Raw genomic sequence first — 72089 nt, 5'->3', positions numbered from 1 at the left:
ATACCACGGTCATGACATTGAAGTCCCAGTGAGATAGGTTTGCGTAACTATCTGAGACACAGATAGTTATGCCAGCAAGGAGGCTGCAAGGCAGAGGCATCTTCTAGGGTAATCGGTTACTGAAGGACAGGGAAGCCTGGCGTGCTGCAGTCCATGGGGTCGCATAGAATCAGACATGACTGAGCGACTGAACCACCACCATCACCACCACACCATATGTGGAGACCACCCTATAGAAGAACTTAACAGCCCATATGGTCTTGACTTGACCATTTGTAGGAACAGCAGTCAGGTGATCATGGAGGTAATTCTATAAGATCAGGTCTGGTTTCTGTCAGACAGGACCAGCCAGTGCAAAGCCAGGAAGCAGCAGCTCTGGGTAGAATAAGCCCTAATGGGGAAGGTCTCCTTAGTGATCTCTGCAGTGGTCAGGTTTTTGTTTCGGTTATATCAAGGAGGAAGATGGATATGCATGTCTCATCCTACAGAAGAATCTAGAGAAGCGGAGAATCCCAGTTGGGGGAAAATTCAGGGGTGGCTCAGTAAACCCATAGCTGGTCAAACTCTCCATTCCAGTGTCCATTCAGAATTCATTCCTTTCTGAAACCATTGCCAGTTTCTGCTCTTCAGGTTCAATTTCTGTCTGTTACCAGTAGTTACAAAACCAAGCCTCCTGTCTTCAGCTACATGTTTCAAATTCTTTATCTGCATGTTTAATACTTTACAGCAAAGCCATGGTCACAACAGTTACTTTATGTGTGTGTGTGTTTTGAGAGCCTAATTTTTCATATCTTTTTAATTTTTTAAATTTATTTTTAAAATTTTAAATTGTAGTATACTTGATTTATAATGTTATGCTAGTTTCAGGCATACAGGAAGTGATTCAGTTTTATATATACTATAGCCCACCAGGTTCCTCTGTCCATGGGATTCTCCAGGCAAGAATACTGGAGTGGGTAGCTATTCCCTTCTCCAAGGAATCTTCCCGACCACGGATCAAACCCAGGTTTCCTGCATTGAGGGCAGATTCTTTACCATCTGAGTCATCAGGGAAGCCCATAATATATTGTTTTTTTAGTTTTTTTCCCATACAGGTTATTGCAATATATTGAGTATAGTTCTCTGTGCTATACAGTTCCTTAATAAAAAAAAATTTTTTTTCTATGACAGAAATAATGGAGATAGTAAGCTTGGACAATGTAGAGCTATAGAAAACCCCCAAATGTCCATAATTCTTATAATTCAAAAGCAACCACTATTAACATTTTAGTGTGTTTATTTCTGTTTTCCTCTTGAAGTGAAAGTGAAAGTCGCTCAGTTGTGTCCAGCTCTTTGTGACCCCATGGACTATACAGTCCATGGAATTCTCCAAGCAAGAGTACTGCAGTGGGTAGCTTTTCCCTTCTCCAGGGGATCTTCCCAACCCAGGGATTGAACCCAGGTCTCCCGCATTGCAGGAGGATTCTTTACCAGCTAAGCCACAGGGAAGCCCAATTTTCCTCTTACTAAACATTTAACAATTTATTAAAGCAATATCAAAACTTAGAAAATCTTCTAAGTTATACAGATTTCTCTAAGACTCCTTGCCCCTCCCCCCATCACCTGTGCCAAGTCTTACTCCCCAGGGGTAATCATTTTCATCTAGTCCTCTGAATGTAAAGGATTTTATTTTTTTGTGGTGGTTATCCTCTAACTTCTCACTTCTATTTATTGACATTAATTTTAGGTGGTCTTCATCAACTAGTTATGAAAGGTGAGGAAATTAGGACTTGACAGATACTCCACTTTTTCCTTCCTGAGTTTTGTTAAATTGTCTTTAAATTGTTGACATTTACAACGCTGATAGGGCTTCCCAGGTGGCGCTAGTGGTAAAGAACTTGCCTGCCAGTGCAGAAGTTGTAAGAGACATGGGTTCGATCCCTGGGTCTGGACGATCCCCTGGAGGAGGGCATGGCAACCCACTCCAGTATTCTTGCCTGGAGAATCCCATGGACAGAGGAGCCTGGCGGACTACAGTCCACGGGGTTGCAAAGAAGCGGATACAACTGAAGTGACTTAGTGACACACACACACATAATGTGGCTAGTGTGTTGTGGCTTTAAGGAGCTCTTCCATGCATGCTGTTTGTAGACTGAGTTTGGGATATAAACCCAGGGGAAAGACAGAGAAAGAGAGAGAAAGGGGAGTAGGGAGGACCCAACTATCTCAGTAGTTCTTTAATTAATTATACTGATGATAACCCCATCTTAAACTGACTTTTGCCAACATTGTCTCTGAACTTGGAATTTCTCTGGGCCTCATTTAGAAAGGAATTCTCTTACCTATGAAGTTTTAGACTGTAGCTTTTCACTTCTCTATTTGCACCTTCAGTCTGATCCTAATTCTGTCTTCTATGATTTCTGCAAACTTCTGGTCAATTGTTATCTCTGTCCCATGGAGGTATGTTACGTTTTTAATCTTTAAAATGTTTTTTTAAGATCTATGTGATGGTTCTTCTGTTATTTCCCTGGGACTTCATGGGGCAGAGGGTTAGATATGTGTGTTCAGTCCACACTTGGCAATACTAGGAATAACCTCCCCTGTATGACCATTGCATGGTTTCAGCCATGTTATTATGAATCTGCTATCTCACTAATTGAATTGATTAACTTAAATCTCAATAGAAACAAAGCTGTAGCATCTTGTCAATATTTATTCAGATACCAGAACCGTAAGCTCCTTCCCCCACTTTGTTCTGTCTTCTACTAGCGGCCCTGCCTCCTGTCATTTTCTTCTGCTAGATCCATTCTTATCCTAACCACCTCCTATGTGGTTCCCATAAATGCACTCTGCAAAATCCAAAAGGAAATTGAAGAGTAATTATGTCCAATTCCTACTTAAAACTACATTAGTTTTTTTTTGTTTTAAACTACTATTTTGGTGGCTAGTCTGTGTTGACCCCTGTTCTAGGTACCAGGCATATGGCAGAGAATGAAACAGAGACAAAGTCTCACCCTGAGATGCTTATATTCTAGAAGGCAGGGACATGTTATATCCTTTAGGACTACGTCCATCAGCTCCATACAAATTGGCAAGCACTGGAATCATAAAGTGTAATGCTGCCAGCTTAGGAAATGCATCATCAGAAACTCCTGGCTAGCTTACCAATACCACAGACTGTGTTTTAATGGATTACTTGGTGGTCAGAATCTCTTTGTCCATGGATCAGTGGATATTTAACAATGAAAATAATAGTCACATTTAAAGGAACAAATAAATGTTAGAATTCAATACTTAAAATTTGAAAACAACATCAGTATCCTACAATATTAATGGTTAACAAGTTGTGACATATCTGTAAAATGGAAATAGACTATTATAAACAATATTTATATAGACTTTTTGAGACTGTGAAGATTTTTTAAGATGAGAAAATTGTCATCAAGTGAAAAAAAACTCATAAAAAATCATGTACATAGCTGGATTATGTATGTTAATGAAGCTGTCTCAATATTCAAAAATACAGCAGTATCACTGCTTTTCACTGTGCTGTCTTGAATTCCAGATTAACATCTTGGGCAGATTCTATAACACGGCTGCTACTTTCAGGGTTGGAAGTGTATTTCAGTTTTAAAGCTTCAGGCTCATTTCTGACTCAATCTCTTTTCCTCCCCTCACACAGTCGAAGCTGGAGCTCTGAACACAACAAAAGGAGGGGAGCTGGTCCAGCTGGCTCTGGAGTATGGAGAGGGTCAGCCTCCACCTTCTCCTGTGATGGCCCATGGGTCTCAGTGGGGAGGCATCTCTAGTCTCTCTCTGGTTCATCATGTTCTTGTCTGATGCCAATGCCTCCGAGGATGAGGTGGTCCCCAGGAAGGTGAAGTGTGGGTGTGTTGAGGCAATGCTCAGCTTTCCCCTGGTCCCCTCTGTTGTGAGGAAGAGAAGGTCCAACCAGACTTCCTTCAGGTTGCCCTGCTGGTCATCCTTCCAGTCTGTCTGGGTTGTGCATCGACCACTCATGAATCTCCTGGGCTGCCCCTGCTCTTCTGCTTCTCCTCTAAGTCCCCGCTCCTGCACATGGACTCTTGAGACTCCAGATGTCCCTGCTGTGTCCTTTAACACCATGGCCAACGGACTGGGGCCAGGAGCCCTTCCTTCTTCTAGGCACACTGTATCTTCAAGCCTTATTGGGAGTGGCTTTTCTATTCTCACCATCAGAAATTTTAGCCCAGAAATGAACATTTAGTCTCTATGCATGCCTCATAAACAATGGGAGACACCCCCAAACCAGCTCAAATGCTTTAGTCCAATGGCAGCACAAAGTTCCCAAGAGGTTGCAACTTAGCAGGCATCATTCAGGGACCAAGATACTAGTCTGCTCTTCTTCAAGGCATCTGATGAATCTCTATGAATTATTCTCCTGGATTTCTTCCCCTCACGCCCACCCACTAGGCCTTTCCTTTGGTAAGATGAAGGCAAAGAAAGGAGTTTCTGAGGGTGGTGGTTGGTAGTGGTAAGGTTGATTCTATACTTTTTAATAAACTCTGGTGGGACGTCTTGAGTCCTAATTATTTATGGCTCTTTAGAGAATGATGGGGCTTCCCTGATGGCTCAGACAGTCAATAATCTGCCTGCAATGCAGGAGACGTGGGTTCGATCCCTGGGTCGGGAAGATCCCCTGGAGAAGGGAATAGCTACCCACTCCAGTACTCTTGCCTGGAGAATTCCATGGACAGAGAAGCCTGGCAGACTACAGTCCATGGGGTTGCAAAGAGTCGGACATGACTGAGCAACTAACACTTTCACTTCACTTCAGAGAATGATCTCAGCTTTGGGCAGTAGCTACAACTCTGGACCAACAGGAAATCTCATGCAATATTAGGAAGTGGGTAAGGGGGAGACTAGAGATACTTTTCAAGTTCAATAACTTTTATCCCACTCTCTGTCTTTATATTATTTAATTTGTATTATCTGGTGAAAAGTCTTCTCAATTCATCCAACTCTTACAGTTTTCTTAAATGTCTTAGGTAATGTCTTACCTAGTGACCTGCTGCCTGGTCTCTATACCATGACCATGACCCTACTCTTGTCTTGTCACCAGGAGCAAGCAGCTGGCCACTGTGCCTTTGACAAGAAGAAACAGGGTTCAGGAATGCCAAACAGGACAAGTGGGATCTGGCTTCCTGCTGTCTCATTTCTTGCCTGAGTCTTCAGATTCAGGTCACTCATTCTTTTTTTTTTTTTAGAGCAGCCATAGGCAACTGGGTATATTTGTGTTTCTTATTTATTTATTTACTTGGCTGCATCTGGCCTTAGATGTGGTACTCCAACTTCTCTAGTTGTGGCAAGGGGGCTCAAGGGCGCTCAGGGTTAGTAGTTGTGGACTTGGGCTTCTTTGCCCTGCGGCATGTGGGATCTTAGTTCCCCAACCTGAGATCCAACATGCATCCTCTGCATTGGAAAGCATATTCTTAACCACTGGTCCACCGGAAAAGTCCCAGGTCCCTCACTCTCATCTCAGGATCCAATCTAATGTATTGCACAGTTACTGCTGCTCAGTCTGGACTTGCTCTGAGTCCTGCTCTGCTTCTGAATTTTCAGGAAGGGCATCCCATCCATGCCAGCTTCACTCAGCTTTAAAGCCAGATCTGACCACCTGTGCCAGTTCACGAAAGCTTCTGTCATCAAGGCTAAGAACAGCCATGACTTGCAAAATTTTTTAAAGTTGTGGTAAAATATCCCTGGTAGCTCAGTGGTAAAGAATCTGCCTGCAATGTAGGAGATGCAGGTTTGATCCTTGGGTTGAGAAGATCCCCTGGAGAAGGGAATGGCAACCCACTCCAGGATTCTTGCCTGGAGAATCCCATGGACAGAGGAGCCTGGCGGGCTATAGCCCATGGGGTTGCAAAGAGTCAGACACGTCCGAGCAACTAAACCACCACCAAAATAAACATCACTGTGTAAAATTTACCACTTTAAGCATACAATTCAGTGGCACTAAATAAATGTAAAAGTTGCATTACCATCACCATTGTCTATTTCCAGAAGGTTTTCATCATCTCAAACAAAAATTGTGTATCTTTTATACAGTAGCGCCCATCCCCTGCTGGCTTTTTTTGTTTCTGGTTACCTCTGTTCTACTTTCTGTCTCTACGAGCTCGCCTATTCTGGATTGTTCATATGATATTAATGTTTTTCCCCAAGGCTTACTCACCTCTGTCTACATTGATCATTGAGTGTCAGACTTTTGTGGGGTTTTTTGTTGTTGTTGTTATCATTCTTTTTTTCTATTTTTAAAATTGAAGTATAATTGATGCACAATATTATATAAGTTATAGGTATACAATTTTAATGGTTATATCCCATTTATAGTTCTTATAAAATATTGGCTATATTCCCTGTGTTGTACAATATATCCTTCGAGCTTATTTTATACCCAGTAGTTTTATACCTCTTAAAATCCTACCCCTGCCTGCCCCCTTCCATCTTCCCTGTCTCCACTGGTAACCACTAGTTTGTCCTCTGTATCTGTGAATTTTTCTTTTTTGTTTTATTTACTAGTTTGTTTCATTTTTTAGATTCCACATATAAGTGATGTCATACAGTATTTGTCTTTCTCTGTCTGACTTATTTCACTTAGCATAATACCCTCCAAGTCTATTCATGCTGCAAATGGCACAATTTCATTCTTTTTTTCCTTAATGGCTGAGTCATATTCATTGTATATATACACCCCATCTTTTTTATCTGTTTATCTGTGGATGGATACTTAGGTTGTTTCCGTATTTTGGCAATTGCAAATAATGCTGCTATGAACATTGGAGTGCAAAGACCCAGCAATTCCACTCTTAGGTATATATCCAGAAAACAAGAACACTAATTCAAAGACTGCCCAAACTTTGAAGCAGGAAAATAAGAGAGGTAACAGTTAAGAAGAGTGTATAAATGCATATCACCCCCTCACCCCCTTCCTCACCAGAAAAACAGACAGGACCTTGGCTCTTGACTGTAGCACAAATGTGGAGAATTAAGTGTCCCATAACTTCTGCCTTCATGACTTCTGCTATTCATTTGTATCACTTGTAGCATTTATTACATTTTTTTAATGTAAAGAAACTTTAGATCACTGAAAAGTCAGTGTCATTCATAAATGAGAAGGAAACTATAAACATTGATAGAATGGAAAGAGTTAATACATTTTAGCTAGAAACCATTGCTTGCAAAACTTGTTTTTAAAAAAATGCCTGTTTTTTTAAAAAGCTTGTTTTGATAAAACAAAGCCGTTTTAAAAAAATGATCAGCAGGTATTAGCATTAGTGCTGAAAACTGCCACCAGGCTGACATTTTCTCTTTCCTGAATTCAGAAAGATTTGCAGCCAGTTATGATGACTGGATGGCATCACTGACTTGATGGACTTGGGTCTGGGTGAACTCCGGGAGTTGGTGATGGACAGGGAGGCCTGGCGTGCTGCGATTCATGGGGTCGCAAAGAGTTGGACACGACTGAGTGACTGAACTGAACTGAACTGAATGTAATACTATACCTAGAGACCACTGAAGTCATTTCACATACTGGTTTTAAGAGGCCAACATTTTGGGAAGTGACACTTTGTAAATGTTTTACAGTTTGCTTATGTTTTCCCAAGTGTTATATAGGCTTTCCAAGCTTTACTTAGCCTAATGCAAGTCCCTTATATACATGTAGTGAGGAGGAACTTTAAATATCTTTTGTAATTCCTTTTCCTTTGGAATCATATTTATGAAATTATTTTCATGTTGATTTAATTATCAAGAAAAGAGTTGCAGATCCTGAGATGAAAAAGATTATTTGAACTTAGCAAGGCAAAAAAGATTTTTAAAAAGGAAGAAAAGGAAAAGAGAGGAAGAAAAGAAAAGGCATGTTAATTCTTTAATAATTCAAGATTTCAGTGATCTGAAAGTACTGGGGGGAAAAAAGTCACCTGCATAGTAATAAAGCATGCATCATTTGAATGGATTAAAGTTTAAATCACTCCAAAGCAGCTTATTTTTCATCCATCACCATGGATACAAAAAGGACAGCTCAAGTGCAGGCAACTGACATCACAAGCATGTCCAGACAGGCCAGGGAGGAGAGCCACAAAGGGAGGGGAGGCAGAGGGAAAGGGTTATTGTTAAAATGATGAATCAGATGTTCAGTTGGGAGGATTAGATAGAAGGAGGCACGAAGCCAACTGAGAAGCTTGGAGACGGGCAGTCATTCACAGTGACCTTTAAATACCTTCTTAGCCAGAAATAGAAGCAGAGGAAGACTGAGAGGTAGATCAGATCAGTCCCCTCTCAGATGGCAGTTTTGATAGGTTTTTTTTTTTTTTAATGTTCTCCTTATTTTATGTGTAGGCTTTAATTTTAACTAATGTTCTAAGGGCCATGCAAAAGGCAGTTACCTGTATGGGTTAAGGGAACCAAAGAAGAGAGGTGGGGGTCACTAAAACTTAGGAACTCAGAGAAAAGATCCAACAGGGCTGGTGTCTATACCTACAGGAGGGAAATCCAGGTGTCTGGTCCGAGGAGCAGCAAAAAACATGTCAGACTAGAACCAACTGCTGCTGCTGCTGCTGGAGTAACATTATAAGAATAAGCACATGAAGATGAACATCCCTCTCCTCACTGCCTGCCTTCCAGCCCTTTCCTTAATGCCTCCTGCTGCCAGAACCCAGCAGTGAGCCAAGTCACAAGGGAGCCTGGGAGATGCAGTTAGCTGCGTTCTAGTCTCAGCATCACATAATAGAAAATAGAAAGGCAGGCTAGGAACTGAGAAACAATCGCATATAACCGGCAGCATTCCAGTTCAACTTTGGCATGGACATAAGTCGTGGTACTCAGTCAATCAGTGACAGCTACCAGTGAAAACTGCTGGGTTCTGGAGAGAAACGAGGTAGATTGTCACATGCCAGGGCAGTAGTCCTATTTTCTTTCCTAAGGATTACCAGTGAGGTTAGTTGTAAGTATGAGATACTCTCTGGAAAGTCCTGGAAATTATGGATGGGGAAGTCTTGACAGTGGAGGTACTATAAATCAGAAGGGGTCAGCAGACAACCGGTTTGGCTGATCTTATATATATTAAAGACTAGGGAACTTAGACTTACATGTGCTTTTCTTAAAAGAATTAAAAAATTACCAGACACTATGAACCCATTTGAATAAAAGTTTATCATCACTTTTGGGGACATCTATTGGTTTTACCCCATATTCCTTCTTGTAGCAAGATTCCAGTTTTCCTTTGGATAACCACCTCTCTCAACTCTTCTGGATGAACCTGAAAATTCTTTTCTGCTTTCCCCACCCAAAGGATCCACGTGGCCACAGTAATTAGTTCATGCTCAGGTATGAACAGAGATTTTAATACCAGGATTTCTTCTGGATCAATCAGAAAAGAGGTATTCTTTTCCAATGGGGTTGTTAGACGAATAGAATGTAAGCCCGGAGCTTTGGTGGTCAAACCTGACCGGGAAAGCCTGCCAGATATAAAACCTGCACATTAGAAAATACATGCAAGAGATAAAGAGAAACAAAAATTTAATTGGGCTTCCCTGGTGGCTCAGTTGGTAAAGGTTCTGCCTGCAATGCAGGAGACTGGGGTTCAATCCCTGGGTTGGGACGATCCCCTGGAGAAGGAGATGGCAACCCACTACAGTATTCTTGCCTGGAAAATCCCATGGACAGAGGAGACTTGGTGGGGCTACACTCCATGGGGTCGTAAGGGTCAGACACAACTTGGGGACTAAACCACCACCATATTTGGAGCTGGGTCTACTTCTAGATTTTTCTATTATATAATTTACTCTTTTTTTTTTTTACTAAGCCATTTTTTAAATTGAGGTTAAGTTCACATACAGAGAAAAACATCTATCTTAAGTATAAATTCTGATGAGTTTAGATAAAGGAAACACTCTTAACTACTACCTCAGTCAAGATATAGTAAATTCACATCACTCTAAAATTCTCTTTCACTCCCTTTCAGTCAGTCACTACCCTGACTGTTCCAATTTTTACCGATACAGATAAACTTTGTCTGTTTTGAACTGATTCATGGAAATATACATCATATATATTTTTTTGTGTCTGACTTCTTTTGCTCAACATCATGTCTTTGAAATTCATCCATGTTGATCAGTCGTTAATTCTTATTGATGACCAGCATTACATTATAATTTTTATTCTCATGTTGATGGATATTTGAATTGTTTCCTATTTTGCCTAATATGAATAAAGCTGCTATAGACACTATTGATTAAGTACTTTTTGGATATATGTTTTTATAGCTCCTGTGTAAATACCTTGGAGTGAAATTATTAAGTCATGTTAGAAATGTATGTCCCAAAGATATCTCAAACATGGTCACCAAACCACTTATTACTGTCCTTGACAAGTAATAGATAAATACTGTTCATACTTGCCCTTCTGTCCTCACCATCTTTGGTGAAGTGTGTGTGCATGCAAAATCACTTTAGTCGTGTCCAACTCTTTGCAACCCCATAGACTGTAGCCCGCCAGGCTCCTCTGTCCATGGAATTCTCCAGGCAAGAATACTGGAGTGGGTAGCCATCCCCTTCTCCACAGATCTTTCCAGCTCAGGGATCGAACTCTGGTCTCTTGTATTGCAGGCAGATTCTTTACTGTCTGAGCTCCCAGGGAAGCCTGTCAATTCTTTCTAAAGCGGAGATCGAATCATATTTGATCCCCAAATTTATTAGTCACTACCTCATGGCTTTTGGGATTAAACAGAAGCTTAAAAAGGCATTTAGGGACTTCCCTTGTGGTCCAGCAGTTAAAAATCCACCTTGCAATGCAGGGGACACAGATTCGATCGCTAGTCTGATTGGGGAACTAGGATTCCCACACCTTGGAGCAGCTAAGGTCATGCACAGCAGCTAAAGAGTCCATGCGTTGCAATTAGGGAGCCCTCATGATGCAATGACGGAGAAGGCAATGGCACCCCACTTCAGTGTTCTTTCCAGGAGAATCCCAGGGACGGGGGAGCCTGGTGGGCTGCCGTCTATGGGGTCACACAGAGTTGGACACGACTGAAGCGACTTAGCAGCAGCAGCATGATGCAACGAAGATCCCATGTGCTGCAACTAAAACCAGCACAGCCAAATGAATACATTAAAAAAAAAATTTATTTAAAATCTAGCCTTTGCTTCCTCTTCAGGTGTACACTGGAGAGAGAGGGGGCCATTCCCTCGCCCAGTGTATGCTCTACGTTTCCCCACGCCCTCCCTGTGATGTTTACAGCCCTGCCTCTCTGGGCATGTGCTATCCTGCTTGGGTATATGCTGATTTATTTCTGCCTTATATATCTTTCCACTTCTGGTTAGCTTTATGTGACATAAACTCTAATTCAAGAGTCATTTCCTCTGGGAAGCATATCTGGGCCACCAGGCTGAGTCGAGAGTTTCTTCTTCAACTCCCCTTAGCACCTTAGGCATATCTTTATAATTGCCCTTATTACATAGGACTTGCTATCAGAAGATTTACCTTTCTTGTTCATTAGATAGCAGGCAGCTGGAAGACAACGATTTCATTTTTCATCTCTGTATTCCCCCAAGTACTCAATATGTATTTAATGAATGAATGAAGTTTTCTAGCTCAGATTTTCCATTTTCCAAATGGCAGTTCTTCTGTATGCCATTTACCTGTTTTCACTGAAAAAAATAGCTGGCTATTCTCCTAGAACTCTGAAGTAGTAAAAATACTTTTTCTTTACATAGGATATTTATTGTCAATTAAAAATAGTCACTTATTTTAACAGAATCTCCTGTGGGTTATTTTCAGTCGAGAACAGGCAAGTTATCTACTAAGGAAACTACATTATTCTCCCTTTCACATTGAACAATGTGAATACAAATAGAATTACATTTTCCTTCAATGCTAGTACAAAACTGTGTTGAAGACAGCATTTTGATCTATAAGTTGACTTACTTAAAGATGTAATGTGGCAGAACAAAATATGAAAACATGTATTACAAACTAGCTTAAAACAACTTTGGGTTTAGTTCTTTTTATGCGAGACAAAACTCAGATGGTAAAGAATCTGCTTGCAATGCAGGAGACCAAGATTCAATCCCTGGGTCAGGAAGATCCCCTGGAGAAGGAAATAGCAACCCACCCCAGTATTCTTGCCTGAAGAATCCCATGGACAGAGGAGCCTGGTGGGCTACACTCCATGGGGTCACAAAGAGTGACAGGACTGAGCGACTTTCACTTACTCCCACACTCAGGCAAAACAAAAGCAACGCCCCCTCCCCCATACAAATAGACTCCATGAAATTGAGAAACTATTAGTGATTTACTCACCAATTATGAAATAAAAATACTAGTAAATATCTCAATACTTTTCTTTCTCCACTAACAAAATAATTAACTTGTAAATTTCAAAGTGATCAAATAAAATTTATCCTTTAAAGAAAAGTATATTAGTCACTCAGCCGTGTCCAACTCTTTGGAACTCCATGGACTGTAGCCTGCTACGTTTCTCTGTCCATGGATTTCTCCAGGCATGAATACAGGAGTGGGTAGGCATTCCCTACTCCAGGAGATCTTCCCAACCCAGGGATCAAACCCACATCTCCTGCATTGCAGGCAGATTCTTTACCATCTGAGCCACCAGGGAAGCCCTTATTTAAATAAAGCAATAATCAAACGGTATCAGCCTTTCTGTACTTCAAAGGCAAATAATAACAACAATCGGAGTAAATTTGTTCTTATATGAGGAGACCACTTTCTGTGTCTCCAATTTTACTGTTCTTTAATCAAATTGCCAACATCCGCTGGATCATCGAAAAAGCAAGAGAGTTCCAGAAAAACATCTATTTCTGCTTTATTGACTATGCCAAAGCCTTTGACTGTGTGGATCACAATAAACTGGAAAATTCTGAAAGAGATGGGAATACCAGACCACAGTGACCTGCCTCTTGAGAAACCTGTATGCAGGTCAGGAAGCAACAGTTAGAACTGGACATGGAACAACAGACTGGTTCCAAATAGGAAAAGGAGTACGTCAAGGCTGTATATTGTCACCCTGCTCACTTAACTTATATGCAGAGTACATCATGAGAAATGCTGGGCTGGAGGAAGCACAAGCTGGAATCAAGATTGCTGGGGGAAGTATCAGTCACCTCAGATATGCAGATGACACACCCTTATGGCAGAAAGTGAAGAACTAAAGAGCCTCTTGATACAAGTGAAAGAAAAGAGTGAAAAAGTTGGCTTAAAGCTTAACATTCAGAAAACTAAGATCATGGCATCCGGTCCCATCACTTCATGACAAACAGATGGGGAAACAGTGGAAACAGTGTCAGACTTTATTTTTCTGAGCTCCAAAATCACTGCAGATGGTGATTGCAGCCATGAAATTAAGACACGCTTGCTCCTCGGAAGGAAAGTTATGACCAACCTAGACAGCATATTAAAAAGCAGAGACATTATTTTGCCAACAAAGGTCCACCTAGTCAAGGCTATGGTTTTTCCAGTGGTCATGTATAGATGTGAGAGTTGTACTATAAAGAAAGCTGAGCGCCAAAGAATTGATGCTTTTGAACTGTGGTGTCAGAGAAGACTCTTGAGAGTCCCTTGGACTGCAAGGAGATCCAACCAGTCCATCCTAAAGGAGATCAGTCCTGGGTGTTCATTGGAGGGACTGATGTTGAAGCTGAAACTTCAATACTTTGGCCACCTAATACGAAGAGCTGACTCATTTGAAAAGACCCTGATGCTGGGAAAGATTGAGGGCAGGAGGAGAAGGGGACGACAGAGGATGAGGTGGTTGGATGGCATCACCAACACAATGGACTTAGGTTTGGGTGGACTCTGGGAGTTGGTGATGGACAGGGAGGCCTGGCGTGCTGCAACTCATGGGGTCACAAAGAATCGGACATGACTGAGTGAATGAACTGAACTGATATCTCAGTTTTCTGAAGCCATTCAATTTCTTTCTTTTTTTTTTTTTCCTTTTCTTTTTTTGGTTGTGCTGGGTTTTCATTGCAACTTTTCTAGTTGTGGTTTGGGGGCTTAGTTGCCCCACAGCATCTCAATTGGGGATCTCAATTCCCCAACCAGGGATGGAACCTGTGTCCCCTTCATTGGAAGGCAGATCCTCAGCCACTGAACCACCAGGGAAGTCTCTGAATTTCTTTTAAGCACCTGGTGTATTAGATTATATTTTAAAGTTAATACTATGTGCTGACAATCTACTATTTACCTGGAATTTATTAATGAATTTAAAATTTTCTAGCAATATATCATGAAAAGTTAAATTTAGAATTTTTGAATTTTGCATTATGTATCATATATCTAGGTAAAATACACACAACTGTGACAGTATTTTTTTTTTTAATTATATAATGGACACCTGAATTTTAGCTAAGAATAATTATATGCTGGTGAACTTTCTAATTTGTGATTATTTCTAGTATGGCCATTTTAAATTATAGTTGTAATTTCTGGATTGTCTACAGTTGCAAAGTCTACTTACTACTCTTCCTATTAATTTCATGAAGCTTCTAACAAATTGTTCAAACACTTTATAGTTTCCCCCTATGGAAAATGGGAATAAGTCTTTTCATAAGCATTTCTAGGAAATTTTTCATTAATTTCATCTGTATCATTGGCCATATAGCATTAAACAAGGCAATCAGAGTACTGCAAAAAATTAACATTCAGTTAAACTGGAGATATTGCAATACCAATGTAAGCCCAAGAGTATTAAAAATAAAACTCTAAAGTGCTTAATGATTATTAGAAAAATTTTTCATAAATATAATCTTTAAAAACAAGAAGCCTGGTTACTGTTGATTATAATTTCAAGTGGCAGAAATATAAAGGTGTAGTTTTATTGATTTTGGTTCCTTTTATTTTTGAAAAGCAGAATTCTATGTAGTGTAGTGAAATGAGATGGCAAATGGTATAATCTTAGGAAATTCCAGTCTTATCAGAATATCAAAATCATGTAAAATCACATAAAAACATCTGAAATTATCTCCTATTTTGGGATAACCTAGTTCAATAAACTGATCTCTAACTTCTGTATGCTTATAAATTCTTTTGATCTTTTTCCTAGGTCCAATAAATTGATAGTCACTGTTATTTCAAATATGATAAGAATGAATGAAACTCTACATTGTAAAGATCTTGAAAATGTGTCACATCCAATTAGACAATTTTATGGAGACTCCTAAACTTTTCAGTTCTTTCTTGCTTTCCAGAAACTCTTACCAACTTGTTGGTGAAACATATTAAAGGCCTTAAATTTGAAACCTGGAATTTAGCTACCTTGACTTAAATCTTGGTTCAACCACTTACTACTTTAGTATCTAGTGGTAGGTCCTTTAACCTCACAGAATCTTTTTCTTCATGTAGAACAATGAATAACAATACCCATCTAGTATCTGAATGAAGATAGAATGAGATTACACTATCAAATTGTGATGGCTGAATAAATATCGTTCATTCTCAACTGTCTTTGAGTGCTAGCAAACCCGTTGATTCTGGAGACTTTTTTTGTCTTTCGGGTTTTTTAAAACCTAACTACAGCATGTTTTTTGACTATACAACTTCCTTTAAAAGTAATCCACTGATGCGTTTAGTAAACTATGTAGTATTAACTTTAACGGAGTACTAACTAGTGAGATATTTTAATGAAGAGTATTAGCATTTAAACAAATTAATGAAAAGTTATTTCAGTGCATTTTCTGATATTATCATTTTCACTAACAGATAATTATTTTTCTTCAAACGATTATTAGCACATAGAGAAAATTACATTTAATTATGATATTGTTTGGGCTTCCCAGGCGGCACTAGTGGTAAAGAATCCACCTGCCAACATGGGAAACATGAGAGACAAGGGTTCAATCCCTGGGTGGGGAATATTCTCTGGAGGAGGGCATGGCAACCTACTCCAGTATTCTTGCCTGGAGAATCCCCATGGACAGAGGAACCTTGCGGGTTATGGTTCATAGTGTTAGGGGAAGCACACTGATTGAAACTGCCCATCCTGGCCAGGCACCATAGTAATCATTTGCATGAGTTGTTTTATGACAGGAGATCCTGATAAGGAATAGGGTACTAATAAGCCACCACCAACCAGAAGAGTTCGGGAAAGGTCTAAAGGAGACACCACGTGTCCGTCCACTTCCCAGAATCCCTCTCGCTAGCATCCATCTTGGCTGAGCGATGCATGTACCCCCAGGAAAGACTCTGAATTAGAATGATTGGCCAAAGACCACCCTGAAACTAATCCCATCACCATAAAACTGGCGACTGTGAGCCACGCGGCAGAGCAGTTCTCCTGGGTTCCCTTACCCTACTGCTCTCCACCCAGGTGCCCTTTCCCAATAAAATCTCTAGCTTTGTCAGCACATGTGTCTCCTCGGACAATTCACTTCCGAGTGTTAGACAAGAGCCCAGTTTCGGGCCCTGGAAGGGGTCCGCATTCCTGCAACAGTAGGGTGGCAGAGTCCGACAGGACTGAAGCGACCACGCAGGCACATATGGCACATTGTTTAAATGGGTTAATCTTTAACGTGAAATGAAATATATTGATAGGATAAAATGAAAGGTGTGAAACAGTGTAAGCCTAAAACAAGGCCAAGCAAGAAACGGAATTATCATAATCCACAGTCAGAAGATTGATTAGAAACACCTTTGCCTTCAAGAACTAGATTGTCTGCAGAATGGAAGTTTTAGACCTTTTAACAATGGTGAGACGGCGGAGTGGGGTGGTAAAACCATCTTGATAATCAGAAGGCTTAGAAAGGCTTAAAAGAACCTTCATCACAAAGAAATTTTTTTTTAACCTTCCTCGCCTCACGCAATTAATGCCGTTTAATACACTGTCCATTATTTTTAAAGGGAAAATATGCCTACAGCAGCTCTTAATAGTTACTGGCATGCGCCACAGACGTTTCCTTTAAAAAAAAAAAAAAAAAAGCGCAAATGTTTCATATGTCATTCCATCTCAAACCCTTTCTAAAACACGGGGCGCTTTCGTCTTTCACGAAAGCCAGGACTTCGAGGCAGAAGAATCATTATGGTTACTCTACATCCTCTTGAAAATCAGCAATTTCAGTGCTAAAAACGGAGAAGCGACTGGCTTTTTCTAATTTCAAACCAAGTGATTTCCAAAAGCGATCTGAGACAATTTTCAATGTTTTCAATTAGGCAGTGGCTCACTTTTACAATTCACTTCACCAGAGGCCTTCACCTCCCAGCCACCCACGAAGCCCCTAGACTCTCCTACGGCCAGGACTGGCTCCGCGCAGCCTAAAAAGGGCCGGGCGCGCTTCTCTGGGCTGCGGCTTGCACAGCTTCGCCCCTCTTCTCTGCCCCACAGCTAGAGCGGTCAGCCAATGGCCGCCTTCCCTTGTACGCATCATTCCGCCTTCCAGTTCCACCGAAGCCAATGGAAAGAGCCAATGGGCCAATGGAATCCTGTAGCAACAGAAGCCAATGGGAGGTCGGGGGCGGGCATATCATTGGCTGCGCGCGCCCCGCGGTGCAGTCTGGGCCTCCGCCTCCGTTACCCTGGAGCCGAAGTCGCCGCGCAGCGGCCGCCCACGGCTGACTGTCTCCGCCCCTGCTCTGGCGCCGTGTTCAAACCTCCCGCACCCCGGTCCCCTCCGCCCCTGCCCCGCTTCTTCCCCTGCCCCTGCCCCTCCCCCCCCCCCCCCCGCAGCGAGTCAGGCACCCCCACCCCCTCTTTAGCCGACAGACGCTGAGGCCCCGCGGAGAGAAGGCAAGGCTGCGGGCGCCGAGTCCGTGCTGAGGAGGGGCCGGAGGGGGTTGGAGGTGGGCTTTGGGGTGGGCGTGGAGACGGGGGGAGTTGGGGGTGCGGGGCGAGGCCGGGCTTTAGGGGCGCTGGTGAGGTGGCTTTCGTGGACAGGCGCGTGCGAGTGGACTTGTTAAAGGATTAGGGATGGGGGAGGATTTGGGGACGCGGGGAAGAGAAAGCCCCTAGGAAAGTAAATCTCCAGCCCGGCACTAGGAGGGTCCCGGGAAGAGGGGAATTTGAGGGGAACGAGTTGGGGGGAAAGGTTGATTTGGTGATTGGGAAGAGAAGGAAGGGAACGCATTGCAGGAATGCTTAGGGGTTCAGAGTTATTAGAAAACCCCAGAGGCCTGTAGACTGAAGATGGGAAAGGAGGACCAGAGTCAAGAAGGGGAAAGAGGCTGTGAGGCTTTGGGTAGCTCTGGGATGATAAATGATGGGAAATGAAGACTGGTTAGCGTGGAGAGGATCTTTGGTGCAGGCTGTGAAATTTTTATGAATCCTTCAGAGATCGATGAGAGGAGGAACGAGTTGGCCCCCCAAAATGCCTTTTGGCGTAGATGAGTTGGAGTGGGTGCTCAGACACTTGGTGTTTTAAGTTGGCAGGACCACGGGATAGTGTTTTAATAGTGGTGAAGAACACGGGTCCGATTCACCTGAGCCTCATCTGCTCTCTTGGACTCACCTGGGCTTAATCCCCTCTCATTATCTCACCTGAACGTAAATCCCTCTCATGCACTTTGCGGACTTGGATAATCTACAAACATCAATTAGTAACAGATTCCTGGCTGGGAACAAATTAGTAGCATCATATTTTCCCATTTCAGAATGGGAATGGTATAGATATCCTGAAGATTAAGTTTATTGAGACTGTTCACATCTATACCTACATAAGTGAAAAAAGAATTGGATATTAAATAGTCTGCTCTGAGTGGTGATTTTCAGTCGTGGAGCACCCCCCTGAAAGTCTGAAGAAAGTTTTGGCTCCTGTCTCTACAAAAGTACACTTGGGCACCTACATGTTTATGATGGTCCTTTACTTCAGGTTAAGAGTTTGGATTAGGTATCTCTTTGGGATCAAAGTCATCATTTAAATGATTTTTGTTGTTGTTGAAGGGGCTTCATGCAATTTGGAAAACAGTAAAACAGAAGGATACAGTTCTGGAGATTTCTTTACTTTTTTTCTCACTTTAGTGTGGTTATTATTTTAATCTTTTTCAGTTGTAGTTTTACATTTAAATTTTATATTACTGTTCTAAGTATTTCACTTTAGGATTTTGCTGAATGTTGACTTGCATGTTTATTCAAAACATGAGAGGAAATAATGTTTTGATTCTCTTAGGTTGACAGAGTGTCATTTTAGATGTCAGAAACTAACTGTGACTTCAGAAAAGTGATTTTTCTTTTGTCAAGAGTCGCATCTCTTCTGTTAAACAATCATGGAATCATAATTCTGTATGACACAGTAGAGGACTGTTAGGATAAACATGCTAATCTCTCTCCTGGTTCTTCTCCTGCCTGTCATTCCTCATCTCCTGTATGGAATCCTCCTTTATCCACCACTTAATTATTGTGTTTCCTCATAATTCAGTCTTCTGCCTTCTGTTCACTCTGTGTTCTTTTCTTGGCTGAGTTCATTCTCAGGCTTTTGATAGTCTTTTCTTCCACCTTCCATATTTTTGTCAATATACAATGCATTTTTTATTTTAAATCTCTTTCCTGGAACACTTGAGGTAGCTACAAATTTATATAATTGATTTTTTGGTATTTTCACATAGAGTTCCCATAGGCATCCTCAACTCACTGTGTCTGATATCAAACTCATCAGGTTTCCCCACCAAATCTGTACTGTTGAATGGTACCATATTCACCCAATTTTTCAAGGGTTTATTTAGGTTAGTTCTCCTCCATATATAATTGGCCTCAATGTCCAGTTTATTTTACTTGATAAACATGTCTAAATCAATTCTGCATTCTGTATTTCTAAGTTACCGAACCTTAGTTCAAACTTCTATCATTTGTCACCTGATCTCAAGGCCAGTTGTTATTATTCCTTAAGCTTTATGGCTCTCCAGTTCTTGGGTTGAGGATGAATCATTGTATTTTTGAATAGTTGTCAGATCTTTGTCAGTGTGGTTATTTTAATCTTATTGAAGATCCTTTGCTTTCAATGAACTTCAGTCGCTCAGTCGTGTCCGACTCTTTGCGACCCCATGAATCGCAGCATGCCAGGCCTCCCTGTCCATCACCAACTCCCGGAGTTCACCCAGACTCAAGTCCATCGAGTCAGTGATGCCATCCAGCCATCTCATCCTCTGTCGTCCCTTTCTCCTCCTGCCCCCAATCCCTCCCAGCATCAGAGTCTTTTCTAGTGAGTCAGCTCTTCGCATGAGGTGGCCAAAGTACTGGAGTTTCAGCTTTAGCATCATTCCTTCCAAAGAAATCCCAGGGCTGATCCCCTTCAGAATGGACTGGTTGGATCTCCTTGCAGTCCCAGGGACGCTCAAGAGTCTTCTCCAACACCACAGTGCAAAAGCATCAATTCTTCGGTGCTCAGCTTTCTTCACAGTCCAACTCTCACATCTGTACATGACCACTGGAAAAACCATAGCCTTGACTAGACGAACCTTTGTTGGCAAAGTAATGTCTCTGCTTTTGAATATGGTATCTAGATTGGTCATAACTTTCCTTCGCATAAAAATCCTTCTTGTAATGGTCTCTTACACTTAACTCTGTCTTACTTATTATTATCAATACTTTATCACTACTTCCAGTCAATACAGTCATTTTAAACCAGCATTGTCCAATAGAAATATAATGTGAACTGTATATATAATTTTCAGGATCAGCACAAGAAATACATACAGGTGAAATTAATTTTAATAATATGTTTTATTTAACCCAAGATATCCAAAATGCTGTTTCAATACATATTGAATATTAAGATTATTAGAGGTATTTTATGTTCTTTTCATGTACTGTTTTCAAAATCCCATGTATATTTTTTACTTAACAGCTTATTTCTGTTCTAACTGTATTTCAGGTTCTCAGTCATCACTGTTTTGGACAGCACAGTTATGAACTATTTGCAGTTTATCTCATGCCTTTTACTTCTGCACATGTTGTTTCCTCTTACCGAAATAGGGTCTTCCTTCATCAACTGTCTTCTTTTGCTAACCTTAGCTGTCATCTTGCCCCCACAGAACACAAATACACAACCCAAATCATACTTGTACTTGACCTCTGCTAATACCAAATAACTCAATTTTAGGCATTTTATCCTCTGGCAGTCTTCCCAAACTCCCTTCTGTCCTCTAATCATAGTTTTGAGTTTCCTCAGCTTCCGTTACTTCCCTTTATCATTAGTATTTAATACTACTTATCTTTCTTTTCAGGCTGGAAGTTTCTTAATAGGCATCAGCTGTCTCATTTTTGTGTCTCCAGCTTTATCCATAGTTCAGTGCCTGCTGGTAGGTATTCAGTAAATGCCGAATGAATGAATATTCTGTGTTTTTATTTGACTGACTGAAGTTTGGGAATCATACTGTAGTTAAGATGCTTTAGTTTGACCCATGTTTCAGTGTGCTATTTAAAAGAAGTTGATTATACTTTAAATCTTAAGTCTAACCTTTACTGTGATCTGACCTAGAGTCTAGAAAACTATACTTAAAACTTAAACACAGTTTGATTTTTAACCAAAAGTCGGTGTTGTGTAAATATATGTAGAATAAGGAACCACTTAGCAACATCCTAGAATGTCGAGAAGTAGAGGAATGGAAACACTTTACTTGTTTCTAATCATTTCTTCCTTATAGGAGAGAAAGATTTATAGCTTTAATGCAGCAATATTGTTTTTACCTTAATCTCATCTTCAGCTATTTGTGGTTTTGGTGGGAGAGAGGGTAGATATTGCTCATATCTTTCTCTCCTGGTTCATTTTTATTTCACTCATCTAGTTGGCTATTATGTGAACTCATTTTGGCAGCAGAGGTAGCCAGGTAGCAAAGTTTTATGCAAAGAAGCTCAACACAGGGAAATGACAGGAAATTAACAGTTCTTTGATTTTACATAGGTTGGTTTTTTTTTTTTCTTAAAGTCACGTGGATCAGACACTTATTATGATATTCAGTATACAGTGGACTCTACAGCTTTGGTTTACTTTCTGATTCATTTGAAACTGGATTTGTATATCCTTTATAGGAGGCAATTCTGTTACTGCAGAAGCTTGTGGTAATCTTCTTCTGACTTGTGACATGTACTACTTGGGACTTTTAAAAGATGAGTTGGAAAATGATACGTGCTAGATTTGATGGCTTTCTAGCATTGCCACAGTAGCACTCCTGGCCACTTTTGGAAGGTATACAATTCTTTGAAATTGAAATTGGACAAGATTTATAGTTTTTGTTTTCATCTGGTTACCCTTGTACAATTAAGAGAAACAGATGAACAACTGTTAACTGACTCATTCTATGTTACAAAAAATTAGTTTAAATTAGCTGGAGAGCTGTACCTGAAGTATAAATCTTCAGTGTTCTCTGTTGATAATTTTTTAAGAAAAAAAATTTTATTCACTTAATATGACTAGTTTATATTAGTCTAATAGAAATGTTTGTAACTCAGGTGAAATTTATTTTGTCCGAAGCCCTATAGGTTATTTCCATCATTTAAAAGTAACCCAGTAAGAATATTCCAACTTTATGATGGGAATGGCTCAGAGCAAAACTTTTGACTTGTTCATTTTCTCCCTTCTTAGGTATTTTAGAGATGTATGTAAGTCTTATACAATTAGTTGAATGTGGGACGATTTAATTATTTCCTTTAAAATAGAAAGGTTCAAAATAGCATTATAGATTAATCATTCACTTCACAAAGATTAATACATGGTATTATGATTATTCTGGTGAACTAGACAGATAAGATTTCTGTTCCTATGGGTCTTATATTTAACAGGAAGAGACAAATGTGAGATTATTGCCAATAGTAACGAAGTCTGTGAAGAAAATAAAGCAGAGTAATCTCACCCTTGTGAAATTCTAAGGGAAGGTCCTAGGTAAAAGGTGCAGCAGATCTCTGAGTTGGTGACATGTTTAGCACGTTAGATGCACAAAAGAATGCCACTGTGGCTGCAAAAGATGAGGGGAAGAAATAAGACATGAGGTAAGGATGGAGAAGTAGGCGGGAGGGCCAGATCTTACAGGAGTTTGTGGGTCTGGTTAAGGAGTCTGATGACTATTGGAAGCCACTGAAAGGTATTAAGTAGAAGGTCTGCTTGATGCTGTTTGATCTCTGTGTCAGGTAGCTTTCTGTAACTGGGGCAGCAAGAATGAAAGCAGGATATCAGTTAGGAGGCTATTGCGGAGAGAAGATGGTGGTTTGGACCAGGGCAGTAGCAGTGGGGATGATAAGGAATCATCCAATTTGGAATATATTTTGGAGATAAACCAGCCTGGTTTTACAGATGGTTTGGTTGTGGGATGTAAGATTAAGAAGAAATCCAGGATGATCCTTCGATTTGTGACATGGATAATTTAGTAGATGGAAATGCCATTTAATGAGGTCAGAAAAATAGGAAAGAGTTGGTGGAGTAGAAAGCAAGCAGATCATGATTTTGTATTGGCATGTTTAGATACCCAGCTGGAGTTGTCAAACAGGAAGGTGAATATATGAATCTGGAAGGCAGGGTAAGTGAGGTCTAGATGAGATCACCTAAGAGGAGAGTGTAGATAAAAGAGAGTCTAAAACATGGTGCCTTGTGTATTCCAGTCTTTAGAGATCAGAATGAGGGGACAGATTCAACAGAAAAGACGAAGAGATGGCCAATGAGGCAGTGAGAAAACCAGGAAAGAGGAGGCTATGGAAGTTATAAAGAGAGTGTTGTAGGAAGGAGGGAATGGGTAGTCTTTTCAAATGCTCTGTGAGGTCAAGGACAAATAGGACAGAAAATTGATTTTTGGATTTCTCCAGGGTGAACGTCATTGTTTGTTTTGATGAAAGTTATTTCAGGGGAATGGTCAAGATGAAAATCTGCCTAGTGCGAATTTAGAAAAACGTTGGGAAGGAAGTAGAGGTGTAACGTTCTAGATTATCATATAGTATGATGAGATGGCTGGATGGCATCACTGACTCGATGGACGTGAGTCTCAGTGAACTCCGGGAGTTGGTGATGGACAGGGAGGCCTGGCGTGCTGCAATTCATGGGGTCACAAAGAGTCAGACACGACTGAGCAACTGATCTGATCTGATCTGATAATATTCTAGTATAGATTGGGCTTCTGTGGTGGCTCAGTTGGTGAAGAATCGGCCTGCAATGCTGGAGACGTGCTTCGATCCCTGGGTTGGGAAGTCTATTTTAGTATAGATAGAATAGTCTTCTTTTATTGGAAGATTGGCATCGAGAAATTGGGTTGTAGATGCAATAGGGACCTGGAGCCAAGCAATAGCTTTATTAGAGCCTCTTTGTTAGTAGGAATGATCCAGTAAAGAGGGCTGAAATGCAGGTGTACAGTCCTTGAGATGGAGAGGAGGAGTGGGAAAGAAGGTAGGTGAGTTTAGCTCTTAAAAGGAGCAGCAGTGCTTCTTCAGTTTTAGTAGGAGAGCGCCACAGAACCATGTAGTTGCAGATGGAGGCGCCTTTAAAGATAAGGTAGTTCTCACCTGATTGTTGCTATTGAAATATTGAATAGGTCCCTCAACTAAGAGTCAGAAAACTTGTAGTCCATTTCAGATTTTACTAATTTAACTCTGTGACCTTAGGTAAAATGCCATCTTGGGTAAATCACTTTGTTTTTCTGGGTCTTAGTTTCCTTAATCTATGCAAAGAAAGGACCGATTTCTCAGGGTTCCTTCCAGTGCTAAATTGTTACACAGTCTTGTATAGTAGTAATTCATGGGTTTTTATTTGCTTGTACTTTGTAGCAAAGTTATTGGTTATTATTCTAATACTTGCATTATCTTGTCTGTATCCATTTCTTGCCTTTCATCTTTTTGGTCTAATACTTTGTGTATGTTCTTTAACTTGTTTTCCTGTTTGCTTGTTTGAACTGTTTTTTTCTGGCAGTAGTTTTAGCCAGGCAACTGTGTTTTTACAAGGACTAAGACCTAACTTTATAAAAGAAAATTTTCACGAGTGTCTAAATTTCTATTCTCTAGGAACACTTAGATCTTTGGATTGCAGTACATTCTAAGGAATGCTTGTTTGTTGTCATGAAGAATTGTAACATACTATGGGATACATATTTTAAAATATGGGATACATTTTTTGGCATAGATGCTAAGTAATCAGAAGTTTGGCAAAGGCAAGAAAAATATTGTCTATTGTTCCAGGGACGATTCTTTTTTTTTTTTAATTTTATATTGGAGTGTAGTTAATTTACAATGTTGTGTTAGTTTCAGGTGTACAGTAAAGTGATTCAGTTTACATATACATGTATCTATTATTTCTCAGGTTTTTTCCCCATATTGCTTATTACAGAATATAGAGTAGAGTTCCCTCTACTGTACACTAGGTCCTTGTTGAAAAAAAAAATTATCTATTTTTTATATAGTAATGTGTATATGTTAATCCCAAACTCCTGATTTATCCCTTACCCAGTGTTTCCCCTTTGGTAAACGTAAGTTTGTTTTTGAAGTCTGTGAGTCTGTTTCTGCTTTGTAAATAAGTTCATTTGTATCGTTTTTCTTTTAGATTCCACTTGTAAGTGACATCATATGGTACTTGTTTTTCTCTGTCTGGCCTACTTCACTTAGTGTGATAAATCTCTAGGTCCATCCATGGCATCCACTGCAAATGGCATTACTTCCCTCTTTGAAGGGCTGAGTAATATTCCATTCTGTGTATGTACCTTATCTTCTTTATCTGTTGCTCTGTCAGTGGACACTTAGCTTGCTTCTACATCTGGGCTATTGTAAATAGTGCTGCAGTGAACATTGGGGCGCATGTGTCTTTTCAAATTATAGTTTTCTCTGCATATATAACCTGAGGCTGACTTTATCACTTTAAACAATATTTTCATGTAGTTAATGTGTAATATTTTTAGGGAATATATAAAGGATACATAGCATAATTTATTGTGATTTTTTTCTTAATCGGCCATCTTTGGTGGAAGAGCCAGACCCTACCTTAAAGGAACTCCTAGTGTGTTTTGCTCATCTTAATTTCCTCATTGTCTTTAAATGGCATCTGTAGCCATTAGTAATTTAGTAATTTTTGTTGACTGAATTGAATAGGTGTATGAATTGAATAGTAGTTTCATAAACTTTGGAAAAGTGATTGCTTGTATCAAGTTCTCTTAAAAGTTTGAGACTTATTATTAGGAATAATTAGACAAAGATGACTCATCCTGTGGCTGATTGATGTTGATGTATGGCAGACACCAACACAACATTGTAAAGCAATTATCCTCTAATTAAAAATAAATTTAAAAGAAAGAAATAGCCATTTACTTAAAACAAAGAGTTATACTTGCTGTTAAAGACGTAGATCTGACCATATGTATTTTTCTTCTAGTTGGAGACAACATTAAAATCATATTAAGGATAAAAGAGAATAAACCTTAACATTGAAAGGATGATAGAGTACCCTCAGTGGATGAGAGATTATTAATACAACACATTTCTGAAACAGGAAAGGGAAATGATGCATGGAACAGATTAGAACAGAGAGAACTATGTCACAAGATACTCAAGAGGGAAAGAAGTATTTTGATGTATCCTGCAGATTCTCAGAGAATCTTAGGATTTAAAAAGAAAGGAAAAATTAAAAATGGGAAGAAAGAATAATTGAAAAACTATGAATGGAATAGTTGTGTCTCAAGCCTGTGCACATCAACAGTGTGATTCTCTCTGCCCTTCACCCCTTCCTCTCTTTCCCATTAAAAAATACAGACGTAGTTTCTTCTGGAAATGAAAACAAAGATAACGCTTAAAAAGTAGAGTTGCCATGGTGGACATTTGTGTTTGGAGATAATCCCTCCTCTTTGCTAGCTTTCAGTAAGTCCCCCATATAGTGCTGGTTCTCTGCTGTTTATCCTGAAGCAACGTGTGCTTGTCAGGAGGCCATGCTCACGTGCAGTTTTGTTCATCCTTCTTCTTTCCTATGGGTGACCAAAAATTCACAGAAATAAAATCGGCAGGATTTAAAAAGCCTAGGCTAACAAAGTGAAAAACTGTAGCTATGTGAAACAGATAATTTCTGCATAGAAGAGATCTTAAAGAAAATGTCTAGAGTGTTCTCAGGGGAAGGAAAAAAACGTATTGCCTCATTAAAGCAAGAATAGAATAATTGTTTAAAAAAATCAAAACAAGAAAGAGTTCTTAGAAACTAAGATTTTTGCACAAATTCAAAAATCCTGGATGGTTTTGAAGATAAATTGAGTAAATGTCATTGAAAATAGAACAAGACAAAGAAAGAAAGTCTGTTATTTAACCAGTAGAAGTTTAAAAAAGAGTAAAGGGAAAGTCAATGATCAAAAATGTAACCTAAGCACAATAAGGAAGAGGGAAGCAAAGGGCAACACAATGAAAAAAAAACCTCACACCTATGTGTGCATCTTTGTGACATTGCAGTATAGCAAGAGGAAAGGTCCTAAAGGCAACTAAGGAGTTTTGTTTTCTTTAAAGATTACCTGTAAAGAATGAGAATCAAGTGGACATAACTAGAGTGTAAACTCCGTAAGGCAGAGATTTTTCGTTGTTTTTTAATTTTTTCATTATTATTGCATAATGAGAGTACAAGAAACATATGTTGAATAAAAGAACGACTGTCACATCCCATAAGCGGCTCTGAGGTTTTAAAGACAGTGGAGCGGTGTCTCCAAAATTCTGAGAGAAAATGACTTAGAATTTGGAATCTAGAAAAATAATCAAGTATGAGGCAAAATAAAGACATTCTCAGGCACACGAAGACTCAGAGCTTTCACTTCAGATAACCCTTCCAGAAGAAGTTGCGTGGAAGTATGGAGCAGTGAAACACAATGAAAACTAATAAAAATGACATGGACTACTAGAAAAGGTATATTAACACAGAAGTACAATACAAATAATTCCAGAATGACAGTGGTACAGCAAGTAGAAAGTAATTAGTTTAAGTTAGAATAGGAAATTACTCCAAGAAAAAAATGTCTTTAAGAAGAATAACAGATTTCAGGCTACAGATAGAATGTCTAAGAAACTGATAGATATCAGTAACATGGTAAGAAGGATGTGTTTTTTCTTTCAAGAAAAAAGGACAGCAATTCTAGAGAAAAAACTCTGCATAACCAACATGTAGTTGCATGTTGCAGCCATTTAAAAATGAGATGTGAGTCAAATCCTTATCTTTCATAGTCTAAAATTACTAATTGAAGAAATAGTATAAGCACACTACTATATATAAAACAGTTAACCAACAAGGAACTGCTATAAAGCACAGGAAACTATACTCAATATTTTGTAATGACCTGTAAGGGAAAAGAATCTGAAAATGAATATATATGTGTATATATATGTATGTATATATAATTACTGTGTTGTACACCTGAAACTTCCCAGGTGGAGCTAGTGGTAAAGAACTCTTGCCAATGCAGGAGACTTAAGAGACTCAGATTCGTTCCCTGGGTCGGAAAGACCCCCTAGAGGGGGCATGGCAACCCACTCCAGTGTTCTTGCCTGGAGAATCCATGGACAGAGGAGCTTGGCAGGCTGCAGTCCATAGAGTCACAAAGAGTCAGACACGACTGAAGCGACTTAGCATGCATGTACACACACTGAAACTAACACAATATTTAAATCAACTATATTTCAGTAATAAAAAGAAATAGTAAAAGCAAAAAAGTATAGGCCATTAAAATAGTTGTCCCAGGGAATAAGACTTGGATAATGGGGCAATGGATATGTCCTTTTTTTTTTTTTTTTTTTTAAAGATGCATATATTGGGGGCAGGGGGTGGGTAGGGAGAGAGCTAGTGCTGGTACATAGGAGGTGAATGACAGGTAATGTTTTTTGTGGATTCTTACCCTTTGCAAGAAAAGTTAGGTGGATTCCTGACTTAGAGGGGATAGGTCATAGGGAACTACTTCTGCTATATGTATATAAACAGAAATAATCCTCAGCCGTATCATATAGTTAACTTTTAATTATGCTATTAAAATTAAAACTGAAAGTCGTTGACAGGGAACGTTAATCAGAACTTACCGAGCATCTTATATGTTTGTATTATAAATATAATTACTGATATTTACCAAATGCTTACCGTGGGATAGTAAATTATTCCATTTAGTTGTCACAGCAGTTTTCTAAGGAAGATACCATTATTATTTCCATTTTACAGATGAGAAAATTGAGATTTAGATGTAGATTGAGATTTGCACAGCTGATAAGTGATGGATCCACTTAATTGCCTTAATTCATTATCCTTTTTTCTTGGACAACTTTTTACATGTGTAAATATTTTCTTTCATGATTTGCAAAGTGAAAGATTCAGACTGATTTATATATTTCTAATATTAGTCCTTGCCTTTGCTGATTTCAGCTCAAATAGCTAATTGTAACAGAGAGTGAGATTGCTAGGCAATAAAATCTAAGTTCTAAGTTAGTTTGCTTGATTTTTATTACTAAGGGAAATTTCAAACAAATAGAAAAGCAGTGATTAAATTAGAGTAATGAAGCTGCAGGCATCACAGTTTTTACATTGTTTTACTAACTCATGGCCAGTCTTATTTAATATATACTTTTACCTCCTTCGCCGTGGATTATTTTGAAGTAAACTCCAGGCATTATTTAATTTTATCTATAAATATCTCAACATCTACCTTGAAATACAAGGACTCATTAAAAAAAATAACCATAATATCATGATCTTACCTAAAGCAATAGCAGTTCCTTACTGTCATTAAATATCTAGTCAGTGTTTTAATTTTCTCAGTTTTATAATTTTCTTTTGCAGAATTTGTTTGAATTAGGATTGAAACAAGGCTCATAGATGGCCGTTGTTTGTTTTCCTGAGGCTTTTAAAATATATAGATACCTTTCCCTATCTCTTCCCTTTCTGCTTGCAGTTTATGTTAAAGAAGCCAGTTGGTCCTACAGAATTGGCCACAGAGTAGATTTTGCTAATTGCTTCCTTGTACCTCTATCCCCTGAATTTTCTATAAATTGTCATTTCAGTTTAGAAGCTTGATCAAAATCAGATTTTATTTTTCTTGCAGAAGGAATCTATTACCTCAGTGGAATTGTTGAATCTCCTCTGGAGGCACACTGTGTCTGATTACTTTCTGTGGTGTTAGCCATTAGTGAGCATGATCTAGTTTCATTATTTCGTTAGTAACTACAAAATGACAATGTTCTAATTCTGTCATTGGAATATTCCCCTTTTTAATTTATTAGAATAATTCTGTAAAGAAATACTTCCTCTTATCTACTATTTTGTTGTTCTAAGATAGGGCTTGTAACAGTGTAGACAGGATACATGTTGGATTTTTTTTCCTCTTCATGTATCAGTTTTCAGATGAATGAGTTGGTTCCTTAGTATCTTTCAGAGGTAACTCATTAGTTTTTTAAAATAACATATGACCTCATGATTTTAAACACCTTCTATGTGTTTTAATCCTTTGCTGATACAGTTCCTATTGAAGATGCAATTGTCCCATGGTTGACTGGTCAGAGCTTCCTGGAGCACTGTCCTGACCCCCTTCTGACACTCCATCAGGAGTGTTTCATAGCTTTCTTGCTCTCTAGTATGACCACATTTCTAGATTGTAGAATAATACCAGCAATGCGATTATTGAAAATTGTTTTTAGAAAAATTTTGGACTTCTTTTGTCAGTAGGATCATCTCCCTAGGGATTGTGTTCTTTAAAGCTGTTAGTACTGGTTAATCTGTGTGGCTTAGCCACCAACTGTATATATGAAAGTGAAAGTGTTAGCTGCTCACTGAAAATTGCTTTGTTGGGTTTGACTCTTTGTGACCCCATGGACTTTAGCCCGCCAGGCTTCTCTTGTCCATGGGATTCTCCAGTCAAGAATCCTGGAGTGGGTTGCCATTTCCTTCTCCAGGGCATCTTACCCACCTAGGGATTGAACCCGGTATCCTGTATTGTAGTTGGATTCTTTACTGTCTGAGCCACCTATGGTTAGATTTTCTTTTGATTCATAGGAAATGCTTTTTAAAAACCTAATTGCCAAAAGTATGATTTCCAGCGTTGAGTCTACAGAAGTTAAGGTAAAGAAGTCTAACTCCTATCCCTATCCCTCAGCTCAGCTTCCTCCCTTCCTCTGCAGCTGTTATGGTCCAGTCAGCTAACCACCAGTGCATTTGGCTTTTAACAGTTAATTAAAGTTCAACATAATTAAAAATTAGTTCCTCATTCATACTTAGCACATTTCAGTGTTCATTAGCTGCATGCGGCTAGCTATCATACTGAACTGATTTTAAAACATTTCTGTATTCTAAAATTGAAGTATGGTTGATTTACAGTGCTGTGCTAATTACTGCTGTACAGCAAAGTGACTCCATTATACATATACGTACCTTCGTGTTTTTTTTTTAATACATACCTTTTCCATTATGGTTTATCATAGGATACTGAATGTAGTTCTTTGTGCTGTGCAGTATCCATTCTATATATAAAAACTTGCATCTGCTAACCCCAACCTCCCACTCCATTCTTCTCCCAGCTCTTTCCCCCTTGGCAACCACCAGTCTCTTCTCTAAGAACATTTCCAGTCTTGCTCACAGTTCTGTTGAACACCCCTGCCCTGGAGAACCCATTGTGTTTTCATGAAGTGTATAGTTTATTCCTCTACTTTTTAAAAATGTGCAAGTTATAGATATGAATTTATAACCCTCCTTCAATAAGTGGTAGCATACTACGCATGCCTTTCTCCCTCTTCCTTTTCTTAGTGTCTCTTGGCGATCACTGCAGACTGCAGAGATTATGCAGAAGTAGTCCTCATTGCCTTAAGAGCTTGGTAGCACAGTACTTTGGAGAAGGAAATGGCAACCCACTCCAGTGTTCTTGCCTGGAGAATCCCAGGGACGGGGAGCCTGGTGGGCTGCCGTCTATGGGGTCGCAGAGTCGGACACGACTGGAGTGACTTAGCAGCACAGTACTTCGCTGTGTGGAGGTGTCCAGTGTGGGTAGCTGGTTCCCTGTTGATGGTCATTGGGATGGACGTGGTCCTTTCCCACTGCACAGTGCCGCACTGAGTGGCAGTAATGCTGCCTTGTGTATGTCTCTTTCATTTATGACCAGGCCCAGTATTCTTTTAACACTAATTTCCTCAGTGGACTTGGTTTCTTCTAAATATTAAGAACAGTTGTTCTGATTATAAAAGTAATCTGGTTTCATTTTACTAGAAAATTAAACTCTGTTAAACAGACAGATAAACTTATCTAAAATTCGTGTTGCCCAGACAGAAATTATTTTTGTGTACGTGTGTACCTTGGTTTTTGCAGGTGTGTGTGTGTGTGTTCCCCCCCCCCCCCCAGTTCCTGAGTTCAGTTAAAAAGACTACTCAGCATTTTTCAATGACTGTGTAGTGGAGATCATATTGTATACAACACTTTGAATTTTTCCTTTACCATAATAGTATAAGCATCTTCCTTGTTAAACTTTTTGTAAACATTTTTGACATCTGCATAATATTATGCTGTATTGATTTTTTCAATACTTTTCTTAATTTCTTATTTTGCAATGGTTAGACATTTAGGTTACTTTTTTTCTTTTTAATTGTGCCACAGTCAACATTTGTGCATAACTTTCCTCCTGTTTTTAGGGTAATTTTCTTGGTATCCAGGAATAGAATTATTGGATCAAAGGTTAAAAGCATAATTAAAGTTTTAACCTATTTTGCCAGCTTTTTTCCCCCAGTCTTGTCTTGATAGTCATTTTGGAAGCAATGAGTGTTATTTTGAGGAATCTTTGGAAATTTGATAGATTTAGAAATGATGCATGAAGTTGAATATTTTTTGTGCCTATTTTTGTATTGCCTGCTGTGGGTCTTAACATGTATTTGCCCATTTATCTTTTGACCTCCTATCTTTCTTGTGGTGTTATATGAGGTATTTATTGATTGTTAAGGATGGTCATGATTTTTCTGTCATGTTGCAAACATTTTTCTTCAAGTGCTTTAATTTGATTAATTTTTCTCATGATTCAGTTTTACATTTTTATGCAGTCAGTCTTAGATATTTTTCTTATTTTTGTTAGCAGGCTTGTTCTTTACCACCTTTCCCTCCACCCCCACCACCAAAACCAAAAACTGGTGACTTTATTATTCACCTAGCATTTGTGTTTGTTATAAATCTTAAGATTCAAGGGAGTCAGATTCAGTTAACATTTCTTCAGAAGCAAGTGTATGTCAGGTACTCTAGATGTTCTCTATCTAGTCTATGACAGTCTATCTTTTCTCCAAATACTGTAGACAACTATGTATGAAAATATAGATGAATTAAATTATGGCCTCTTTTTAAAATTCTAAGCAATATGTTATTTTTCTTTTGGTATCTTTCATTGTAATTAACTCTTGAAATCTATTTCATGAAATATGATGAGTTTCCCTCCCTCTTCCTTAATTGTAGAGGAAAAAAGCCTATCTTCTGGTTGCTATTGTGAATTGTGGACTAAAGATACATAGAGAAAACAGATGGTACAGACCTGAATATTATCCCCAGGATCTGAAGACTCAAAAATTGCTTTTCAGGCTTGTTGTGAATTTTTCTGAGAAGAATCTGTGAAATTATGTGAATAGAGACTATTTTGCAAAGCCATGGGGGAAAGAGAAAGAAGTCCAGCTACTGATCGAGAAGATAAGACAAGCAGAAGCCATTACTGTTCATCTGATTTTGGAACTACTGCACAGTCTTGTGGCCGGTCGTCGCTGGTGCATCCCTCCCCACCTGCAAGTATTAAGGGAAAACATCCTAAAAAACAGACTTCAGATAGCCAAGTGGATCATCACGGTAAGCATCCTTTAAAAGACTCCAGTGGACCTAGAATATTCATTCTGAGTGCTTAAGGAAACCTGTGTGAATGAGAATAGGATATATTTTTATAAATGTTGTTTACAGTGTACTATCCTTTGTTACATTCACAGCCATACTGTATCCAGAAGAAAGAACTCTAACTGAGGTTTCTCATTTTTGTTTTCGCTTGTTCCTGAATAAATGATTGTCTTGGGGTTTGTAAAGGCGGAAAAAAAATCACAAAACATTTGTACCTTTCTTTATTTTCAGAAAGTTGTGAAAAGCATGGATATAAAGTGGTTAAGGGACATTTTTATAGATTGGGTAAAATTACTTCTACTTACTGAAAAAGTTCAAACTCAGCTTAGAAATGAAATTTGGGACCACCAGTCTGTTTTCTATTAAATGGTGTTATAATGGAACAGCATAAATCTTTAGAAATAATTTTTCTTGTTAGAATGTTATTAGTCTGGAGCTAGGTATTAATACATATTTGACTGCATAATGTTCTGGAAATCTCTTCATCTTAATAAATCCCTAGTCAAGAAAATCTGTATGTACTTAGTAACAAAATATGTAAGGACCGCTAGTACATCATAGGTAAGCTAAGGGAAATGAGGTTTTATTTGTTGTTATTCAGTCGCTGAGTCGTGTCCGACTCTTTGCAACCCCATAGACTACAGCACGCCAGGCTTCTCTGTCCTTCACTATCTCCCAGTGTTTGCTTAGATTCATGTCCATTGCGTTGGTGATGCTGTGTAATCATCTCATCCTCTGCCACCCCCTTCTCCTTTTGCCTTGGGTCTTTCCCAGCAGTAAAATGAGGTTTCATAGTATCGGTTAACAGATACAGTACAGCCATCACATCAGTAGCTTGCTGCTGCTGCTGCTGCTAAGTCGCTTCAGTCGTGTCTGACTCTGTGCGACCCCATAGACGGCTGCCCACCAGGCTCCCCCGTCCCTGGGATTCTCCAGGCAAGAACACTGGAGTGGGTTGCCATTTCCTTCTCCAATGCATGACAGGGAAAAGTGAAAGTGAAGTCGCTCAGTCATGCCTGATTAGTAGCTTAGAGTGGTAAGATTGCAAGGCAGGAAGTAGTATGTAAGCTGAAAATGAAAACAGGTGAGGCCATGAAATGCCTAGAATCCTGTGTTAAGATAGGGACTGTTTCTGTAGAGGGGATAGTTAGCTATTGAAAAGTTCGAAGCAGGGGTTTGATTACATTTGCCTTTATAAATGTTTACTTTGAAAAGTAACATTTGCCTTTTTAAAATCTGCAAAGAATGTGTGTTCCTTTTGAAAGCAACCTTTTCGGTGAATCCTTGATCAGGCTTCCCAGGGATGTTGACACTTTTAACAACTTTTAACAACAACTTTTAAAAACTTTAACGAGTTTTTTTCTTTTTTTTTTTCTATATGCTTTTTGCTGGTATGTTTTTGTTTGTTTATTTTTGCTACAAGTACAGTGCTGCAGGTTTCATAGTCTTCCTCCAAATCTGTCTCAGTGTCATTTTCTTGTTTTGATTTTGTGGTTGAGAGCATGATCTGATATTAAACTTTTGCTGCATAATTAAGAATAAACACACCTTAGGGTTGAATCTTAGAAAATGACTGTTTATTCCCAAGAAATCATTCACATACCTTGGGAATTATTGGTAGGAATACTTTAATTTTTCACTCCTTACCTAGAAGCAGTTTTATTTAAGAAGATAATTGAGAAAAAGCTGTGAGAAACAGATTGAGTATCACCCAGAAAAATTTCAACCTGACTTGTACTGTTTTCTGGTTTGTATTGTCTTTTCAATTAAAGTCTGTGGTAATATGTCTACTTTAGTGCAAGCCAACAGGGCCAAACTGATAACGTCCTTAAACACTGATTTCTTTTGGCTTAAGTTGGCAATTATCAGTGTGTAGACTAAACTGAGCTTTTCCTGGTGGCTCAGACGGTAAAAGTGTCTGCTTGCAATGCGGGAGACCCGGGTTCAATCCCTGGGTTGGGAAGATCCCCTGGAGAAGGGCATGGCAACCTACTACAGTACTCTTGCCTGGAAAATTCTATGGACAGAGGAGCCTCACAGGCTACAGTCCATGGGGTCGCAAAGAGTCAGACACAACTGAACGACTTCACTTCAGACTAAACTAAGGAAAAACCAAATGTGATTTAAAAAGCATCTTGAACACTTGAATTTGCAGAATTTCACATTTGGTAACATATTCTTCCTTCTTCCTTTTACATTTTCAGCTTATTTTATTACTTTGGAAATAAAATTTGTGCTCTATCATACATATATACATATCATACATATATAATACAATTTAATAATAATTTAGGTTATACATATTTATATATTACATATTATGTACATATTCTGTTTCTCATTTTATCAGTAATATAAACATACTAAGTTTTTGGTAGATGCATAGTTTATCTTTGTTACATGTTTTTTTAATGAGTCATACTGTAATTTTAACACCTGATGGAAGGAAAACAGTATTTTCCGCCTCTTTTTGGTGGTAACTTAACAAGGGGGAGATGAAGAATGATATATACAACAGTCAGTTATCTTTCTTCTGAGTGTTACTAGCCCTGTATTTCATCTTGATCGTTTTGAAAATGAAAGAGATAGATGAAAGGTGAGAGATATTTTTTGAGTTCTGGTTAATAGAATATAGTAGAAAACAATGTTCAGATTTTTAGGATGTCAAATGTTGGTGGCAGAAGCCCTTTTTGTCTGGCTATATCATAGAATAAGATATTAATGGAGAATTTGTAACCTGATTCGTATAATATCTGCTGCTGCTGCTGCTGCTAAGTCGCTTCAGTCATGTCCGACTCTGTGCGACCCCATAGACGGCAGCCCACCAGGCTCCCCCATTCCTGGGAATATCTAGGCTTTCACTTCTCAAATTAAGTTTCCATGTGCATAAAATCTTATTTGCTGAGCAATATAATTTTATACATAAAAATCAGATTTGGGATGATTAACATTTATTCTTATGTACAACCATTTTTATGTATAAAGTTTCTGTCATTCCAAGAGCTGAATACATACTCTGTAATAGCATATAGACACTAAAACTCTGTTCACTCAGTATGTTGGGAAAGAAAGAAAATTGAAATGATAGATACTCCAATTTAAAATTGGAGCAGTTTCTCCAATGGAAGTATTATGCAAATCACAAGTGCAAGCCACACATACAATTTTTTATTGCCACATTTAAAAAGAAAAACAGGTAGAAAGGTGGAATTAATTTTAATAATTTTTATTTAACCCAGAATATCCAAAATATTATCATTCCTAAATATATATAACTAGTATAAAACATAGTGTGTGGAATATTCTGCATTCCTTTTTTTTTCTTTGAATTAGGTGTTTGAAACCTTGTGTGTATTTCAGTTATGGACTCAATTTGGATCACCCACATTTCAGTTTTCAGTAGCCACATGTGGCTGCTGCTGCTGCTAAGTTGCTTCAGTCGTGTCCGACACTCTGTGATCCCATAGACAGCAACCCATCAGGCTCCCCCATCCCTGGGATTCTCCAGGCAAGAACACTGGAGTGGGTTGCCATTTCTTTCTCCAACGCATGAAAGTGAAAAGTGAAAGTGAAGTAGTTCAGTCGTGTCTGACTCTTAGTGACCCCATGGAGGACCCCACTAGGCTCCTCCGCCCATGGGATTGTCCAGGCAAGAGTACTGGAGTGGGGTGCCATTGCCTTCTCCGCTACATGTGGCTAGTGACTACTGTATTGGATAGCATAGTTTCAAAGTTACTAATAGGCTTTCCTTCATTTCTTTTTATTACTACTTCCTTTCAAATATTCAGGCATGTATAGAGCTGGAATCCCAAATCAGTACACATTTAATATACCCTCACAAAATTTCTGTCTCTTTAAATGAAACTTTATAATGTTAAATTGTAAACATGTTTTTCTTTACCTGTTTACATAATAAAATCCATGGCTCGTGAAGTAGGTAGGGAAAGATTGGATTTTCTAGTTTTTCTTCCCTCTGGAATGCGTTTCCTTCTAGAAAAAATGCAGTCACCTTGGAGATTAAAGTTCGCTGTTCTCCACTATGACAAACTTCCAGATGCCTCTTTTAAAGTGCAGGTGCTCTGTATATTGAGGCCAAGGTTTAATGAACTTTGAGTAAATAATATTCAAAATTTTTGTGAAATGTTGTGATATGTACACTTTAAAGATTTCGTGTGCTTTTATTTTTTTAGGCTGGAGTCATTTATCTTGTTCTTAAATTATGCCAGATGTTTTTGATTTGAACATCACACAAAAGAAAGCCTCTGAGAAAGCATTTAGAATCACATCTGTACTGCTAAAGTGTTTTCCGTTTTCAATCACTGATACATGGGATTAAGTTCTTAATACTGACAGAGAATATTTTTGGAGAATTTTCTGTCTTATATGCATACTTCAGTTAATCCTCACAACAAAAGGGAAAATAGACCTGGAAAGGGTTTAAGTTGAATTGCCCAAGGACCAGTGAAGTAGTAACTCCAAGTCTCAAATGTTCTGTCATGTTGTCATCATCTTTCCTGAAACAAAGATTTCTAATTAATTTTAAAAAACCATACGTTTCCACATTTCAAATTATGATCCCAAATATCTTGGCACAGATGACTTGATTATCATGACATTTTGTATTTATTAGGCACCATGCTAATGCTGACGGTGACCATCTTATCTGCAGAGGTAAAAATGGTGGAGCCTGGTGTTGCCATCTTTTAAAACAGTGTTAAATAATTCCTTGTAAACCATGGGATATTGTTTTGCTGGATCAGAATATGTTTCTTGAACTGTCTTAAAAGATTTCAAACCTTTCTTAATAAAAACAATGTATTAAAAGCTCTAAGTAAAACCAGATATTTAAATATTGTAAAATCATTAAAAAAAATGTTTTAAAAAATGTTTCCTTAAAAGAAACAAAATGACTAAAGAATGTTATGGAGTCACTTGTGTTAGGATAAGTCAATAATTCTACATCTGATACAGCTTTCACTTTACGTTATTACTGTTTCTTTTTCAGCCCCTAGGAAACCAAGCCCTAAGGGTCCACCAAACAGAAAGGGAGTCCGAGCAGGATTTCGCTCCCAGAGCCTCACTAGGCAGCCATTTCCGAAAGATCCTGATCTTGTTACAAAACAGGTTCTTTGTGCAAGACTGCTAAAAATCAATGAATTGCAGAATGAAGTAACTGAACTCCAGGTCAAGATAGCCGAGCTGCTAAAAGAAAATAAGGCTTTGAAAAGGCTTCAGTACAGGCAGGAGAAAGCCCTGAATAAGTTTGAGTATACAGAAAACGAAATCTCACAACTTATTGCTCGTCATAACAATGAGATTAGAGCACTCAAAGACCACTTAAGAAAATCTCAAGAGAAAGAATGGGCAAATGAAAAAAAGGCAAAAGAGACGGAAGGTGAACTACTTAGGACAAAAATTTCCTTACAGAAACTGAAAAAGATCTCTGAAGCTAAACACCTACCTGAACGAGTTGATTTAGCAAAGAAACTCGCTTCTGCAGAGTTAAAATTAGATGACACAGAGAGAAGAATTAAGGTAAAATTCCCACAGTTTCTAATTGTGCTGTTTTGTGTTATTTTTCATTGGGCATTTGATGTGCACTTTTAAGACTGCTTATTGCGGTTCAGCATTTGCTTGGAAATGAAATCTGATTTTTTTTTTTTTTAAAGTATCTTTCTGAGTAAGAGATTAGGAAAAATTTAAGATTTTATCTTTAAGAGCAAGATGTGAAAGATTGTATACATTAACGGGCCACATGATAATAGATGTTTAATTCCCAAAATCTTAGCTATTTGGGGGAAATACACTGTTTGATTATGTGATTATTTCTTTAAAATTGAAAATGATAGTATAAGAGCTATGCTAAGTCACTTCAGTTGTTTCCGACTCTGTGCGACCCCATAGACGGCAGCCCACCAGCCTCCCCCGTCCCTGGGATTCTCCAGGCAAGAACACTGGAGTGGGTTGCCATCTCCTTCTCCAATGCATGAAAGTGAAAAGTGAAAGTGAAGTCGCTCAGTCGTGTCCGACTCTTAGCGATCCCATGGACTGCAGCCCATCAGGCTCCTCCATCCATGGGATTTTCCAGGCAAGAGTACTGGAGTGGGGTGCCATTGCCTTCTCCGACTATAAGAGCTATAGTATATAAAACTGACATTCGGTGCCATTGTGTAAGAAACGCCACATGAATAACTTTTGTTTTTATTTCTTTGAACATTTGTGAAAGATATATTTTGGGGCAGGCTGTGCTTCTACTCCCTCAAGTAAGACTTGATGTGAAAAGTGGGTGGAATGATGCTGACTTAATAGTCTGAGAATATAGCAGATTTTACAAAAAAATTTTTTTTCTTGAAATTAAAGGAAAAGAGTACTACCCCATGACTGTTATATGGAGAACATATATTAGATGCTACCTGATAGAAAGTAAAGGTTGGGAAAAAGTATGAGAATAATGTTTGCTGTAAGAATTCTTTGAACAAGAGAAAGTCAGAACTATAAACTAGCTTCTCTGCAATGTATTAATTAGATGTTTTTAGTACCTGGTATATAAATAGTACTTCTTAGTCTATATAATATACCAGACTCTATATACCAATGCCCTGCCCAAAGAGAGTGGCTTATTAAATAGAGTATATATCAGTGGCCAGAAAAAGAACTTAGCTTATTCTCCAAAATTAGCAACCATTAACTTTTGCTTCAGTATACAGAAGACATCTTATTGCATAGGTTCCACCAGTGATCAAGTCAAACTGCAGAGCAAACATATGAAAACTTATTTTGTAGGACCATTTACCTACCTATGTAGTGGGATGAGGGTAGGGGATAGAAGCAACTATTGTCATGAATAGCTGATGTTTATTTTTAAAGGGAAGTACAAAATGTGACCATATGGATTTTAAAATTAGGAACCAAGAGCACAGAAGGTTGATTATTAAGTATGGTTAAAAACAACCCACACCTCAGTGTGTATTTCTGTAAAACTAGAAAGAACATGGAACTGTAGTGCACACGCATGTATGCACACACCCCACACACGTATACTGCAATTCTCTCTTATAGCCTGTTATGAAGGGGGTTGTTGGAATGATAGAGGAGGAAAGAAAGAGAAGGAAGAAAGGAAAACTTGAACAAATCTGTGGATTCTGTATTGTAGATGGAGTTGAATTATGTGGCTACCCACTTGAGGGCATGAAAATCAGTCATCTGTGATAAGTGTGAAAGTGAAAGTATTGGTCACTCAGTCACGTCCCACTCTTTGTGACCCCATGCTCTGTAGCCCTCCAAGGTCTTCCGACCATGGGATTCTCCAGGCAAGAATCCTGGAATGGGTTGCCATTTCCTCCTCCAGGGGATCTTCCTGACCAAAAAGGGTTGAACCCGCATCTCCTGTGTCTCCTGCCTTGCAGGCAGATTCTTTACCCTCTGAGCCCTCAGGGAAGCTTCAGGTCTTTGAAATACTTACTATATAGTGTTCTCAATACTTAGGTTTTTCTTACTGGAATAAGAAAAAAATAAATTGGTGTTAATTGTAGATTTACATGCATTTAAAAAAATTAGATCCCATAGTCCCTCCATCCATTTTCCCCAGTGGTAACGCATAGCATAAGTAGACTATAATATGTTGTTGTTTGGTCACTTTTGCAACTCCATGGACTGTAGTGCACCAGGCTTCTCTGTCCATGGGATTATCCCAGACAAGAATATTGGAATCGGTTGTCATTTCCTTCTCCAAGGAATCTTCCTAACCCGGGGATTGAACCTGCGTCTCCTGCGTTGCAGGTGGATTCTTTACTGCTGAACCACCAGGGATGCACATAAACAAATACAATATAATCAGAAAATTGGGAGTGATTCATTGATATAGCTCATCCATCTTACTCAGATTTAACCAGTTTTACATGGACTCATTTGTGTGTGAGTGTGTATGTGTGTGTGTATTTAGTTCTGTGCAGTTTTATCACATGCATATTCACGTGACCATCATTATGGTCAAGATGCAGAACAGTTCCATCACAGGCTCCCGTATGTTACCAACTTTTATAGGCATAGTTACCTTCCTGCTTTCCCTAGCACTCTGACCTGTGGCATCCACTGATCCGTTCACCATTCCTATAACTTTTTTATTTTAAGAATGTAATATAAACAGAATCTTCTAGTATTTAATCTTTCAAGGTTGGCAGATTTCATTTTTTCTCTTGAGCTCCATCAGAGCTGTTGCATGTATCACTAGTTTGTTCCTTTTTTATTCCAAAGTAGTATTCCATGACATGGATATCAAGAGTGTTATGGTATATCCTGTTGAAGGAAATTTGGGTTGTTTCAAGTTTTAGTTATTAACTAATGAAGCTACTGGCTTCTCTGGTGGCTCAGATAGTAAAGAATCTGCCTGCAATTCAGGAGACCTGAGATGTCTCAAGACATCTCCGTGAGAAGAGAATGGCAACCCAATCCAGTATTCTTGCCTGGAGAAGTCCATGGACAGAGGAGCCTGGCAGGCTACAGTCCTTGGGTCTATGGACATTCAGGAACAGGTTTTTGTGTGAACATTAGTTTTCATTTCTCTGGGTTATATGAATGAAAGTTCACTTGATAAGCACATTGTTTGATAAGCACATTTGGTTTTGTAAGAAACTGCCATTTTCTTTTGTAAAGTAGTGGTACCATTTTACATTTTTACCAGCAATGTATAAGGGATTCACTTTCTCCACATCCTTGTCAGCATTTGGTGTTACCACTTTTTAAAATTCTAGCTGTTCCTATAGGTATGTAGCGATATCTCTTAGTGTTAATATTATTCCTAATGGCTTATGATGTTGAACATCTTTTTAAATGCTTATTTGCCATTAGTAGATCCTGTTCATTTGTTTGTTTTTTGCCTATATTTCTAATTGTTCTTTTACTGTTGATTTTCAATAGTTCTTTATATATAATAGATACAGGTTCTTTGTCAGATACATGGTTTACAAATATTTTCTCACTGTGTAGCTTGTCTTTTCATCCTCTTACAGAGTCTTTCAGAGAGTTTTTAAAATTTGATGTGGTCCAATTTGTCAGATTTTTCTTTTATGGATTGTCTTTTTGGTGTCAGGTCTAAGAATTCTTTGCCTATCCCTGTCACCCTTTGCCTGTAGACCTAAAGATTTTCTACTATATTTTATCCAAAAACTTTACAGTTTTATGTTTTACTTTAAAGTTCATGATTCATGTTGAGCTGATTTTTATGTAAGTTGTGAGGTTTAGGTTGAAATGCATTTCTATTTTTTTTTCCCCTGCCTGTGTAGTACCCAGTTGTTCTAGTACCATTTGTTGATTGTTCTAGTACCATTTGTTGAAAAGGCTCTTCTTCCTTCACTGAATTTGGCACCTTTGTCCAAAATCAGTTGGGCATATTTTTGTGGGTCTATTTCTGGATTCTTTAGTCTCTTCTTCTGATGTATATGTCTTTTCCTCTGCTGACACCACATTCTTTTCATTATAGACTACGTCGTAAACCTTATATATGTGATTATGGTAGAGTGATTCTGCTCATCTTATGCTTTGTTTTTAAAGTGAAAGTTGCTCAGTCGTGTCCAACTCTTTGCGATCCCATGGTCTATACAGTCCATGGAATTCTCTAGGCCAGAATACTGGAGTGGATAGCCTTTCCCTTCTCCAGGGGATCTTCCCAACCCAGGAATGGAACTGGGGTCTCCCGCACTGCAGGCGGGTTCTTTACCAGGTAGTTGTTCGTTTTTTTTTGTTTCATGCCTCATTCAGTTTTTCAAATTTTACTTAATCTTTTTTCTTCCCACCTCAGTACCACTGACTGTAAAGGTAAGGGAGGAGTCTAAGAACTATTGTGGTGTTTCATTTTGCAAATGAACTAAAATCAGAGAAAGTCCTGAGTGTCCCTTGAAATTGCAGTAAAATCCTTGTAGTGCTGACTTTAAGTTTTATGCTGTTCTCTGCTAAGGATGATGGATGTTTTTTTGTTTTTGTTTGGTGTAGCCTAGTAGCTCAGATGGTAAAGCATCTGCCTGCAATGCAGGTAATCGGGGTTCAATCCCTGGGTCGGGAAGATCCTCTGGCAGGAAATGGCAATCCACTCCAGTATTCTTACCTGGAGAGTTCCAAGGACAGAGGAGCCTGGCAGGCTACACAGTCCATGGAGTCTCAAAGAATCAGAAATGACTGAGCTACTAACACACAGTATTTTAAGAGTCCTTAAACTGGAACTTGTGACAGGCAGATTTGTTTGTTTGTTTGTAGATTGCCTCATCCCGGAAGGGATTTTAAGCCACAATTCTTATTCCCCTTGTGTTATATTTTCTTTTTAGGTGAGGAAAAAGAAAGCATTCTTCAAGGTTACCTCTAAATAGTTGAGCTGTGAAAAACTTATCTCTGCACCCTCTATAGGTTGTTTTCAGGTTTATTTTGTTAGTTGATGAAAGTGACAGAATGCATAGTCTAAATATAGAGCATAGTCTTAAGTAACTAAGAGTACAGTGGCTTAGAAGTAGATAGATGGTTAGACAGAACCAAAAAAAGTATGAGTCAGGACAGTCACCCATGGCAGTTGCTTCTTGCCAACCTTGTGTGACGTGGTCTGCTGGGTCTTCGGCCATATGTATACTTGGGATAAAGAGCTGCTTGACAGGGTTAAATTTGTTAAATTTAAAATTGGTTAAATTTGAACTCTGTCCAAAAGGGCAGACAGCTAAATCAGGCTGCATGTTTATTTCTTTATTTACAGTTGGCTTTATACCTTCATTTTGGCTTTTACTTCAGTAAGATTGTTGAATAGAGTCCTGTCAAAGTATCAGCCCCATTTAAATATATTTATTTTCATATTAATAGTTATATCATATTATTAATATTTAAATAAAACTGCAACAAACTGTAAAAAGCTTCAAAAAAAAACTGTTAAGGTGCTAACATTTATGGCAGTAAAATATTAATAGTTATATAATGCAGCAATTCTCAAAGTTTTTGTTTTGAAGACCCTTTTATACTCTTAAAAATTATTGCACACCCCCCAATACCACAGGAGTTTTGTTTATGTGGGTATATCTATTGATATTTACCATATTAGAAATTAAAATTGAGAACATTTTAAAATGTTTCTTAATTTATTTAAAATTAATAAAAACTTACTACATGGTATCATAAAATCTTTTAATGAAAAACATCTATTCTCTAAACCAAAATAAATTGGGTCAAGAGTGGCATCATTTTATATGTTCACAAATTTCTTCAGTGTTAGGCTTAATAGAGGACAGCTGGGTCCTCATAGCTGCTTCCACATTCAGTCTGCTTCGATATGTTGTTGTGGTTGATAAATACAAGAAAATTCAGCCTCACACAGATGTCTATAGGAGTTAGAAAATAGAATAATATTTAAAAGCTTTTCAGATTAACTGGATATTCTTTTATACTATATTAAAACTTGGTAAGTGGTATTCTCAAAGGTTTGTTGCAATGTGGAATCTAAAATCATATCAAAGAACTTTTCATACTCTATCACATTAAAATCCCTTGGTATTCTACTTTGAATGAATGTTTTATCCATGAATGATTTTGTATTACCATACATTACTCATTTGGAAAATGTTCGTCATTTGAAAAATGTTCATTTGTTGCATTAAGCAATAAATGTTGACGTTTCATTCGTTATGATACATTCATGATGGTGAGTGAAAATAGCAAGCAATATTGTATCATAAAGTAGTTCTGACCTTGCAGACTCCTGAAAGTGTCTTATATCTTTAGGGTCCCTGAACCACTCTTTGAGAATCACTGATGAAATATCAGTGGTTCATTGTTATCAGCTTCATTAGCAGTTTCCCCAGTTTGCAGTTTCTATTAATGAGTGCCCAACTGCACCGTTGTTCACTGGACCTGGAACTGGTCTCCAGTAGGGGCTGAAGATACCAGTTCTCTCCCATCCCTTGTAAGAAAGACTTACAGTGGAGGTTGCTTTCCTGATCTAAGGATGTGGTAGAGATGAGTCAGAGCCACGATCAACTCTGTCATAAAGCAGATACTGAGAGTTGCTAGCTATTGTAAGTATCCTTAATCACTAAATGGGAAATTATCTACTAAGCTTTATGAAAAGATCATAAGTGTTAATAGCATGTACATAATTATTACAAGTACTCCAGTAAACTGTAGGGCACACATTTTTAATACATTAAAAAATCCAGCTCTGTTTTAACATTAAATTGGCACAGAGTGAATAACCTTGTCAGAAAAATATAATGAAACTATTAAGTAGGCTTTCTCTCCCTTTTAAGAAATTTCTAAAGATTTGGGGAAATGATTTGAGTAGCCTGAATATTATAGCACTCTCAAAGAAAGTTTGAATAGACTTCTTTCTCTTTTGTTAGTTTTTCTTACCAGAAACTGGCATTCAGATTCCTTTCACCCGAAAGCTGCCTTCAAGTAGGTATTTGTTTCTTGTTGATAAAATAATAATATCGTCCTCCACTGGAAATCAGTTTCAGAAGAAAGAATTGATTCAGCCTTGTCTTCTCTACCCTTCCTAGTTTATTCAGAATGAGAACTGAGCTGTGCAGTGTTGGCCAGGTAGATTCCTTTTTCTGAATCTTTCCCTGCCATACCTTATTCTAGAGGCTAGGTCTCTGCTCTAAACGTTTTTCTGCTCTTTTACTTCCCCGTTCCCCACCCCCACCCCCTGAAACTCAAATCCAGAAGGCATGTTTGCCTCACCTACCTGCTTTGTGTCTTAATAAAAGAATGAAGTTAACTAAGACAGAGTAATAGAAGTCAAACCAGGAGTTCAGCTCGATTCTTCCCCTTCTCTGTTGCTGTGAGCCCTCTTAATGCTCAGAACTCGGTTGCTTCATTTGTGGAATTAAATGATTCTGAGGCCACTCTCAGGTCTGAAAGCTGATGAGTCTAAATAATATTTTTAAACTTTTCATGTGTCAAAAGGTTTTAATATGGTAAACCATATTTATTTAAAAAATTATCCTTATGTCTATTACTGAATGTTGCAGAAATGAAAGATTTCTAATGTTGAAAAAAGGAACTGATTTATTATAATTTATTTATTGTAAAATAAATATTGAGATCCTGTTAATTTTTTATTGCAGAATAATTTAAGAAATTGGCTAGATTTTGTTATTTACAAGTTTCTTTTTTTATCATTTTTGGTAGACAAAGATTTATAATGAAATTATAAGATCTGTGATTGAAGTGCAAAGTTTAAACCATTGCAGAGAGTAAATTTTGTAGTGTTCTTAAAAACTGCCCATTTAGATAGAACAATTATTGTATGAATTTCAAGTTAATATTTAAAATCATAACTGTCTACTGAAAAAATAATAGAAGCACTAAAAAAGGCCTGAAAGTTCAAATAATACAGAGAGGTGTGTAATGCTATGCTATCCTTTGTAACCCTCTTCCCAAGAAGTAATCTCTGTTAAGAAATCATCTCTACATGCACATGGTTATATATGTGTATATTTTTTTACTCTCTAACTACAAGTGAAGGTGTACCACACACATTGCTTCATGTTTTTTTCACTGAAAATGTATTTTGGTGCTCTTTACATATATGTGTGTGTACACTCACATACACATATATTAAATCTGCCTCACTTTTATTTTCTGTTTTTCCGGTTTTTATTGGGGTACAATTTGACATATGTATACGTTTAATGTGTACAGCATAAAGATTTGACATAAATATTGCGAAGATATTCCTGCAACAAGTTTAAATCTCCATCACGTCATATAGATACAGTGAAAAGAAAAAGCAAAAAAAGAACTTTTTTTTTTGGTAATGAGAACTCTTTGGTTGCTCTGTTAAACAACTTTCATATATATTCTACAGCAGTGTTACCTTTAGTCCTCATCCTATATATACATCAAATGCTTAGTACTTTTTAACTAGAAATTTGTACCTTTTGACTACTTTCATCCAATTCTCCTCACCACCCCTACCCCCTGCCAAGTCCACCACCACTACCGGTAACCACAAATCTGACCTCTTTTCTCTATGAGTTTCTTTTTTTAAAGATTATTACATACACACACATACACACCCCTCACAACTTCTTTATCCACTGATGAATAATGGACATCAGTGGACACTTAGGTTATTTTCATGTCTTGGACATTATATGCTGCTATAAACATGAGAATGCACATATCTTTTTGAGTTAGTATTTTAATTTCCTTGAGATATATTCCCAGAAATGGAATTGCTGTATCATATAATAGTTCTATTTTTAATTTTTTGAGGATCCTCCATCCTTTATCCCATAGTGGCTATACCAGTTTACAATCCTACTACCCATCATTCTAATGGGTATGAGGTGTTAACTCATTGTGGTTTTGATTTCCATTTCTCTAGTGACTAGTCATGTTGAACATGTACTTTTGGCCTTTCATATATTTTCTTTGGAAAAATGTCTATTCAGGTCTTTTGCCCATTTTTTACTTTGGTTATTTGTGTCTTTTGTTAACCAGTTGAATGAGTTCTTTATGTATTTTGGATATTAACCTCTTAGTGCAAATAATTTTTCCCCATTCTGTAGGTTTTCTTTTTACTCGATGGTTGTTTCCTTTGCTGTGCAGAAGCTTTGTAGTTTGATAGACTGTCACTTATTTTATCTGTTATTTTGTTGCTTGTGCTTCGGTGTTATATCCAAAAAATTCATTGCCAAGACTTACATTGAGGAGCTCACTTTCAGTGTTTTCTTCTAAGGGTTTCATGGTTTCACATCTTACATTTTTTAATCCATTTCAAATTGACTTTTGTGAGGCATAAGATAGGGGTCTAGTTTCATTCTTCTATATGTGGTTAGTTAATTATCTCAGGACCATTTGTTGAAGAGGCTGTGTTTTCTCCACGGAATGTTTTTGACTCCCTTGTCAAATATTAGTTTTGACTTTATATGCGTGGATTTATTTCTGGCTCAAAATTGTTCCATTGATTCTTTGTTTTTATGCCACGGCCATACTGTTTTAATTACTATTGATTATGTGCATCCTCAGTTATGTCTGACTCTTCGTGACCCACTAGGACTGTAACCCACCAGCCTCCTCTGTCCATGGGATTTCCCAGGCAAGAATGTTGGAGTAGGTTGCCATTTATTTAGGGGATCTTCCTGACCCAGGAATTGAACTTAAGTCTCTTGTGGCTCCTGCATTGTCTGGTAGGTTCTTTACCACTGAGCCACCCAGGAAGCCCCTTTAATTACTATATAGTGTTAGCTTGAAGTCAGGAATGTGTGGTGCCTCCTGCTTATTATTGTTCTTCTTGAGGGTTGCTTTGGGTAATAGGGTTTTTTTGCCATTCAATATAAAATTTAAGATTGTTTCTTTCTGCTTTTGTTTAAAAAAAATGCCATTAGGTACAGCAAAAACTAATACAACATTGTAAATCAGATATACTTCAAATAAAAAAGATAATTTTAAAAATACCATTGGAATCTTAATAGTGATTGCATTGAATCTGTAGATGGCTTTGGAAGTGTGGACATTTTAGCAATATTCTTCCAATCCATGAACACTGTATACCTTCCATTTACTTATGTCTTCTTTGATTTCTTTATTAGTATCTTGTATCTTTCAGAGTAGAAGTTTTTAAAATTTCTTTGGTTAACTTTATTGCTAAGTATATTATTATTTTGATGCTGTTGTAAATGGGATTGTTTTCTTTCTTTTTCAGATAATTTTTTAGTGTATAGAAATACTACTAATTTTTGTATGTTAATGTTAGGTTCTCTAATTCTACCCAATTCAGTGATAGCTAACGGTTTTTTGGTTGAAGTCTTTGGCATTTTCTGTATATAAAATCATGTCATCTGCAAATAGAGACAGTTTTTACTTCTTCCTTTTTAATTTGGATGCCTTTTCTTTTCTTGCCTGATTGCTCTGGCAAGGACTTTCAGTGCTATATTGAACAGGAGTGGTGAGAGTGAGCACCTGTCTTATTCTTGATCTTAGAGAAAAGTTTCAACCTATCACAGTTGAGTATCATATTAGTAGTGGGCTTGTCATATATGGCCTTTATTATGTTGAGATATAATTCTTATAATTTGTTAAGAATTTTTATCAAGAACAAATGTTGAATTTGTCACATACTTTTCCTGCATTTATTGAGATATGAGTTTTTGGTGTTTTTTTTTTTTTGTTCTGTTAGTGTGGTGTACTACATTAATTGATTTACATGTTTTGAGCCATCCTTGCATCCCAGCTATAAATCCTACCTAATCATGATCATCCTTTTACTGTGCTACTGACTTTGATCTGCTAGTATTTTATTGAGAATTTTTGCATCTCTATTCACCAGAGATATTGATTGGTAGTTTTTTATTTCCTGGTACTGATATTTTCTATCTTTAGTGTTAGGGTGATACTGGCCTTGTAAAATGAATTTGGAAGCATTTCCTCTACTTTGATTTTGTTTTTGTTGTTCAGCAAAGTTACTGGTAAAGCCATCTGGGTTCTGTGCTTTGCTTCACTGCATTTGGTTGCTGATTCAGCCTCCTTACTAGCAATTGGTCTATTCAGGCTTTGTTTCTTCTTGAACCAGTCTTGATATATATATATATTTTTTAGTTGAAGTATAGTTGGCTGTACAGTATTATGTAAGTGACAGGTGTACAATATAGTGATTCAAAAATGTTAAAGGTTATACTCCATGTATAGTTATTGTAAAACATTGGCTGTATTTCCCTTGTTGAACAATAATATATCATTGTAGCTTATTCTATACCTAGAAGTGTGAACCCCTACCCCTGTATTGTTCTTCCGCCTTCCCTCTCCCCAGTGGTAACCGCTACTTTGTTCTCTATACATGTGAATCTGGAGACAGGGAGAGACACAGGCCTTGCTCTCCATTCAAGTGCCACTGTCAGCAGGGCTGTCGGGTGGGCTCCACAGCCCGCGGCGTGCTCTGCTGAGGCTCCCTGGTCAGGCAGGCTGAACACTGTCTTCAGCAACAAGTGAGGCTGTGAGTTCGTTTCCCGACCCGAGCTCATCAGTTAAGTATCTCCAAGGCCACTGGTGCTCTTTGTGGTCTTGACTCAAGTCAGCCTGCACCCCAGGTTCACTGACTGAACAGGTGCTACCGACTTTGCTCTGGGGGCCACCCGTTTTGCCACTCACTTGCCCATCAGCTCAAGAACTGCTGGGTTGTGCAGCCTCCGGGTGTTCTTGTCAGCCCTTCCCGTCAGATGGGGGCAGGCAGGGACCACACTCCATGGTGAGCAGGGCTGTGACCCGACTTCTGCCTGGGTGGAGCTGGGAGAGCCCACTTCAGGCCCCTCCTCAGTCTTCCTGAACAGTTTCTGTGGTAGGAGGGGCTGGGCGCCGTGATCCACATGGTGGGGCAGCGGGGCTAAAACTCAGCTCCTCTGCTGGATGTGGGCAGACCAGGCTGCAGGGCTGGGAGAGCTCTTCATTTGAAGGCCCAAATTAGGCAGACTTGCGTCCAACCCGAGTTCCCTGGCCAGACTGTGCCAGCCAGTTGGGCTGCAGCAGAGCAAGCTGCTGGTTGGGTTTCCTGTGTGTGCTCTGCAGGCAGGAGCTCTGTCCTGCAAGACCCCAGTGCTGCTGGCTGGAAGCCCCTCCTCCCTTTCTCTGTCACAGTCAGATTGCCAGTGGTTGAGCCCGCAGATGCTCTGTGATTCCCATGGGGCGAAACCAGAGCAGGAGTTCCCAGAGGTGACCCCCAATGCTGGGGGTGCTGGATGTCAGCCCTGTGCGCTCCTTTGCCCCTGGAGGAGCTGTAGGCAGGGTGCTACACTGGGGAAAGGGCCCTGCGGTCAGCGCGTAGCTGTTCCTCTCACCCTTTCTTGCAGTCTGTCGCGATCTGTGCGCTGCGGGATGTGCTTCAGCCTCATTTCTGTGTTCTGAGATTTGCTCAGCGATGTCTTATTCTTGCATGCTGCTGCTGCTGCTGCTAAGTCGCTTCAGTCGTGTCTGACTCTGTGCGACCCCATAGACGGCGGCCCACCAGGCTCCCCCGTCCCTGGGATTCTCCAGGCAAGAACACTGGAGTGGGTTGCCATTTCCTTCTCCAGTGCATGAAAGGGAAAAGTGAAAGTGAAGTCGCTCAGTCGTGTCCGACTCTTCGCAACCCCATGGCCTGCAGCCTACCAGGCTCCTCTGCCCATGGGATTTTCCAGGCAAGAGTACTGGAGTGGGGTGCCATTGCCTTCTCCATATTCTTGCGTAGTTATTTGTTTTTCTTTTAAAGTGGAGCCAAGTCAGGAACAAGTGTGTCGTCATCTTGGTTATGCCATTCTTGCCTTCTCATTCTTTTTAAAGGCTCTGTATTACTCCACTGTATGTATCTCATCCTCTGTCATCCCCTTCTCCTCCTGCCCCCAGTCCCTCCCAGCATCAGGGTCTTTTCAAATGAGTCAGTTCTTTGCATCAGGTGGCCAAAGTATGGAGTTTCAGCTTCAGCATCAGTCCTTCCAATGAATATTCAGGACTGATTTCCTTTAGAATGAACTGGTTGGATCTCCTTGCAGTCCAAGGGACTCCTCAAGAGTCTTCTCCAACACCACAGTTCAAAAGCATCAATTCTTCTGCGCTCAGCTTTCTTTATAGTCCAACTCGCACATCCATACATGACTACTGGAAAAACCATAGCCTTGACTAGATGGACCTTTGTTGGCAAAGGTCTCTGCTTTTTAATATGCTATCTAGGTGGGTCATAGCTTTTCTTCCAAAGAGCAAGCATCTTTTAATTTCATGGCTGCAGTCACCATCTGCAGTGATTTTGGAGCCTGAGAAAATAAAGTCGGTCACTGTTTCCATTGTTTCTCCTATCTGTTTGCCATGAAGTGATGGGACCAGATGCTATGATCTTAGTTTTCTGAATGTTAAGCTTTAAGCCAACCAACTTTTTCACTCTCCTTTTTCACTTTCATCAAGAGGCTCTTTAGTTCTTCTTCACTTTCTGCCATAAGGGTGGTGTCATCTGCATATCTGAGGTTATTGATATTTCTCCTGGCAATCTTGATTCCAGCTTGTGCTTCATCTGGCCCGGCATTTCTCATGATGTACTCTGCATATAAGTTAAATAAACAGGGTGACGATACACAGCCTTGATGTACTCCTTTCCCAGTTTGTACAGAGATTGAATGACCACCTAACTAGGAATGTAAAAACTGTTCCTATAGGGTACACGAAGGTCCTTGGTTATACAAGGGTCTAAGGCCTTTCTAATTAAGTTACAGTAACACTGAGCTATACACAAAACAACTGACATTTGTAGACCTGTTTTAACAATTGCAGTTATTAAAGTATATATTGCTTTATTAACTAATAGAAAAATAAGTGAAAATAAGTTCAGTTATTCTTTGTGTTTACTTGCAAAAATTCAATTCTGTAAAGCTTTATTTCTCTCTTTAAAGAGTTAGAATTCTATCTTATTTCTTCAGATATTTACATTTTTTTTTTTCTGTAATGAAAATGTTTGTTACAGTTTTACACAAGGGCTTCTCTAGTGGCTCAGAGGTTAAAGCGTCTGCCTGCAATGCGGGAGACCTGGGTTCAATCCCTGGGTCGGGAAGATCCACTGGAGAAGGAAGTGGCAACCCACTCCAGTATTCTTGCCTGGAGAATCCCATGGACAGAGGAGCCTGGTGGGCTACAGTCCATGGGGTCGCAAAGAGTCGGACACAACTGAGCAACTTCACTTTCAAAGTGAAATAGAGGAAAAAACACCCATGATCCTTCCAATCAAAGATTTTTTTTCTTTTTCTATCCCACATCTTCAGTTTATTAAAATATTTGAAATTTTTCCTTATGAAATACTTGGAACATAGAGAAGACAACAATATTTAAAACATTCATCTACCTATTTGATATTTTGCTAATTTTGCTTAGGTCATGTTTTTAAATTCACCCATTCCAGTCCATTTTAGTTCACTGATTCCTAGAATGTCGACATTCACTCTTGCCATCTCCTGTTTGACCACTTCCAATTTGCCTTGATTCATGGACCTAACATTCCAGGTTCCTATGCAAGATTGCTCTTTACAGCATCGGACCTTGCTTCCATCGCCAGTCACATCCACAACTGGGTATTGTTTTTTGCTTTGGCTCCATTCCTTCATTCTTTCTGGAGTTATTTCTCCACTGATCTCCTGTAGCATATTGGGCACCTACCAACCTGGGGAGTTCCTCTTTCAGTAACCTATCATTTTGCCCTTTCATACTGTTCATGGGGTTCTCAAGGCAAGAATACTGAAGTGGTTTGCCATTCCCTTCTCCAGTGGACCACATTCTGTCAGACCTCTCCACCATGACCCATCCATCTTTGGTGGCCCCACACGGCATGGCTTAGTTTCATTGAGTTAGACAAGGCTGTGGTCCAAGTGATCAGATTGGCTAGTTTTCTGTGATTATGGTTTCAGAGTGTCTGCCCTCTGATGCCCTCTCACAACACCTACCATCTTACTTGGGTTTCTCTTACCTTGTGAACTTGGGTTCACTCTTGGCAAGAGTGAACGTTGACATTCTAGGAATTAGCGAGCTAAAATGAACTGGAATGGGTGAATTAAATCAGATGACCATTATATCTACTACTGGGGGCAGGAATCCCTTAGAAGAAATGGAGTAGCCATCATGGTCAACAAGAGAGTCCGCAATGCAGTACTTGGATGCAATCTCAAAAACGACAGAATGATCTCTGTTCGTTTCCAAGGCAAACCATTCAATATCACATTGATCCAAGCCTATGCCCCAACCAGTAACGCTGAAGAAGCTGAAGTTGAACGGTTCTATGAAGACTTACAAGACCTTTTAGAACTAACACCCAAAAAAGATGTCCTTTTCATTATAGGGGACTGGAATGCAAAAGTAGGAAGTCAAGAAACACCTGGAGTAACAGGCAAATTTGGCCTTGGAAGATGAAATGAAGCAGGGCAAAGGCTAATAGAGTTTTGCCAAGAGAACGCACTGGTCATAGCAAACACCCTCTTCCAACAACACAAGAGAACACTCTTGCCTATGTATTGCTTGATAAAATTACTATTTTCCTTCTTCATTGAAACCAATAAGCAATCTGTGGTGAGCCACTTGGGATGTATATATATCTTTTACCCATTAAAATTTAACATCCACTGATGATTCTTTTGTAATTCCATCTTTATCATGATGGTTTTCCAGCTCTAATCTCTCTTTTTATATCTTCAGTTCTAGAAATTTTGTAGCCTTTTTGTTTTGTTTTTAGTATTGTTTTTCCCCATTTTGTCATTGTCTTCTAAATTCCTATTACACTATATTAAACTGTTTATAAAGGATATGGATGGCCAATAAACATAAAAATTAACTTCAGGATTATTAATCCAGGAGATAGAAATTAAAACAGTAATATTCTGTTTTTTGCTAGTCCACCGATTTTAAAATGTCAGTATCCAATCATTCCAAGAATATAGTAAAATAAAGGCTATTAGACTTTTGAAGAGAATGTAATTGTTACAATCTTTCCAGAGGGCATTTTGATAATGCTTTTCAAAAGCTTTAAAATCATATAAATGTCTATCAATCCAGAAACTTCATTCCTTTACATTTACCCTGAGGAAATAATATAAAACTAAGTTGGAATGTGTATGTAATAGGAGAAATTGAAAACTCTTGGATGTTGAGAAGCAGAATATGGTTAAATAAATTATGATAATTTATTGTAGAATAATAAATTATTCTACTGTAGGCAGTGTTCTCTCCTGTTCATTTTTTTGGAATAGTTTGAGAAGGATAGGTATAAGTGCTTAACATGTTTGGTAAATTTCCCCCATGAAGCCACCTGGGCCTGGACTTTTGTTTTCTGGGTGTTTTTTTTTTATTATTATGAATTTTTAATTAAAAATTCTATGTTACTTCTAGTGATCGGTCTATTTAAATTGCCTGTTTCTGCTTGACTCAGACTTGTCAGACTGTGTGCTTCTAGAAATTTATCCATTTCTTCTAGATTGTCCAGTTTGTTGACGTATAACTATTCATAGTATTTTCTTAGGATTTTTTGGATCGCTGTTGTATTGGTTGCTATTTATCCTTTTTCATTGCTTATTTACTTGAGTCCTCTTTCTTTTTCCTCACCTCTTTCTTGGTGAACCCAGTTAAAGGTTTATCAATTTTATCTTTCAAAAAAAAAACAGCCCTTGTTTTCATTTGATCTTTTCTACTGTTTCTTTTAAATCTTTATTTCCTCTCTGATTTTTATTATTTCCTTCCTTTTGCTGACTTTGGCCTTTGTTCTTTTTCTTATTCTTTATTCTTTTTCTTATTAAGGTGGTAAGTTAGGTTGTTTGAGATTTTTTCTTGCTCTTGAGGAAGGCCCATATCACTATGAACTTTCCTCTAAGGGTTCATTTTGGTGTATTTTGGAAAGTTGTGTTTTCGTTTTCATTAGTCTCTAGGTATTTCTAATTTCCTCTTTGATTATATCATTGACCCATTTTTTTTATTAGCATTAATATGTTATTTAATCTCTACATGTTCTTTAGCTACTTTTCTTTCTGTAGTTGATTTCTAATTTCATACCGTTGTGGTTGGAAAAGATGCTTGAAATAATTTGTCTTAAATTTGTTGAGGCTTGTTTTGTAATTTTGGTATGCACATGGAATGTCCTACACTGGAGGACATTCCATGTGCGTATGATATGTATGTGTGTTCTGCTTTTTTTTTGCATGTAGCTTCATGCAGGTATCAATTAAGATTAACTGGTCTGTTGTGTCATTTAAGGCCCCTGTGCCTTTTTGGTTTTCAGTCTCGATTATCTGTCCATTGATGTCAGTGGGATGTTAACATCTCATACTATTGTTGTATTGTATCAGTTTCTCTCTTTATGTTTGTTAGTATTTGCTTTCTATGTTTAGGTGCTCCTGTATTGGGTGTGCGTATGTTAACAAGTGTAATACCCTCTTATTATATTGATCCTTTTATCATTATACAAGGCCTTCCTTGCCTTCATTATAGTTTTTATTTTAAAGGCTGATATGATTTTCTGTGAGTATTGCTACCCACACTTTGTCATTTTTATTTTCATGAAACATCTTTTTCCATCCTCTTACACACTGTGTGTGTCTTCAGCCCTGAAGTGAGTCTCATACAGACAGCATATTTAAGGGTCTTGGTTTTTGTTTTTAAATCCAGTCAGTCACCTACATCATTTGACCAGAACATTTAGTCCATTGACATTTAAAGTAATTATTAACAGGTATGTACTCACTGCCATTTTATTGCTTGTTTTCTGGTTGTGGCTACCATGGGGTTCACATATGTTGACTCATATCTACTTGCTTTAAACTGGGTAATCTTAAATGTTTGAACTTAAATGTTCAAATACATTCTGAAAGATCTACATTTTTAAGCTGCATAACCCACATTTTGTATATTTGATATCACATTTTACATCTTCCTGATTATTCCTTAACTGTTTTAGTTACAGTTGCTTTTCTACTTTTTTTATCTTTTAATCTACATACTGCCTTTCCTACAGGGATTTTCTTCCTTCATTTCAATTTACACAAGACCCTTCAACATTTCCTTAGGGTAGTTTTCGTATGTTGAATTTTTTTTACTTTTGGTTGTCTGACAAGTTGTTTATCACTTCTATTTTAAATGATAAATATCTTTCAGAGCAGAATATCATAGGTTACAGGTTTTTCCCTTTCAGGGCTTTGACTATATCATGTCACTCACTCCTGGCCTGCAGAGTTTCTGCAGAGAAATCAGCTGATAGCCTTATGGGGACTCCTTTCTCCTTTGCATATGACTCTTCTTTTCTCTTGCTGCCTTTAGAATTCTCTCTTTAACTTTTACCATTTTATTGTATGTCTTGGTGTAGGTCTGTTTGGGTTCATCTTGTTTGGAACCCCCTGTGCTTTATCTGAATATCTGTTTTCTTTTTCAGGTTTGGGAAGTTTTCAGTCATAATTTCATGGTATGAGATGGGACTTCTCTCTGTTCAGTGGCTGTCACCTCTTTGTCAGGGGCAGGGTCTGATCCCAACTTGCCAAAACAGAAGCTCTTCATGTCAGGCACAAGCTGCCTCTGTTCCCTTTAAGTGTCTATGTTTCTCTCTCTCAGCACCAGGACCTTTGCCCCCAAGCAGGGGGTGCTGAAGCAGGTGGGGCCTGTTCACAGACCAGAGGTTCAGCGCACTGCCTAGGCAGGTGTCTGTGGCTCCTTTGGATGCAACCCATGGTAGAGTCTTTTCCCTGGTCATGGCCATCCCACATCCAGTGCCATGCTGTGGCATGACTGAGTAGGGATAGAGCATTTGCTTGGCTTTGGCTGGGGCACACAGTGAAGTAGTTCCAGGAAACTCAGAAACCAGCCAGACCTCTCCTCAGAGGCATGGCAAGACCCCTCACAGCAGATCACTGTCCCCAGTCTCCACTTTGCTCCACAGGGGAGGAGGAGCCTGTGTGGTTTCTCTGCATTTGTGTGGCAGGGGATATTGAGGTGTGGTACGGTGGCTGCTCCCAGAAATATGTCTTGCTTCTGGGCACTGCTTTAAAAAGTGCCAAAAATGGCTGCTGCAGACCCACCTGGGCCCTGTTCCAGGACTCTGCTGCCTCTGTGTCCCAAGGTTGAGTCTTTTCCCTGATCCTGGGTACCCCAGATTTATTGCTGCATAGTGGCATGGAGTGAGCTGGGCTTGACTGTTCACTTGGCTTGAGCTGGGGCTTGGAGTGACATGGTTGTGGGAAACCCGGTAGCTGCTAGAGTGGACCTTCCTCCATCCACCCAGCCTCAGAGGCAGGCCAGTGTTCATGTGCTCCTCTTTAGTGGAGTCCAGGGTTCCCCAGCCTTTCTGTCTGTCCAAGCAATCCAGGGTGCTTCTCTCCTCCACTAAGACCCTAGGAGTGGGACCCCAGTCTGTGGCTCAACATACTTACTCCCCATGCAATTTCTCATTTCCTAAGTTCTTGCCCAGAAGCACAAGTCCCTACCCAGTCACTTTTCTTTCATTCCTGTTTACCTGTTTATCTTCCTTACAGCTTTGGTTGTACAGCCCTTTTTTCAGTTTCTAGTTAGTTTTCAGTGAGAATTATTTTATCTGTAGACATATTTTTGATGTGTTCATTGGGGCAGGTGAACTCCATGTCCCCTTAACTCCACCATCTTGATCTCCTTTCTTCCATGTTGGGAATTTGATTACTGATTCAGTCTCTTTACTCATTATTGGCCTATTCACATTTTATGTTTCTTCCTGATTCATTTTTGGTAGGTTGTGTGTTTCATTTTTTCTAGGCTATGTAAATTTTTAGCACATAAATTGTTCATACTAATCACTTATGATTCAGAGCATTTCTGTAGTATTGGCTGTAATCTCTCCTCTTTCATTTCCAGTTCTTTTTTCCTTAGTCCAAGGTAAAGATTTGTCAGTTTTGTTTATCTTTTCAAAGAACCAGCTCTTAGTTTCATTGATCCTTGCTGTTGCTTTCCTGGTCTCTATTTCACTTACTTCCACTTTGATCTTTATTATTTCCTTCCTTTCGCTAAATTCGGTCTTATTCTTTGAGCTCCTCAAAGTAAAGTTCAGTTCAGTTCAGTTCAGTTCACTTCAGTCGCTCAGTTGTGTCCGACTCTTTGCGACCCCATGAATTGCAGCACGCCAGGCCTCCCTGTCCATCACCAACTCCCAGAGTTCACCCAGACTCTTGTCCATCGAGTCGGTGATGCCATCCAGCCATCTCATCCTCTGTCGTCCCCTTCTCCTCCTGCCCCCAATCCCTCCCAGCATCAGAGTCTTTTCCAATGAGTCAACTCTTCGCATGAGGTAGCCAAAGTACTGGAGTTTCAGCTTTAGCATCAGTCCTTCCAAAGAATACCCAGGACTGATCTCCTTTAGAATGGACTAGTTGGATCTCCTTGCAGTCCAAGGGACTCTCAAGAGTCTTCTCCAACACCACAGTTCAAAAGCATCAATTCTTCTGTGCTAAGCTTTCTTCACACTCCAACTCTCACATCCATACATGACTACTGAAAAAACCATAGCCTTGACTAGACGGACCTTTGTTGGCAAAGTAATATCTCTGCTTTTGAATATGCTATCTAGGTTGGTCATAACTTTCCTTCCAAGGAGTTAGCGTCTTTTAATTTCATGGCTGCAATCACCATCTGCAGTGATTTTGGAGCCCCCAAAAATAAAGTCTGACACTGTTTCCACTGTTTCCCCATCTATTTCCCACAAAGTGATGGGACCAGATGCCATGATCTTCGTTTTTTGAATGTTGAGCTTTAAGCCAACTTTTTCACTCTCCTCTTTCACTTTCATCAAGAGGCTTTTTAGTTCCTCTTCACTTTCTGCCATAAGGGTGGTGTCATCTGCATAACTGAGGTTATTGATATTTCTCCCTGCAATCTTGATTTCAGTTTGTGCTTCTTCCAGCCCAGCGTTTCTCATGATGTACTTTGCATATAAGTTAAATAAGCATGGTGACAATATACAGCCTTGATGTACTCCTTTTCCTATTTGGAACCAGTCTGTTGTTCCAAGTCCAGTTCATGTTGCTTCCTGACCTACATATAGGTTTCTCAAAAGGCAGGTTAGGTGGTCTGGTATTCCCATCTCTTTCAGAATTTTCCACAGTTTCTTGTGATCCACACAGTCAAAGGCTTTGGCATAGTCAATAAAGCAGAAATAGATGTTTTTCTGGAACTCTCTTGCTTTTGTGCTGATCCAGTGGATGTTGGCAATTTAATCTCTGGTTCCTCTGCCTTTTCTAAAACCAGCTTGAACATATGGAGGTTCACGGTTCACATATTGCTGAAGCCTGGCTTGGAGAATTTTGAGCATTATTTTACTAGCGTGTGAGATGAGTGCAGTTGTGCGGTAGTTTGAGCATTCTTTGGCATTGCCTTTCTTTGGGATTGGAATGAAAACCGACCTTTTCCAGTCCTGTGGCCACTGCTGAGTTTTCCAAATTTGCTGGCATATTGAGTGCAGCACTTTCACAGCATCATCTTTCAGGATTTGAAATAGCTCAACTGGAATTCCATCACCTCCACAAGCTTTGTTCATAGTGATGCTTTCTAAGGCCCAGTTGACTTCACATTCCAGGATGTCTGGCTCTAGGTGAGTGATCACACCATCGTGATTATCTTGATCGTGAAGATCTTTTTTGTACAGTTCTGTGTATTCTTGCCACTTGTTAATATTTTCTGCTTCTGTTAGGTCCATACCATATCCTTTATCGAGCCCATCTTTGCATGAAATGTTCCCTTGGTATCTCTAATTTTCTTGAAGAGATCTCTAGTCTTTCCCATTCTGTTGTTTTCCTCTATTTCTTTGCACTGATCACTGAGGAAGGCTTTCTTATCTCTCCTTGCTATTCTTTGGAACTCTGCATTCAGATATTTATATCTTTCCTTTTCTCCTTTGCTTTTTGCTTCTCTTCTCTTCACAGCTATTTGTAAGGCCTCCCCAGACAGCCATTTTGCTTTTTTGCATTTCTTTTCCATGGGGATGGTCTTGATCCCTGTCTCCTGTACAATGTCACGAACCTCATTCCATAGTTCATCAGGCACTCTATCTATCAGATCTAGTCCCTTAAATCTATTTCTCACTTCCACTGTATAATCATAAGGAAATGGATTTAGGTCACACCTGAATGGTCTAGTGGTTTTCCCTACTTTCTCCAATTTAAGTCTGAATTTGGCAATAAGGAGTTCATGATCTGAGCCACAATCAGCTCCTAGTCTTGTTTTTGCTGACTGTATAGAGCTTCTCCATTTTTGGCTGCAAAGAATATAATCAATCGAATTTCGGTGTTGACCATCTGGTGATGTCCATGTGTAGAGTCTTCTCTTGTGTTGTTGGAAGAGGGTGTTTGCTATGACCAGTGCATTCTCTTGGCAAAACTCTATTAGCCTTTGCCTTGCTTCATTCCGTATTCCAAGGCCAAATTTGCCTGTTACTCCAGGTGTTTCTTGACTTCCTACTTTTGCATTCCAGTCCCCTATAATGAAAAGGACATCGTTTTTGGGTGTTAGTTCTAAAAGGTCTTGTAGGTCTTCATAGAACCATTCAACTTCAGCTTCTTCAGCATTACTGGTTGGGGCATAGGCTTGGATCACGTGATACTGAATGGTTTGCCTTGGAAACGAACAGAGGTCATTCTGTCGTTTTTGAGAGTGCATCCAAGTACTGCATTTTGGACTCTCTTGTTGACCATGATGGCTACTCCATTTCTTCTAAGGGATTCCTGCCCACAGTAGTAGATATAATGGTTATCTGAGTTAGGTTGCTTATTTGAGATATTTCTAATTTCTAAATATATGCATTAATGCTCTAAACGTTGAGTTTTCACTGCATAACACAAGATTTGTTGTGTGTATTAAATATTTCCATTTTTGTTGGTTTTAAGATAATTTTTTAAATTTCCCTTTTGATTTCTTTTTTGACCTAGTGGTTGTATAAAGTGTGTTCTTTTATTTCCACGTTTATAATTTCACTTTGTTCTTGTTGATTGATAGCACTAGTGGTAAAGAACCTGCCTGTCAGTGCAGAAGACATAAGAGACAAGAGTTCAGTCCTTGGGTCGGGAAGATCCCCTGAGGAGGGCCTGGCAACCCACTCCAGTATTCTTGCCTGGAGAATCCCATGGACAGAGGAGCCTGGTGGGCTACAGTCCATAGGGTCGCAAAGAGTTGGACATGAGTGAAATGACTTAGCACAAGCACACAAGCATAAGTCATCAGAAAAGATAGTTGGTATGATTTCATTCTTCTTAAATTTGCTAAGATTTGTTTTGTGATCAGTATGATCAATCTTGGAGAATGTTTCATGTGTACTCGAGAAGAATAAGTATTCTGCTACTGTTGGATGTAGCGTTCTGTATATATCTGTTATTTCATTTGTTCTAAAGTGTGGTTCCAACATTTCCTTGTTGATTTTCTGTTTGGACAGTCTTTCCATTGCTGATAGTGTGGTGTTGATGTTTCCTACTGTTATAGTATTGTTGCTGATTTCTCCCTTAAGATCTATCAGTATTTGCTTAATATGTTTCAGTATTTGGGTGTTGAGAATGTATATGTTACAATTGTTATGTCTTCTTAATGTATCGACTACTTTATCATTGACCTTTGTGTTTTGTTACCTTTTTTGGCTTGAGGTTTATTTTATCTGATACAAGTAAAATTATGCCATTTTCTTCTGGTTTCTGTTTGCTTAAAATACCATATTCCATCCTTTCACTTTGATCTTGTATGTCTTTTGAGCTGAAATAAGTAAAAACTGGGATGATGCTGTCTGCACCTTGAATAGTGCTGTGTAATTTTACACAGCTGTCTCAGTTTCTGTTTGCTAAACAATGATTCCCAAAGCCAGTGTTTCTCATCACATCTTTTAGCTGTCTTTTGCTCCCAATTTAAATGACTGTCCATGTACTCTTCATGCAGCATTTATATATAAATCATTGTGAAAAACAGTAAGTGAAATAATAGGCTAAATATCTTACTAAATTGTTGATAAATCTGTATTCCATTTCATTGTATATTTATGAACACGAAGCCCAGTCTAATTTGTGTGTCTTGTTTGGTACCACAAAAAATGTCATTTTGACACTGTGTGCAGTATTTTACTGTTGAATTATTTTTTAAGTACTTTTTCCTATGTATTTATATACATATCATAGGATCTATCAAGAAACTTGGAGCTAAGTACTAAGAGTTTCCAGCGACAGTTGCTTGCCGAAAGGAAAAGGGCATGTGAGGCTCATGATGAAAATAAACTTCTTCAAAAAGAGCTACAAGGACTGAAAGACAAATTAAAGGTAAGCATTTTATTTTAAATTGCATCGTTTCTCCCTATGATATATATTAGATGAAAACTCCATATTTTAACATTGTTATCATTTATATTTGGAACTTTGATTTTGACACTTATAAAGAAAATATTTATTAATATAATCACTGTAACTAAAAATGAGACATTAGATTCACTAATGTAGATAGAAATGCAACAACTGAAAAAAAGTTATAGAATCCCGGAAGAAAAATTATGGGTCTAGAGTCTTTCTGTGTTGCATGGTTGAATAATCCAATGTTCTTCCTCATATAACCCCATGATTGATTATTTTTAAAGTTGTTTCAAATAATGCCCATTCTTTTCATAGTATTTAGAGGAAACATTCAAATTATTTAATTTTGTTGAAATAGATGTTCTTAATTCTACCCAGAGGTCACTGATGGGTTGACATATTGTGCAACTTAAAGCATTTAGGCATTATCTTTCATAGGATTTTCATTTTGTTAATCAAATTTTCAGAGAGAGAAAGTCTTAGCTGCAAAATGGTGAAAAACACTTGTGTTTTAAAAAAAGGTCTAATTTTTAACTCATCTTTAATTTGGAACTCAAATTTGAGAGATGCTAATTAAATTCTTTGTCTCTGAGGCTAGGCCTGGAAGTCAGTTGAAGACAATAGGAGTGGGTAGAAAAAGACTTTTGCCTTATTCTGATTTTCTTGACTGCTAGTGTGTATTGGATTTTTAATGGAGAATCATTGGTCTACCCTAACCTAAATGCCCTAACAGCATTTGTTTCTATAGTTGGTAGTTGCAAAGGGAAGCTGGACTTAGGTGTATTCCAATTTGATGAGGAAAATACCAGTGGACAAGATGAGGATTTTTATTTTAAACTGAAACTCTATACATTCTTAATTATATTGGGTTTGTTTTTAGGAAAAGGAGAGAGAACTGGACATAAAAAACAGATATTCTAATCGTCTGCCAAAGATTTCTCCAAAGAAAGAAAAAGAATTTACATCAACAATAAATGGTATAGTAGTTGTTATTGTTGAAAGACATATTGCAGTTTTTATTGTTAATAAAATAAATTAATAAATTAATTTTTAAGTAGAAGGAAGCTGAGGGGAAAGAACTTTATTGAAATAAATTTAAATTCCCTTATAGGTACTTTTCAGAAATCTTTCACTTTCTCAGCTTTTTCCCTTGAGGTCATTAAAATTATTTTTTACATAATTAAAAATGTTTTTAATACAAGTTATTTTTTTATCTTTTATGAAAAAATATGATACCCTAAATCAGAGATTGTAGTATAATGAACCTTTATTATGGATTACCTACCTTTTAATAGTTATACATTTTACTAATTTTATTTCATCTAGTTTGTCTACTTTTTTCTACCTTAGAGGAAATCCCATCTGTCATTCATTTCACTCATAAATACTTTGGTGTTTTTATGCATATCCATACTTTTTTTAAAAAACAAAAGTGTAAATTTCCTTCTTCTCTGAATTCCAAAAAGTTAAAAACATAAACTTCCAAAAAGTTTAATAGGATTTATTCCTCAGAACTGTCTTCAAGTCACAAAGTGAAAGTGAAGTCACTCAGTCATGTCCGACTCTTCATGACCCCATGGACTGCAGCCTTCCAGGCCCCTCCGTCCATGGGATTAAGTCACAAAATTGCCAGCAAATCCTAGAAATAAACAAATAGTAATAGTGAGTAGTCATGGAGCTAAGAAACATGCATTATCTCATGTAAAGCATGAACATATACCAGTTGAATTCCATATATCTTAGCACTGTACAATTAGAAAAATTCTTTTATAATTTTCATGGTAGCTGCATGCCAGAGTGATTTTACAAACCAGTGTACAAAAGGAGTACAAACCAATGAAGACTTCAAGCTGGAGGAATATCCCATAACACCACAGACAGTTATGTGTTATGAAAACAAAAGGGAAGAACCTGAACGTCTTTCTTTGGTGAGTTTGATTAGGTACTAAACTCTAGGTGTGAAGTATTCCCAAATACACAATATCAAACATTTACAAATTTCAACAATGAAGTGAGTGCTATAGCTGTATAAATATGCAAATAGCCTTTTATAAGGAAAAAGATAACATCTGTGCATTTTATTAAACTCCTTTGGATTGACTGTCAGTTAACACTATCTTTCAGGTGCTTCAGAAAGGTTGTACTTTCTGGGCTGGAGAAAGAAGAAAAGTTTTTAAGTGTCTTCCCTTTTTATGTCTCTTACCAGATAGTCTGTAAAAATCCTTCTTGCTTTTGTGTTTAATAGCAAACTATAGTAGCTTTCAAATGATTTGTTAGAATTTGACTATTTTTTTGGCCTCCTGCATAAGAGACTTTTATAGGTTAGATGAATGTTGAACCAAGTAATTGCAGTAGAATCTGACTTTATATCATTCAAATTAGAGTGGCATTCAGGAGCTCTGTGTTGGATCTTCATTGAAAAGGATTCATTGAGTACTGAAAGATCCTTTTCTCTAATAGCGTTTTGTCTTTGGTGTTTACAGTTGAGATCTCCTGTGGTATAAAATATAAAGGATGGACTAAATTGGTTCCTGTGTGTACTCTAGTTTTTTCCTTTATTTCATTTTGTTTTACAATATAAGTTATTGTATCTCTTTCTTTCTACATTTGAATATCATTGAAACTGTGTGTGTGTGCTAAGTCAGCGTGTTCAGCTTAGCGACCCCATGGACTGTAACCCACCAGGCTCCTCTGTCCATGGGATTCTCCAAGCAGGAATATTGGAGTGGGTTGCCAGGCACTCCTCCGGGGGAATCCCCCCAACCCAGCGATCAAACTCGCCTCTCTCATGTCTCCTGCATTGGCAGTTGGGTTCTTTACAACTAGCGCCACCAGGAAAGCCCATCTCGTTGAGACTGCTGCTGCTGCTGCTGCTGCTGCTAAGTCGCTTCAGTCGTGTCCGACTCTGTGTGACCCCATAGATGGCAGCCCACCAGGCTCCCCCATCCCTGGGATTCTCCAGGCAAGATCACTGGAGTGGGTTGCCATTTCCTTCTCCAATGCATAAAAGTGAAAGGTGAAAGGGAAGTCGCTCAGTCGTGTCCGACTCTTTGCAACCCCATGGACTGCAGCCCACCAGGCTCCTCCATCCATGAGATTTTCCAAGCAAGAGTACTGGAGTGGGGTGCCATTGCCTTCTCCACATTGAGACTAGATTATGTTAATTTATTTTTAAAGGTAAAGTATAGAATACCAAAGTAATTCTTAATTTTAGAAAGGTAAAAAAAAAAAATTGCTCTCTTTTAAGAGTCAGCACAAGCAGCAGCAATCTGGTGTGGTGAAAGAGAGGATGTGGCCTTGGAGTTAGCACTGCTTTTTAGTTAAATTATGATTCTAACATTTTAGTGACTTGTATGACTTCTTGGAACGTCAGTTTCCTAATCTATAAAACAAGGGCGGGTTACCCTTCAAGTCTGTGGTAGTAACTAATCAGGAAGCTTATCCTGTAACTTTAAGGGGTCCCAGCAGATGGGAGCTGTGACTATTGGAAAGAGACCTAGAATACAGTGGCGCAAGCAAGATTCAAGACACTTTCTCTTGTAATAAACTGAAGGTCTGGGGATAGTCCTGGATGGGTGGACACCTTTGTTCCATGGTGGCCATTCTTTGCCTGTTTTTCAGTCATAAAGAATGTACCCTCATCTGTGTGGTTGGAATTGGCTTACCACACCTGGGAGAAGGAGGAATGAGGAAGTGCAGGGCAAGCAGTTTTTGTTTAAATAAATGTGGTTAGAAGTTACATACATACTTCCACTCACTTTCCACTGTTCCTGTCTAGCTTCAGGGGAAGGCTAGCAAATGAGACCTCCAGTTAGGGAGCTCTATCCTCTGCTGAAACTCAAGGGATTCTGTAACTAAAAGGAAGAAGGAGGAAATGGATACTAGGGCACAGTTCTTTCTTCTGCATGTCCACTAATTATATATTCTACTTTTATTAAGAAAAATCACACACACATATGAAAGGGACCATAAGAAACAATAGACCTCTGCTTTCCCAAATAGTAGAGTATTATAGTGGTTGCCACATAGCTAAATTGTTGTGTAATCATTGGAGGCAGCTCCCCATCCCATGTTCATTCCTTATGTGCTTTTTTTTTTTTTTAATCTCTAAGAAAGGGTATGGACATAAGCTCACTTTTTGCAAATAACCTATAAAATTATGTGTCTGTTGAGTTATATACAATGAAAATGCAACTGAATATGTTTAAAAGATGAGTATAAAATAAATGTGATCAATGCAAAAAAAAAAAAAAAAGGAAACAATAGATTTTAAGTTTACATTTTTAATTGATTTTAAATGTTATGAGATTTACTAATTGGAGGCCTTGAGCATAGTATAAACTAGAAAGATTGAGTGCGTCACTTGGGCCTTTAATAGCCTTTTCTTATTAACTGAATTCATCAGATTTTGTTGTGAAATGTATGAAGTAAGGGTACTTTAGAATTGTATGTAGGATATTGGCTCTGATATGTCTTCCAAATGCCTCTGTAAAAATTAAAGAATTTTGTGTGCTTGTGAAAATCTTTCAAAGGTGGTAACTTGTGGCTTGCTGCTTTAGAAATGGAAAATTTGCTTTAATTTCTAACTTAGTTGGACTATGCTTAATGGGAGATAAATTTATGATACTTACTTTTCCCCCTTTTCTGGCATGTGAACTTGCATTTTTTTTTTTAAACACATAATAGGATATGGAATCTCAAGAGAGAGATAATCTTGGAGAAGCTGGGATTCTAAACCCAACTGTGGAAAGAGAAGACAAATTTGCTAAAGATCAAGGACTCCGTGTTGTGAAACAGGATGTTGAGAAGCTGGAAAATGGTAAGAGTTTAAGCAAATGATGAGTCAACATCCCTTGGGAAAGAAAGGGTTAATATCCCCTACTATCTTCCAGCTGAACAGTGAACTAGTTATACAGAACAAGGAAAGGTTGAGACAGTGGTGGGGGGGATTCTTATCAAGAGTCACAAACATCTGAATGAAGTTTTGAAGGAAAGAAAAAGAATGAAGACTTTAAGTCTTTAAGTATGTTTTTTAAACCCAGAATATCAAGTATAAAAATGAAATTTATAGTGTACTGATCATACACAAATTAGCTGAAACTGGTTTGTAAATTAAGATGAGAGTTGGTTTCTTATTTGAAAATACTGACTACTATAAAATCCCATTTTAAAAATTTGATTTCTTACAGGGTGGGAAAGAGAAGAACTTGCTAAAAAGCCAAAGGAAAAGATATCTTTGTTGGAGAGAGAAGGGAAGCCAGTGTTGGAAACTGGACAATACCAAGTGGAAATGTATCAAGTTCAGAAAATTGATAAACTGGAAGAAGAGAGGCTAAAGAAAGAAATGCTACTTGCTAAACGGAATGAAATCAACAGAGAACAAGACTCTCAGAATATAAAATATCCTTCGCTGCCATCGCTTCCCGACTTAAAACGAAAACTGCGTTCCCCAGAGAGAAACCCAAGAACACACATGTCCTCTGGATCCTCAGAGAGATTTTTTAACGGGCATCATTTGCAAGACCTCAATCTTTCAACGACCAAAGGAGATGGTCAGAATCCAGGCCATACTCGAAGCCCAGCCTCTCCAGTTGAGCTTGTGTTTGGTAGCTATGTGCCTTCATTTGCAAAAACACCAGTGAGGTCAAATCCAGTTAGCCAGAAAAGTGACCTTTTGGGTTTCTCAGGAAATAATACAGAGAAATTTAGTAAAGATGGCACAGATTCAATTCCCAGACAAGAAAGAAAAGCCAACCTGATGGAACTGCTGTTTGGTACCAGTGGCAGCAGCAGCCTTTCCTCTAAAAGCAGTGACCCAGATTCTCTGGCTGCCACTAAAGACGGTGACCCTCTAAATTTTCTCCCTGGGGATAAAAGCAGCTGGGGTAGGGAACATAGAGATGATGATGACTCTTTGCTCAGCGAAGGAAGACGTTTTAATCCAAGTAGACACCGATTAAGACATGCAAACAGTAAGCCAGCGGTAAAAGCAGTTGATTCTGTAGAAGATGAAATTGAAGAAGTAGTGCTGAGATGACTGACTAGAATGTTTTTTTCCAATTGTAATTATTAAGATATTTTAATACAGTATTTAGCTGATTCAAGAGGTAAAACCTATTTGCAAAAAGGAAGTGAGATACATCTCTGTTTGCACAAAGAAAGTAAGATACATCTCTCTTTTCGGTTTTATTCAAAAGAGCCTCCTTCCTTATTGGCAAACTAGCTACATGGTGTGGTATGAGCTACTTTTCACTGTATTTATATACTAAAAATTATTCCTTAATAAGGACTTTTTAATACATTAATAAAAAATATAATACATTAATAAAAATATATTAAAAAGTCCTTATTAAGGAATAATTTTTAGTATATAAATACAGTGAAAAGTAGCTCATACCACACCATGTAGCTAGTTTGCCAATAAGGAAGGAGGCTCTTTTGAATAAAACCGAAAAGAGAGATGTATCTTACTTTCTTTGTGCAAACAGAGATGTATCTCACTTCCTTTTTGCAAATAGGTTTTACCTCTTGAATCAGCTCTATGAGGAGTTTTACTCCATTGGCATACACATTCATTTTCTGTTTTATCCCTATTATTTTTGGTCCTATCCTCACTGAGCTAAATACAGTTTTCCCACTGATGGTTGCATGGAAATGAAGCGAGAGGCGCTGTAGGGAAGTGCAGTTCCCAGAGGTGGGGAGCTGGTGCTACTAGGAACCTCTCCACTGTGACTCGGAGTGAAGGGGGTCCCTTTCTAACATGCCAAGGCTGAGCTCTTAAGTGGAAACAGTGACAACGTGGGAATTTCCCATTCTTCTGGAAGTAACCACAGTTAAATGCTACTTATTTCGCAGTGAGAGAGTCTCAGTACATCACTTACCTATAGCTGTGCTAACTCATCAGGTTGAATTCAGAAGACGTCTTTCTGTTCGCAGGAATAATGCCCTCCCTGTTTTGGCTTCCAGAGGCTCCGGTGAAGTGTAATCAGTAATTCCTCTCCTTGAACTCCTAACGCTCTTTGTATCTCAGTGATCGATTGTGAGATGTCATACCAAATGCACAGAATGGAAGAAATTTCATCCCACTAGAGCAAGATTTTCAACTCAATTATGATTCCAGAGTAACATAACTTGGAAATTTTAATATGTACTTTAAGATTTGAACTTACAGTCAAACCAAAGAGACAATGATAATGTGATACCATTGGACTTAAGAGGACTAGTTTTAAAGCAGCCTTGGTGAAAAGTGTTTTACAGATGGAGCTCCTCCCTTGCTGAGTTGGGTGTTTGGGTTTTTTTGCTGTTTCATAGTTCACTTCAGCTGCAAAGGAGTCGATGACCTTGGATTATGCTGGGTGGGCATGATTGGTCTTTAAGAAGCAGAAATATACCACCAACCTAGGAGAAAAGGCAGTGCAAATGAAGAGTGGTGGAAATAGTGTGTCAGGGAAAGAATAAGTGGTGATTGGCACTTATTCTAAAGTGAACTGTTGTTTTCAAGAATTTGCTACATATTTGTTCGTAGTAGGATTTCTGATGCCAAGCATACATACTGATCAGGGGATCAGAGTTACTATCTTGAGTTCTTATAAATGATTATTGAATATAATTTCATAATTATCTGACAAAACTTACTGGTTAGGTCTCTAATTATAAGATGTACTACCTACATCTTCTAAATTGTGTTCCTGTTACTTACTAGGAACTGAATTTCTCAAAAGTGCTAAACTATATCAAATTTTTTTATAAAGAGATTTTTGGATTGATATAAATAAGCATTTACTATGTTGTAAATCATTCTAATATATGTAAACCACAATATTTTTGTAATGCAGTTCTTGATATAATATTATCTAATGTTAATTTTTTTTCATAGCTGCTAATTTTTCAGCCTAAAGTATTCTAATTTTTAGGCTGTTTTTTTATTAAAGGCTTTTTTCTTTCAAAAGTCCTTTAGTAAAGTTTTAAATTCAGGTCATTTTTTTCTACTTGATGTTTTCCAGTCTTTTTAACCAGATGTAGTAAGGCAGAATTGTTAAAATTAAATCTAAAGTTATAGACCTAGAAGCATTTTGGAGTTAAGCATTAAAATTGGAGATTAAAATGTACAGAACAAGTTTTTCTTTATGAACAAACCTTAATGGATACATTTTTTTCTAAATGTCAAGCTAAATTTATTTGTACTCCAAACTCTTACTAATAAAAATTTAAAATACACTGTGACTCTGTTTGAATGATACTTTCCTTAGGTCACTTAGGAAATATATACTGGAAATAAGACCTAAAGGGTTTTTATTTCCTTATTCACCTTTTTAATTTTCCTGTTCAGTATTTTTAGTTGAAGTAGATGAATTTGCCTTAAATCAGGTTAGACAGTATGCTTAGTCTTATCAGATAGTTTTAATTAATCGTTTCACCCTTAATAGCTATCATAATGGCATATATTGCTCATAATATTCAAAGGTAAGGAGGATTCAACTGAATCATAAACCCATTTCATGGCTGACTCACTGTTGTTCTGATACTCCTCTCCACC

The 72089-nt window shown here is 38.4% G+C and overlaps 1 protein-coding gene across 3 annotated transcripts; it reads left to right on the top strand.

Moving 5' to 3' along the window:
* The first annotated feature begins 17943 nt into the window (after positions 1-17943).
* LCA5 (lebercilin LCA5) lies at positions 17944-71776 on the top strand. 3 transcript variants are annotated; one of them, XM_055534864.1, is made up of 8 exons: positions 17944-18508; positions 33345-33725; positions 38773-39302; positions 63389-63526; positions 64434-64530; positions 65339-65481; positions 68240-68372; positions 68743-71776. In XM_055534864.1, the coding sequence occupies exons 2-8, from the start codon at positions 33533-33535 to the stop codon at positions 69588-69590; spliced, it is 2082 nt and encodes a 693-aa protein (XP_055390839.1). In that variant the 5' UTR covers positions 17944-18508; positions 33345-33532; the 3' UTR covers positions 69591-71776. The 3 variants fall into 3 exon arrangements, with proteins under 3 accessions (XP_055390839.1, XP_055390840.1, XP_055390838.1); XM_055534865.1 differs by lacking the exon at positions 17944-18508 and adding an exon at positions 21127-21258 and having other exon boundaries at positions 33467-33725; XM_055534863.1 differs by lacking the exon at positions 17944-18508 and adding an exon at positions 21173-21258.
* Positions 71777-72089: the final 313 nt, after the last annotated feature.

This window comes from Bubalus kerabau, chromosome 9 (assembly GCF_029407905.1).
Source record: "Bubalus kerabau isolate K-KA32 ecotype Philippines breed swamp buffalo chromosome 9, PCC_UOA_SB_1v2, whole genome shotgun sequence".
Lineage (NCBI taxonomy): Eukaryota > Metazoa > Chordata > Mammalia > Artiodactyla > Bovidae > Bubalus > Bubalus kerabau.
The sequence above is the reverse complement of the archived record's forward strand: the minus strand, read 5'-3'. Positions and strand labels throughout refer to the sequence as shown.

Excerpts from the sequence above, each read along its gene's own strand:
- LCA5 (XM_055534864.1), top strand. The coding sequence starts at position 33,533 with ATGGGGGAAAGAGAAAGAAGTCCAGCTACTGATCGAGAAGATAAGACA. Across the intron at positions 39,303-63,388 it reads ACACAGAGAGAAGAATTAAG|GATCTATCAAGAAACTTGGA; the intron begins GTAAAATTCCCA and ends TACATATCATAG. Across the intron at positions 65,482-68,239 it reads AACCTGAACGTCTTTCTTTG|GATATGGAATCTCAAGAGAG; the intron begins GTGAGTTTGATT and ends AACACATAATAG.